This window comes from Aythya fuligula, chromosome 1, assembly GCF_009819795.1.
Source record: "Aythya fuligula isolate bAytFul2 chromosome 1, bAytFul2.pri, whole genome shotgun sequence".
Taxonomy (NCBI): Eukaryota; Metazoa; Chordata; class Aves; order Anseriformes; family Anatidae; genus Aythya; species Aythya fuligula.
The window spans coordinates 23323617-23395705 of NC_045559.1; the positions used below are offsets into that span (position 1 = coordinate 23323617).

Consider the following 72089-nt stretch of genomic DNA (forward strand, 5'->3'; position numbering starts at 1 on the left):
GTAGCCTAAAGCCTTACCAGAGATTTATGGTGTTTTAAATAGATTTATCTTGTTGCAATACCTGAAATGCAGCTCAGGGTCTTTCATAAGCACAAAGGTAGTGGAAAATCTCACGATTAATCTCAGGGGAGAGTGATGAAAGTACATCAGCTGGTGGCAAACAGAACAAGTGAATGATTCTGGAAAACCAATTCATCTTGCTGTCACTCAGCACTCCTAGCTTGCAAATATATAGCTTTAGTATCTATCCTCAGAGCTGATTGCATTATCAAGAGCAGGAAGAAGTCTGTTTTACATAACGACTGAATCTTGGCAGGTAAGAATATATCTAAACATCTTAGTTTATTTGTCTCCTCCTGAAAGGAGAACGGGACACAAGTAGTAGTGGTTACCAGCTAGGATATAGTGCATTTATCAGGAGAACTTCTTCAGACCAAGTTTGCTGCATATTTTTGAAATACTCATCTTCTAATAGAGAGTTGAAAAGAAATTATTTTATCAGGCAGTAAAAGTAGCAGTTCATTGACTCACAAAGCAAATTTAATTTCACTGTGACTACAAAATAATATCTGTTAAGTTTTCTTCGATCCTTTGTAAGTGCAACCCCAGCTAGAGCAAATGAATGGTAAAAGATGTCTTTGGTACATATCCCCTTGTTACCCCAAAGCTATCTATTTCAGTAATATCCAAGCCAGCAGTTTAATAAACACAGCAGCACACAAATGTCTTCAGGTGCCAATGAAAACAAGTTTCTCCAACGGACAGAAAGAGTTCTGCTTGATTATATCAACTCCATGTTATATGCACATTAAAAGGATCACTACTTGTTGAAAAAGAGACTGAATCAAGCAGATAATATCCATGGGACTGTCAAGTAACAACACCTAAGTTATATATAATGGCTTATGCTGAGTTGCTGGGACTTTCAAAAAAAAAAAAAAAAAAAAAAAAAATATTATCTGTTTATAAAATGAATGTGCAATTCATGCACATTTTGGTTTTGTATTCTGAAGATTCTGCTGCCTTTTTCCTCAAGGTATGCCTGCCAAGGATCATGATCAGCATCATTCCACATGTGTAGATTGTTAATATTCCCATTTTTAGGACAAATGTTTTGAGGAGATTCGTAACTAAAACCTTTTTCTGTAGACTGGGAGGTTGATTTTGTTTCTCACACACTCAGTTTTTAACAGAGGTCTTTGCAAAGCTCCATGGAGGGGGGTGGAGGTCTTAATGTAGACTGTGACAACAGATGCTTACAATATTTTTCACATCCCCAAATCTTTTGTGAACAAACTATTAAGTTTATTCAATAATGGATTTCACAAGTCTTCCTGATCATCCAGAGCTGTGATTGCCAGAACACCTTGAAAACTCTCACACCTTACGTGCCTACCACACACCCTGCTGTAGGTCACTGAGCTTCCCAGCAGGCTGTTGGTCACAGGAAGACACATCCATCTCTCAGACTCCCACTCCAGTAGTTATCAAATCAGCCTGTGCAGCCAATATGAAAACATGTCCATCACTCCGATACCCCCCACCCTAGAGCAATCTGCAAGGGCTTCAAGCAGTTGTTGAATTTCCCAGTCTCCTGCTTCAAAGGTGGTAACATATGCAGGGAAGGACTGGCTTGACATTTCAAAGTGACCTTAAAAAGAGTTTTATCACATGGCAGGCTAAGGTGAAAGCAAATAAAAGTGTTTACTTGCTAAGCACAAAACAGACAACACCATTTGCAAAATACAAAATCCATGAATGTGCAGAAATGAAATGAGCATGTATTTATAAGTTATCCTGTCCTTGAGTAAGCAGTTTAGCAAATTACCTAGTTCTGATATTTTTCACAACAGCCCTTCACACCCTGCTGTGAAACACTCCAACTTGATGCTGAAGCTCATTAATATATCTTACATTTAAACAACAAGTGCATCTACCACCATACTCTCTATGTATGTGTGTACAGATGTATTTTTACATATGCAAATCTGGACCTAAGCCTGCTACTTAAATTAACAACAGATAGGAGAGTAACCAGTCACTTTGGAACAAAAACGTTTGTGGTGGGCTGCCCCTGAACCCAGTCTTTGAGGACAGGGTACAAGGGGGCAAAAGCCTGTTTTTCCCTAGTTCTTCTCCCCTTCCCTCCCTTCAGTTAATTCTTTTTCTCAGACAGACCCTGCTCAATATCATTATCCTCAGAGAAACCCACCATCCATCTCACTTCATCAAGTTCAGCCGCCTTTTGCCAATTGCCTATCATCCTTGGGAAGCAGCTGATAGTACCATTCCCAGAAGGAAGGAAAAAGCTCTAGGATTAATTACTCTCCAGTTAAGTGCAGAAAACACATTTGCTGTGATATATTTATCATCTCACAGCATTCCAAAAGGCTAACATCTTGCGCTCTGGATGAAAAGCCGGGGACTATGCTAAGAAGCTTGTATGTCCTTTCAGACACAGTAGAGTGGGGTGATAGGGAGGGGCTGAAAGAAGGCAGGTGGAATTAGAGAAGGATAATTGCAGTTTCCCAGCAGATTTTTGTGTAAAACATTGTGGGACAAAGGAAGGACTTGATTCATGTTTTGCTCAGATGCACCTCTTTATTCTTTGTAAATGTCACAGTAGAACTGGATCCTATGGATAGTTTAAAGCCATTGCCCTATTTTCATTAAAAACAGGAGGAATCTTCCCACTGATCTCCACACACTTGGGCTGAAGCCCTAGAGATCTGTTGCCCGGACCTGTCGGATTTAAGTCTGGCAGACAGAGGTCTGAGCCAAGGAGACAACCTGTGGCTCAGTCACTTCCCAGTCTGGTATATTAATTTAAATTGCCACCCATTCTTTTGGGTGTAATACCCAGGGTGTGATGCAGGGCTACTGTCTTCTGAGGACATCGACTTTGGTGGAGAGGTGGAGTGAAGAGCTCAGCCAAAGAGCTTCCTCTGCTGCAACAGCAACCCAAAAACAGCAGAGAAGATCATGAATGAGAGGCCAGGAAGATGGAGCCCCCTGTCACATTAGGGGAACCCTGCACACAGGAGGGGTGCAGGGGAAGGGCGGGTAGCAGTAAGTGAAGCAGACAAATGAGCATCATTAGTGAACAGCACAGAAAATAAAGAAAAAAAAAGTGAAACCAGATGAAAGGGATGAGGGAAACAGTCACATAAATCTTCACTCCCTTTGCGTATTATATGAATTTGCATGATTGTTACTTTTGAGAGCTTTTTTCTTTTCCTGAAGAGTAATCTGTCAGTTACCATTAGCCCCTGGACCAGTGAGCCTCAGACGGCACTGCTGACCTCTAACTCCCTTCCCTGAAAGGTGTGAACGCTGCACTTCAGTTTGTACACAGCATGTTTCTCTTCTTACATTATCTGGTAGACCTGACTGGTTACACTTGATGCCAAGTAAAGGGCTCAAGCCCCAGAAAGTGTAGATGTGACTCCACTACCTTCAGCAAAGTTTCACTAATTTATAACATCTCATCTCAGGCATTGAATTTTATAACCATAAAAAACAAAGATTTTACTTTTTTAAAGACTTAAGGTACAACAGTTAAATGTAGTTAAAACTCTCTGATACAAATATCAGTGCATTTTGTTCTGTGCAGTGTAGAAATACTCCTGATGTTCCCTAATCTTTCATCTCTTGTTTTAGACATTGATTTATTAGTTTACAGCTTCGGTAAATTGAGAAAGCCTGATGCTCAGACTTCTTATGTCTGACTTTTGAGCCTCATTTCTCAAATGTACTCTGTAGTTATTTTGACAATTACGCCAGATTTAATTAGAAATTGGTTTTACAAAGTTCAAATACTGTGTTATTATTTTGTTAGTGTTTCCCTCTATTGTGCTTAGTTCAACATAAGTCTGAACTACAGCTTTGAACATTGTTCTGGTACACGTAAGTCCGTGTAACAACTTTGACTTTATGGTCAATGAAAATCAATTAATGCACCTTAGTAAGAAAATTCTTAGAAAAGCAAAGTCCTTTTGAATGATAATCCTTCCCTTCAATAAAACCTTCCTTGCTCCACAAATGCTGTAATTCTCCTTTTTTCATAGAGACATATAAACCCACTTGTATTTTGTGATGATCATATAAAGGCAAAGAGGACTTTAATGACCTTTATACAATTAGACTACAAACAAACACTCGAAAGGCACTTTTTAAGTGAAGAAATTGCAGATGCATATGGAATAAATTGCTAGATCTCGTTAGCAGTATTTTTAAAATGTAAGCTGTAAATGTATTCAATTTTCTTTCTTTGTTGCTATATTATAAAATATTTACAGAAAGAATGGTTGGTTCCGGACCTATAGATCTTTCCATGGAGACTTTGTTAAATATTGCTTTCCTGAAGAGCTGAAGATACAAATCTACCTGCACTTACAGGCTATTCAGCTCTGATTTTTGTGTAATTGATGCAAATGAAGCATGTAATAGTGTTTTGTCAACTGCATGAAAAATGGCTTTAGGACATTCTAGTTATAGGAGAGAGGAGAATTAAGAGAATCTGAGAAGTTAAAAAAGGTTAAGAACATGTTAGTTGATTTAATTCTTCCAACACACAAAATACCTGCCTCGTGTACCTCCAAGGCTGAATGGTTATGCTAACCACTCCTTTTGGCAGGTAAGATACCTTCACCTCCTGGAGGACACAGGTAGACCTCGTATATTAGCAGCTGATGGATGACACCTACAACAGGCCATGTCCATTTGTTAATGGCTGTGGACAGAACACAAAGCACTTCTGGGTGTTAGGCACATATTTAAGCATCGTTACATTAACTGGACAGTATCCCCAAGCACAGAGATTTTATGTTGCATACATTTCTTTTTCATTTAGTGCATTTACAAGAGAAGCAGCCAGTGAACCCTAATGTTGAAACTCAATTCACAAGGTCTCAGACGTTCAGTACAGGCTGGGTCATAAACACTGAGAAAATCTGAGTGCAGGGAAGTGTGCTAGAGTCAAAGGTGTAGGATCTGAAGTAATAAAAAGGTTAAATACTGGAATACCTTACTTCCTCTCAAGCAAAAATGATTCTTGTGTTTAATGAGGTTCTTGGTCCAATATGGCTATACCATGCAGCCTTCGAAACAAGCAGCATGCTGCAAACTTGCATTCCTTGTCCTTTAATTTATAAACAGCTTAAAATACCTGCAGTGCATGTGCCTGCTTTTGCATTGAAGGATGGATTAGGGAAGTGTATTGACTTGTTTTCCACTTCAGTGAAAACACTTTCCATGCCATCTATAGATAACAATGAGCAAAGAGTCAGGCAATGCTGCTTAACAAACCCACTTACTTTAAGTGCACTTAACTGTAAATACCTTATTCCTGAAAAAGTATACTGCCTACATAGATGTATCATAATGCTTCAATTTTTGAAACTGGAAGGCAGATGAGCTACCTCCTTGGGGACCATTTTGTAAAATTATGCGTACTAGGTGCAATCTAGTCCACTCACTGTCAAAAAAAAAAAAAAAAAAAAAAAAAAAAAAGTCATTTTCTAAAGGCATGTCTGTGAGCCCTAGGGATGAGTTTTGTCTGGAAGCAAAGATTAAGTATTCAGAGATGACAAAAAAATCACCTCCCTCTTTCTTCAACTCATGACTGTCATGAGTACAGACCTTCAACTCCACCACAGCAGGTGCTGGACACTGAGATACAACCCATAAAGAGCAGAATCACCCAGAGCAGCAGTTCTCGAATGAAGGCTTGGGTGCCGAAAGAGAAATTTGAATGGCTACTAGGTCCTACACCTCGCCCACACTACCATGGCCCTGGAGAGCCATTAGGAAAATGTATGCAGAGGCGGCTCACCATTCTGAGCGGTCTTTTCAGTGCAAATACAAAAGCACACGCTGACGCAGCCTCCTCCCGAGGGGTAAGTCCACCAGCCCACTCCCAAATGCAGCAGGGCAGAGCCAGTACCACTGAATGGCACAGGACTGCCTGTCCAGCCTCTTAAAAGCTGTCCTGCAAAATCTTGAGGATGTAGGCAGTGGTCCCAGCCTCTTCCTTCAGCAGCCTGGGCACGCTCCCATGCCAGCAACTTGTGCCTGTAAGCAGAAATTTGCTCAGAATTTACCAGAGCCAGTAGGCTTCAGCCAGCATACCCCAGAATCTTTGCAGGGAAAACTATAAATGTGTCCTGCTCTCTGAATGCATTTGAGTAAGCCAGGGAGAAGTTCTGCACAGGCACTGTATAGACTGACATGTACAGACTTGAGGTATGGCCTTGAAACCACAGGGCAGAAAACTAACAGCCAGAAGCCAGCCCTCACTCGTATCTCACCTCCCTCGTGTGCTTTCAAGCTGCGAGGTTATGGCCAGAGCTAGCTGGAGTTTGTCATGCAGCACCTTGCAGGATCACCGTGTGCATCCTGCAGACCAGGCTGCATCATAGCCAGAGGCAGAAGAGCCTGGCCGGAGGTGGCAGCCAAAGGTACAGCCTGTTCAGCTCCATGAGCTTCTAAATATTTTGGGGTGGCTATACACAATTCTAGCATTTGTTCCATCGGCATGCTCAAAAGTCGCGTGACAGCCGGTATGTACGCCCTGTCCTCACGCACAAAACAAAGACACTCAATTTGGTATGCTGCTCAGGTGACTGAAGTACCAGTGTTTTACAAAGTGGCTTATTCAGGAACAAATTATGTATGTGTCACTGCTCTCTGCAATGAATGTAGAAAGTTTTATAGTGCATTTGATAAATCCTTTACTTTTTTTTTTTTTCATATCATTTAACTAAAATTTTATGTTCGGGATTGCTCTCTGCAATACACTATGCAAATGAAAAATAAATGTGGGAAAAATTACATCTCTAAGCAGAAAAAAAAAATAAGAAGAAGAAGAATAAATAAAATGTGCTGGGTGTAAACAAGGTTGGTTGTACCTGGTGGTTCTGTATAGCCCTGGGTGGCAGTTACACTATTCCTATGCTTGGGCAGGAAATAAGCGAAACATGTCTGTATGGTTGTTGCAGTCATACTGTTTTAGGGCTCTTGGCGTTGTGGCTCTGGTGTTATTAGCTGTGCCTGAACAGAAAGTTAGTCCAGCTTCCATAGCTGCCCACATGCACTGCTCTCTTCCCAATGCCTGGAGGATGTTCTGCATGGAGGTCCCTCCCTTCTTCCAAAACACACCTGATGTGGGAGGAGAAACTCTGTGACCCCTTCAAGTAGCTTTTCTGCCATGCTGTCCACAGTGGTCTAGACCTCTGTAACACGTAATGGCCATGTGTGGTCTCAGAAATAGGATGTCAGAGCTGACAGTCAGCCACAATCCATCCTTCCCGCAAGGCGAGTGAGTGTGACAGTAAACACTCACCCTGAGCTAAGGCTGTTTTGAAAGATCACTTGAAGGCAAGTCGCAGAAAAACACACAGGCTGTTTCAGATGGGAACAGTGAGACCGGTGCCTGCACTGATTTGCCTTAGCTTCAGATACAAGGTCACAGTGGGAGAAAAGAAAAAAGGAGTAAAGAAGAAAAACAAAACAAAACAAACAAAAAAAAAACACAAAAAACAAACAAAAAAAAAACAAAACAAAACAAAAAACAAACAAACAAACAACAACAACAAAAAAAAAAAAAAAAAAAAAAAAAAAAAAAAAAAACAGAAAAACAGCACATGTTGTATAATGGAATGATTTTAATAACAAAATCACTCATTCCCCCCTCTTATTCACAGAGATTCATTCAGCCAGCCTGGAAGCTAACCTTCTCCCTCCACAGACTGTCTTTATATTGGTACTTGGTAATGTGCATACCACATACGGGAAGTTAACTTCTTTGGTCCTTGCCCAGAGGAACACATAGGAAGGATAGGAGCCATCACTGCTTTTATCACCAGTGCTGGTTCCAGCCAGCCAGCACCAATAGTTCTTGCTTCTACCCCAGAAACTTTCTGCAGCAACAGAGCAAGGCAGGTCCACAGCAAGGAGCAACACAGTAAGACCTGACATGAGCTCCTATGCCAGAAGCAAAACCTTGTATGCAATGTTAGTAGGTCAGAAGGATGAGGCACTACTGTCAAAAGGCTATTGAAGGATATTGAGACTATGGAAGGATATTGAGATCGATGATAAAAAAGTGGCTCCTCTTTTGTGTTTTATGCAAAATGATTGCAATTCCAGTCACTGCCTATTGGAATGGCTCTACTACTTCAGAAGACCATGAGCAACAAGTGTTTAAAATTTATCAACTTACTCATCTAATGTTGTTTTCTTCAGCATATGATATGTCACTGGATAGATTACTCACCACATTTTTGAAAGCCTTCTCCAACATCCTATTTCAGTAACATCCACTAATTTATAGAGCACTGAGCCCTTAACACAGTCAAATTATTTTCATGTAACTACTAGAAAAATTAGCCCCTCTGGCCACAGTTCCACAGGTGGTACTGCAAATGTTTACAAACAAGACTATACCTTGCCTATCGTGCTTACAGCAACATTCCTGTGACACTTGAGAAAGATTTTATCACGGCTGCTCAGCATTTGTTTTAAGCAGCTTATCAGAGCCACTGCCCAAAAAGCATCCTCAGACTCAACAAAAAAGTTACTATTTTTATAGTTCATGTATTTAATTAGAAGACTGCATAAGCTACTTAGAACTGTTAATGCTTACAGCAGTCAGTTCATCTACCACATTGTTAGACCAGTATCTCAGAACTTTGCCCTCCTTCATCTGCAAGTGTCCTTGAAACACTTGGCCACTGAGCAACTATCCTGAATAATTTTTAAGCCTATCTACTATTAGTTGACAAGAACTGTTCAGATTTAATAGAATTTCCAAACCCACAGAATTCCCAACAGAGTGCTTCTAAGTGAAGCACTCAGACACAAGTATCTGTAAGATGTTAGTAATGCATCAAAATGTAAAAGTGAATTACTCCTTTAATCTGTTTAAGAGAACTGATTCTACTTCAAAGCCTAGATATACTAGAAAATTCTGCAAGGTTCAGGAATGAAATTAGTAGTCCAGAAGCAAACTGAAAATTACTTCAAGCACAATAAAAATGCTAGGAAATACATGAGTTTTGGGGGCAACAATATCAGATGGTCCATAAAAAAAAAGATGCACGTGCTCTCACCTGCTCTGTCAGAGAGAGATAAACTTCCACTGCAGCCCCAGACTTTCCTTGCCCAACAGAGGACAAGATTGTCTAGAATTAATGTTTTTTTTCAATTCCCAAAGAATATTCACATGAACCATTTACCTTTGTGACTAGAAAAACTAGATAACTGCAGATATGTAACTTCATAAATAGTTTCTCACCAACTGGAGTATTTGAAAGCGCTCTGATTAACAGCATTCTGGCAAGTAAGAATCTTTTCAGTATGGCCTTAATTTATTATTGATACTTAACTACAGGTATTAATTGTAAAAAAAGTCTGTATGAATAATTGATATCTTGATTAAAAAAAACAACAGTCATATGTTTCCACTGTGCAGTTTATTCAGTTTCAAATTAGAAAAAAATACTAAGTATTTGACAATTCACATGCATAAACTCAAACATTACAGCCCAAAAAAGTACTGATTTCTTTCAGTCTTGTATTAAGGCGTTCAGGAATTTCATCTAGGCAGACAAATATCTGGATTTAAAAAAAAAAAAAAAAAAAAAAGAACCAAAATGGAGAGACAAGCTATAATTCAGTTTTATTTCTGTTAACAAATATGATCAAAGTGAGTCCTGGTAGTATGCAGTTGCATTCTTCATCTCTTCAGTTGTATGTAGCTGATAGGATTCAGAGTGATTGGGAAAGAAGAGTTATCTTCAGCAAGTTTTCTTCAACAGTGTCTTGATTTGGAGTGCTGAATAAGCCATTGCAATGTTATGTCTGCCAGGACAGATAAAACAAAATGAAAAACTCAACAGCCTGTTTGCAGAGTGTAAAGGGACAACAGAGCACCAGCAGGTTAATAGAAATAAAAACAAACAAACAACATCCAGAAACCACAGATCTTCACTCACACCTAATTAAAAATTCAGCACTTAAGACTCCAGGGTTCTGTTTTCTGTTGCTTTTTGTTTGTTTCTAAGTTATGTGCATTTTACACTCCTGAAATATGATGACTGACATCAAGTTCTCTAAGCCACAGATGAAGAACTATTGGAAAAGCAAAGATTTAAGATGACCATAAAATGTACTGTAAAATCCAGACTGGAATGAAATGCATTGTGAGAACAAAGGCAGAAATACACGACCAGAAGAAAAGAGAAAGGCAAGCATCTGACAAGACATTAAGAAGCCATTTAGGTAGATTGTAGGAGTCCAAGGTCTCTGAAAGACACGGAACAGTGGATCAGAATTTGATAGCTGAAATTGGTCCCCCTCCTGACACAACCTCATGCACTGGGCTGAAAACTGCAGCAGTTTACAACCTGATTCATGAGCAGATTAGATGCTTTTGCCTCAAGGCAGTAACATCTGTCAGGGAAGAAGGAAGAGTGTCAGGGGGCAGCAACAACTGTAGCCCTCAAATTTAAATTTGTTGTCGCATCTGTGCAAAGTTCAAGACATCACTCCAGGAATATCCTGGCAGACCAGCTTAGGCACAGAGATTGCAGACAACAGCATCCCACGGTATCCAAAGCTAGTAACTATATCCTTATCTTCCACAGTCTCTCAGGACCCAGAAGCTGGCAGCCTTACACCTACGCCCCTTGATGATACCCGTTAGTTAGGTTGCAGTTTGCACTGAAAAATGACTCTCTCGTTCAACTGCATTGACATCAATCAAAAATGCAGACAAAGAGGACAGCTCCCACTCTTCTCCTTAACAGCCTAGTAGTTTCATCACTTTAATAAGCTAAATATATTTTCATTACAGTTTTTTCATCATCGATATTTGCCAGTCCTTTGATCTCCCCAGGTTCTTGCTCTTGCTTTCAGTTTCTCCAGGTGTTCTTCAGAATATGGCACAGGAACGAACACGGTGCTCCCATAATGCTCACACAGTTCTAAACACACAACACACACTATCTAGACCCATTTGTTATTCCTTCGTGCACATATTCAGGAACCAGGTCAGCCTTTCTAAGCACAGTGTTACTCTGGAAGATACTTGACTGATTCTCAACCAGGACTTGAGTACTTTTCATGTCTACTCTCAATACTACCACAAGTAGGTGATCTACACTGCTCTATATCAGTGCTGCTTTTCATTATTTTCTAATTTGCAAATTCTAGCACACGTTTTACTGCATGCTTTTTTACTCCCGGACATTCATAGAGATGAGCTAGGATTAAAACCTACTTTCTCCAGGATCCTTCCAGAAATGATGCTGATTGTTACACTGTCTAATTACAATACCACTTTGACATCCTCCACTGCAGCCTTGCTGGTCTGATGAGGATCAAACACCACATTTAGAAAACCTGACAGCTAAGATGGTACTTATGTTGTTGGGGAATACATCTGAGTTTTGAACAAACCAGTTCTTACTTACAGAGCCATGCAATTTCTGAAGCCAACCAGCTTCTGGAGTCCTTCACCAGCAGTCTTCAAACTTCTTTCCATGTATTCTACTTTCTCCATTTCAGTGCTAGGTCAGGCCTGTGTCCACCTCAATCTGCCCCTCACTTATACAGATAGTCTGGCTATGCAGTCTTCCTCAGTCTTTATATCCCTAAGTCTATCAGTGCATTCTGTGTCCTTCCTTTACTCAGAAACAATGGCTGCATGCCAAGCTGCAGCAAAACTAGATCTGGTCCCCTTCAAACAAACTTACCCAAACCCTGTACACCATTTCCAAGAGAATATATGAGTGTCCTGCCTGACACCGCCAAACAAGTTTCTAACAAGCACACAGTTGAAATCTTCCCCTCTCTGAAGCCCAGGTGTCATAGCAGTCTCCTCACTACCTCCACTACCTGTTTCTCCCTGCCTGTGATGAAAATTTCCCCTGCTGCTGGGAGAAACTGGCTTTCCTCCCATTTCCACTCCCACTGTCTCTCACTCAGCTGAGCCCTACGGAGCTGCATAACTCTTCTGACAAGCCTGGTTTCCTCAAGAAGCAGCTATAAATATCTACCCAGGCTGCATCCCTCCCAACCAGCACCACCTGTCTTAGCAGTGTGCGGGGAAGAAGGGTGGCACAGAGGCAGCATGTCCCCAGCCACGTGCTGCTGCTGGCACCACTGCTTCACCCTGCTGGCAGCACTGGCTTGGCCCACCTTCCCTCCTGCTCACTTCAAGGGCTCTGAGGAGCTCAGCTTTCTCCACGGGATACCCAGGGAATGGAAGGGGAGAGCATGAGAGAGGAAAGAGACAGGGAAATGGAGGGAAAAAAAAAAAAAAAAAAGAAAGAGAGAGATGGGCAAAAAGAAAAGGCTAAATGGGAGACAACTTCATGAGGCACTGTTTACAGGTCCTCACAGATTTTGGATATATTCAGGGTGTCTCCAGTAGGACAAAAGCACTAGTGACATGCATGTAAGACCTGATTACAAAGTAAAATCACGAATAGGAACGCTTATCAAAATTTATTAAACGTCACCTAATAACTGGAAGGCCTTCATACCAAGTTACTATTTTTTTTGCAAAAGTAACATGTTTTTTTGTGAAGGATTCAGGTAGTCTCATTTTTAGACACACTTTTCCAAGGCCCCTGCCAAACTAATTTTATAACTTCTTGTGGAACTGAAGTCACTCTAGAAGTGATTTTTAAATTATACATAATTCTGTATTAAAAGCAATTCTATTGAAGGAATACTATTTGAAGCAAAATCTTTCAAAGTAATTTGAGATTTTCAGTTATATGATGGAGCTAGATATTCAAATCTCATTAATGTTTTAAAACATCTGATTCAAAGTATACACTGATGATCCCATAAGAAAAAGAAGCTTACCGATGTTATCCTTCTCTTTACAGGAAATAGAATAGCAACAGATTTCTCTATCTTGAATAGCTGAAAGGTTTCTACAGAGCAACAACAAAAAAAAACATTACATGGTGTTATAACTTCACAAAAACTGACAGAAGAAATTGCCATTAAATTACATATTTCCTGCTTTTTATTCAGTGAGTTAAATTCTATCCTCAGATACTCAATTTTTAAAATACGCTATGACATGAAAAAGGTTTTTTAAATTAAAGATTTTAAGGTTATAAAGTCATTTCAAACATTCGAATTTCTAAGTCAATATAATAGTGAATAATAAAAAAGCAGAAATCCATAAGCTGACAATAAAATTCTGTACTGGCAACTGAATAACAGGACTTTGTCTTAGCATTCACCTTTTACTCTCTTAAATTAGAATTCAGTGTTTTTAGATCTATTAAATCTTGCAGTCAGACAACAGTATTCAGCATTAATATTCAACAAGCTTATTATATCATACACAAAGATACCAGATACAATTCCTACTTGAAAGGATACTTCTACAGTTAGGAAGACGCGGCTTCTTAATTTACTTGTTTCGTTGCAAGAATTTCCCTATTCCCCCTCAGCATTTTTGAACACTTTGCTATTTTTCATTTGTTTATCCTCACACAAGTCATAGAAACATGCAAGAAACAGATGATGCTCCTAGAACAGATGGGAAGTAGAAGCACTGAGAAGGGAAGTCAAGCTTTGCAGAAAAGACTTGGGAGACCTGATGGACACCAAGTTGGACAAGAGCCAGCAGTGCGCCCTTGCCACAAAGAAGGCCAATGGTATCATACGCTGTATTAGGAGTGTTGCCAGCAGGTCAGGGAAGGTGATCCCTTTCCTTTACTCAGCCCTGGTGAGGCCAAACCTGGAGTACTGTGTCCAGTTCCAGGCTCCCCGGTACAAGAGAGACACAGACATATAGGAGAAGGTCCAACAAATGGCCATGAAGATGATTTAGGGACTGGAGCATCTCTCCTGTGAGGAAAGGCTGAGAGAGCATTGGCCATTCACCCTGAAGACAAGGCTCAAGGGGGTATCTTACCAATGTGTACAAATATCTGAAGGGAAGCTATAAATAATATGAAGTGGTGCCCAGTGACAGTACAAGTCAATGGGCACAAACTGAAGCACAAGACGTTCTGTGTGAACATCAGGAAACACCGTTTTGCTGTAAGAGTAACTGAGCACTGAAGCAGGTTGCCCAGAGAGGCTGCATAGTCTCCCTCCTTGGAGATAACTCAAAAGCCATCTGGACGTGATCCTGGATAACAGGCACTAGGTGGCCCTGCTTGCTTAAGCAGAGGGCTTGGATCAGATGATTTCCAGAGGTCCCTTCCAACCTTTATGTGATTCTGTGATTCCTAAACCTCAGTTTAGTTGCTTGGCCTTTGGACCATCCTTCTACACTACAAGCTTCACTTCACTTCCTACTGATTAAAATGATGTGATCTGAGATACAGAAACCTGTTCTGCAAAGTTATTGCTATACCACCCATTTTTACAAAATTGTGTATTTCATTTAAAATTACCCTTATAATGCAACAGTTTAAGTTAGTTTCAGTTATACATAAATATATGATTTTGGATACATGCCAAAAATATCCAAATTGCTTAGATTTACAGACAATAGTTTAAAAGGTTCTGTTGTAATGCCATTCAAACACTAAACTGCCACTACAAAGTACTCAGAGAAGTGTAAGTGAGCCTATTACTATCTACCAGTTTTATCTTCAGTGATGGGAAAACAGGATTATCTGGAACAACTTTACACAACCGAAATAATAATCAAGAGAAGTTCAAATCTCCTGCAGTCAGTTATCAGCCTAGATTGCTACTTCAACTGCCAGCAGAACTCAAAGTGGAGCATCTGAGAATGTAAAATAGAATCTGTTATAGACAGCTATTGCCATAGACTACCAATGACTTTCTCTTACATACCGCATTTCGCAACATTTCAGCTTTCTACACAGCCCAGATACTTACAATTTCTCAATTAACTGCTTTTCATCCAGTGCACCTGGGAGGTCTCTTTTATTTCCAAGGACTAACACCTGAAAGAAATAATTCATATTTATGTTAATCCAGGGGCAGTAGAAGTTTATTTTTGTCTTTAGCCACCTGCTGGCATTATTTTGGATCTCACAAACAAGTATTCAGAATGCAGTATCTGACATATTAAAAATGACCAATGTTTGTGTGAGCAGCCTGGTAATGCCCCTTCCAGTCAGGGTCTGGTGCTGGGTACATATCCTTTGAAAACTGAACCTGTCTAATTGTCTCTGGGTATATCAGTATCAGAAGTTCCCTATGTGCATCCCATTAGCATGAAACTAAACTTGTAAGGGAGCATGCAACAGTGCACTCAAGACACCAATGGTAATTCAATCCACAGGGCCAGGCTGTTGTTCATCAGAAGTAAGGCCCCAGGAGAACAAGCTGGGTCTTCAAGACCACGATTCTCTCCACAGTTCTGCTTCCCTGCTTAACGTAGGTGAACCAAGGCACCCAAACTACAACCCACACAAACAGCAGCTAAATGACTGATTCCTTTCCCACCCCACTTTGAGCAACCATGGTTAAAAAATCAGAGGGCAGCCATTAAGAATTAAGTCTGAGAAATGCAGTAAATCTACTCAAGAGTTGCTGGGACATAAATTTCCTATACAATACACAATACTTAAAACCTCAAGTATAAATTAAGGTCAGATGAATGGTTTGATCACATTCTAAGATAAAGTAAGCAACAAAGGCTTTTCTAATCATGGTTGCATTATTGTTTTCCAGATGCGTTCCAACTCCAAGTCAAAGTCAGGATTGTTCCATTATTTTCCATGCAATTGGAACACAAAAAAACTCATTACTTGCACTCTCAGATTAAAAAAGGTACCTTAAAATCTATAGCGCCAAAGTCTAAATAAAATAAATTGAAGGAAGTTCAAACTAGCTACTACCTATCAAATAAAAATAAGTAAAAATTAATTACTGCACCTTGAAAATTACTGTGATGGTCAGGCTGGGCAAATGAAATATGGTATAATACCATATAAAAGCAAAGAAGCTTAATTAAATACTTCTGAAGATATTAGAGACCTACCCTGTCAAGGAAGGGGCAGTGAGAAGTAAATCAGAATGTGCAGATAGTAAAATAGAAAGACAATGTCACTGCCCATGACTGGTCTGACAGTACATTTCCATAGGATTTGTTCAATATGTAATTAACATATAAAAATGCAATAATAATAGCAAAACTTATAATAAGGATGGAGAATCAGTGATTGCATTTGCCTCATTTTATTTTCACAGTGATTTGATGGGGACTCTGTTGACTTTCTGTCTACTCATCTGCAGCTGACTTCAAGCATTTTCACTGGCTGAGTATCCAAATACTTGCTCACATAAATGGGCCAAACATGATCCATAAAGTCATCCATAACTTCTCCCTGATTTTTATGTAGCATTACTTGTTCTTATGATCAAAGATAAAAACTCATTTGGTGATGCCAGCATCAAAGATCAACACTTATCAGATTGACTCATACCAGGTCTCAAATGGCAGATTACATTTAACTTAACATTAGTCCCCAACTTCGTAATTTCTGACTAGAATTTCAGCAGGACATACTATTCTTTGACACCTTGAGAACCAAAGTATTTTTGTATGATTTTAAATTTGAAAAAGCTACAAAGAAAAAGAAGTCAAGAGAAAAAGTCAAGTTCCTCCACAACCTCTGGAAGCAGAGGTGCCTACTTACTATTAGCATCTGCTAACCTTCAGTAAGACAAATCTCAGAAGTCTTAAGATACTGCCACAAACATATCTAGGTCAGTGGTTTAAACCCAGCCAACAAGGGGACTGGCTGGAAATAATTATTATCTGATAATGCCACATGTGAAAATGAATTTGTTCCAAATCTGTTCTGACCTTTAGACTAGAAAATGTACAAACACACTGCAGCACTGATAAGATGCTGAGTCGTGTGAAAAATGTTACTTTTTTTTTAAGATAGTTTGGTGCATTAAAGCTGCATTACACTTACACTAGTATTTTCAAGAGTCCAAGAGAATCCATTCACGAGGATTTAAGACTACACAGTCTACATTCAGGTAAGAACCAGCAAAATCAAAATACTTACTGGAATTCCATGCAATTGTGGCTTATCTATCAAACTGTGTAGCTCATTCTTTGAAGCTTCTACTTTTTCTAAGTCTGCTGCATCCACCATGTAACTGCAATAGGAAAATAGTTATGATATTGTCCACTACATAAAGTTGCATTAAAACTTCTGAAATGTGACAAATGTGTTCACATTGACAACAGCATTGAACCTCTCCTAAACTGTATAAACCTTACATTTACTAACACAGGAAGACACAGAATTAAATATGGGCTGTGGGGAAAAATGGCCTGGAAAATGCAATTGCTGATATAACTGGAATGTGGGACGTAAAAAAAGCATTCCTTATATTGTGCTGGTTCCTCTTACTGAATGGTTTGACAGATCTAAGCATCCTATTAAAGACTCTTCTAGAAGCAACTGTTTCTAGTGGAAGGATTTTTTGCAGTAGGAAAAACCAACGTCATCAAGATATTGAAGAGTAATAGGCAAATGGATGGAAAGAATGGACACTATTAAATATAATTGTATCTATATATAGTGCTAGGAAACAACAAGAATATTGCAAGCATAGGAAACAATTTTCTGCCAGCTGCATAATGTAATACCTTACATCCAGATGCCAGTGAAGTCAAAACAAGACATTTTAATATGGTAAGTTAAGGACCTCACTGTTACAATCCAAGTAGTTTTTTCTTGAATTCTGCTTTCTGCTGCTACAGCAATCAGGTTCTGAAAAGAACACTGCTGCATATCTTATGCTTACTCTTTGTTTTTGTATTATCACCAAGTTCAGCTAAGCATTTGGCCATAAAAGAAAAGTAGCATCATTAAGAAAGGGGTAAGTGAGATGGAAAAGAGGAAAAGCATATCTATATTAATAATATGTATTTTAAGTTATGTTTTATATAGGCATACACAAGAAAACTTACACAACTGCATTGACTCCTCTGCAATAGCGTTCCCACATGCTTCGAAACCTTGGTTGCCCTCCAATGTCCCATACCTGGAAAAGGTAAACACACACCAACCCCAAACTTTAACTACACAGCTCTAACAGCAGACAACTTAACAAAAGAACTCTTATATGCAGCATGCAGGTTGTATTTATACTGCCTACATTTAGGCAGTTCTTAAAGTAACTGTCCTCAGAGACTGGTCTTCTCAGCCCATTTTGGTCAACAGGCAGTCACAGTCCTGTGACCGCAACAGCTCCAAATGCTCACTTGGACACCTCTACCCTTTCCCTCTAACTGCAAGAGAAATGTAACTCATATAGGCAAGTGAATTCTGCAAATGCACAGTCTAAAACCCACAGAGAATAGCTTATTTGAATGCAAACAGTTATGGAGTAGCATTTTTTATGGGGCTAGGGAGACCAGAGACAAGAATACATCAAGCCTTCTGTGTAACAAAGGATACTGATAAAACACTTGGTCAGAGAGGAGAATGAATCCATGTAAAGGTCTATATATGCTAGGGAACTCCACTACCTCCACAGCTTTCCCATTTGTTTATTACATGTGCTTTAAAATACATGGTTTTGCTGATTAGAACCAAAAAGGAAACAGTAGTATAAGGTAGGGCTGAAGTGATTCATCCCTAAGGAAGGGAAGCTTAAATTCTTCTTGGGATTTTATAAACTCCAATTCTGCAAATGCATACACATGCTATTAGTGCTGGACAATCCCACTGAATTCCTTATCATCAAAGGGCATCCAAAGACAGTTGTGTACAAGTGACACACTCTTTAAAACATTGATGGCTACCAAAAAATAAAAGGATTGGATTTGTTTCTATGTCAAGGGCAAAAATTCCTTATTTAATCCTATTTAACTATCAGAGCAGTATACTCAATACACCTAAACTAGGAGGCATATCCATTACAGCACAAACTGAATTTGGAAGTAGCATGCACAGAAGCAAAAAATTACGCCTTCTCAGTTTTCTTAAGAGTTGTTTTCATATTTATACTTCCTGAATACCAACATATTAAAGCTGCTGTTGGGTGTAAAGACTTGCACAAAACAGACTTAGTATACCCTTGGGATAAGGACTTTTTCAACTAACGTGGGCTGTATTTTTTTATTCCACAGTCCATAAATCATATTTATGTATGCATTTCTCCATCATTTTCAACACCTTAGGTTCATATTTTGGAAAGAAATATTCCCGAAATCACCATTAAAATAATTCCATGATTGATATCTTACCATTTCTCCTGGCATAAAATTAGTATACTACTTAAATGTAGATTGCCTTTGATCCCCTTTATAAGATTAAGAATTTTACACATTAAAGAGAGTTGAGTGAAATTCTGAACATGAACTGGGTATCAATTATTATCTGCATTGACATTTGAGGTGCTGTTTCAGAAGTCTTAATAAAATACACCTTTTATTTTAAAGCATGAAAGAGACGACTACACAGTTCAATATTATAGTTAGATGACAAATCTCACACCAACACTAATTATTCCAATAACTCATCAGGACCTTGAAACTATCAGTAGCCATCTGGTGCACATCTGTGTGTCTGGAGAAGGAAACCGTATTATTTTCTTTGTAGATCAGAGAGGAAAGAAGGGGGAAAGAGGACAGGGCAGGCCAGTAGTAGGATGAGATTTTTGAAGGCTGATAGCCATTATTCCTGGTAGCCAGAAAAATCTACAAGATGATGTGGCCTGGACTAATCACAAAATAAGCACTAGATAGCAAAATCCTGGGTTTGTCCTTGTTTGATAATATATTGCATCTATACTATATTAAATTGCACTACAGAACAAGTGTTACTGTCATTAGGAGAAAGAGTCACCTTGAAGCAATGGGAAGATAAGTCATTTCCAGTCAGTTTCCCTAATAAGGCTTACAGCTATTCATTAAAGTACAACACGAAGGACACATGAGAGATTAGGTGTTTCTAATAGCACTTTGGAATCCATTTTATATCAATATATTAAGTTATAATTATGTTAAGTAAGGAAAGAAAATAAACTGATAAAAAATCCCTCTCCTCCTTGCTTATGAAATTAAAATAGTCCAAGTACTAACTTCCTAATAGTCTTTACTATACTGAATAGCCAGTAACAGTGTTAGCTACTTTATTCCAAACACAAATCTCTGCCTCAAACCATTTTCATTGTAAATGACCGAATAGAGAATTGTATAACAATAAGGGGCACCCAAGAAGGAAAGGGGAGATGTGTTAGCATCACAGATGTTTTCATGCATGAGCCCTGCGTGTTTTGTACATCACTTATTTTGTACCCCAGCATTTAATACACACGTAAAATATTCTGTGTGTGAACTTGGAGAGGTGGGAGACTAGATCTTAACAGAATATCAAGTAAGCTGTAAAAAAAAAGTTAATTTTGTCTACATGATTTTTAAGAGACCGGATTTCAAATTGCTCCTGTGGCTTTTGTTGGGCCCTCAGGAATCTAATTTTCACAATATTTAATAGGTAGCTTTATCCTTAGACCAGCTGATGTTAAGAATCAGACAATACCTACAGAATGACCGAACAAAGCAGAGAAAGAGTTTATTTGATATCCAGTGCTATTGCCTCAGAGAAGATCAAAATCTCAAGGAGTTGCTGTTTAGGCTAAATCTCAGAGGCACACACACCTTAGTCCTACTGCATTTTATAAATCACTATTTTATCTGTTTCTGTCTACTCCTGTGGAATAGTAATTCTTACCATGCTTGCAGGTCTGTGCTCCCATACCGTAATGCAATGTTTTATTTTGTAAACGAGATTAATCCCTGCACGTTGGAATCATCATTTACCATAGTGCTTATGCTTACCTGTTCAAATTCTTCTCAAACAAGAATCTCTCTGGGTATGTCTCGTTCAGCTTCCATACTTCATGTGGCTATAAGGCTCCCTCCTAAGACTGTAGCCACCAGCTATGTTTAAGGAACAAACCTTTTCCTTTTGCAGAGGTGTATCATGCCAGCTGAGCAAAAATGCAGTTGTGGCATACATTCAAAGGTTTGCAAAAGCTTTCAGGGACAGCAAGCCTCATTAACACTCTAGTTGTGCTTCTTTTAATTAGCTTTTATTGTGGGAGGGTTTGACAGTTAATGAGAAAGTTGTAGGAAGGGAGAAGTAGTATTTTCTAGATGACAGTTTTTCAGGGCTTTTGTTTTTCAGACATGTTGGATGGGATTTATTTTCTGATAGAGATGTGTACCATGACACATTTGTGTTTGTATGTCGATGCATAGGCTCAGTACCCAAGATCTCACTCTGGTCTGACAGCTGTTCAGCTGACCCAAAGCAATGTCTTCTTTAGGATGACAGCACTATGCCCTGGGGTTGTCGGTACCGACTAGAGCTCCTCTCACTATTAAAGGAGCTTAACCCTCAGGCAGGCAGAAAGCTGTTTACATTCAAGCATCTTAATTTGCAAGCTGAAACTGACTCTACAAGCACCTGAATGCAGAAATGTATCTTTCTAGTTGGACGTACTCAGACAGCATCAGCCAAAAAACCTAACCCGAACAAATAGGTTACAGGATTCTAAACACAGAAAAATATTTGGGCAGAATAAGGTAGCACCAGCAACACCTGACAACATGTTGTACACAGACACATCCATGTATATTGACACGTGACTTAAGAGCTCACACATACACAGCAAGCACACAGCATTCAAAGACAACGCAATGTGAAAGGACAAGGAGCAACTGGAAAGCACTGGATTTATTTCCTGCAACTTCAGCCACCTAAAATGTAGGCATCTAACCCAAGTTAATAGCATCTTCCTGGGATTACAGAGGGAGCCCTGAGGGCACCTAAAGCAGAAAATGATGGCATCTGTCTTACCTATCTCCCCTGTCAGTTGAGCCATTCTTGCAAAGCACCCACTGCTTTCCTCTGAGTTTAAACAACTGGCTCAGGCTGGCTTCCACCTTATTACCTGGCTAGGGCTAAGGGAGACAAACCCTGAATAGTCACCTCCTCTACACTGTATTCTTCCTCCAGTAACGTTAACCTTTCTCATCTAATAAGTGGGAAGAATACAAAGAGTTACACAAACAACCTTAAACTTTTAAATAAAAAAGCCATGTGGCTACATTTTCTGCAAGCAATACTTCCCCAAACACTGTATTCCTTGAAATCAGTCTTGCTCTGTCAAAGAACCCTGTTGACACCCCTGACTGGTGATAAAGCCCCCCCCCCCCAAAAAAAGCCCTAAAGATCTGAAACATTTTTACAATTAATATTTTATTTTAGTCACGTTGGGCAGAAAAAAAATACTATGTGAACATTTCACACAGTTTATAATTATTTAACTTAATCATAATACTTTCACTGAAGAACTGGAAACAAACTTAGATTTGCAACACAAAATGGCTGAGCAACTTCAACTCCTGAAAAGGATTATAAGCAAGACACAAAAGCAAAGTCTGTTCTCAGCAACCATTTTCTGATTCTAGTACTGCTTACATCTGCGCTGTGTCTGAGGGCAGGATAGCACCAGGGAGCCCAGATTTAGAGATAAGATCCTTAACCAAGATGTAACATACCCCTAAATCCAAGGAGCCAATCCCTCCTAGCCTCAATATTGTGTCTTCTCTCAAGAAGAAAGCCCCGAAGTTGGGTGATCATGTGCAATCCTTTGCATACACTTTTCACATGATCATGTATCAGTCTCCAGACATCAAAATCCAAGAGATTCTGGTGAAGGTTGGCACATAGCAGTTGTAAGCTGTAAGGATAACTTGCATTTGGAAGACTGACAGCAAGGAGACCAGAGGCAAGGACATTGCTAGCTCAGAAGGGCTGATCAATAGCTCCTGTAGTGATTAGTAATTTTGCTTGTCCTTGAAGAACATGTAACCATGAAAGCAAAATGAGTATTTGCTCAACAGCAGAAGCTAGTGGGATGCACAACAGTCTGTATGCTGGGAAAACATACTCCAATATTGTTAGACAGACAACCAAAGGACATTCTCCCATGTCAGATTTAACCCCCAGAGCAGCTGCCTGGCACTCTCCTCACGTGTCCCCTCTTGCCCTCTACTTCTCAGGTCTGAGCAATCCTGACAGATTCTTGGCATTTATCAATGAGACAAAGCTGCTGAGGAGAGAGCTAATCAGAGGCAACATTTATGGTCCCCTGGTGTCCCAGCAGGATGTTCGAATAGGACATACGTTTAAATAAGTTGCAGATAACTTCAAGCTGGGAAGGGATACGAAGAGAAGATCAGAATCCTAAATTATCTGGACCGATTAGAGGGACAGTCTGAAATAAAAGTGCTGAAATTTAACAAGCACAAGTTCAAAATGCCATATTCGGACAGAGGGAACCAAATGCACTGATACAAAATAGATAACCAGGGGGAGACAGAGGAAGAAAAGCTCTTGAGCAGTTCACTTAGTATGAACTGTCTTCAGTGCTGCAGATCTTAAACCAGCATGTTGTAGCAGAAGCAATTTATGTACAACTTTGGGAATATTTACTGCCCTATCCTCAGAGCCAGTGAGGCTCCTGTACTGGTTTTAACCACCAGTCTATAGAAAATATGTCAAATTTAAAAAAATCAAGACCAGCTTGGTGGCCCCCCACACATACTGGTGCCTGGGGCTGTTCCTCTCCAGGTACAGACTTGGTGTTTCCCCTTGTTGAACCACATGAAGTTCCTGTCTGTTGAGATCTCTCTGAATGACGAACCCACCACCTGGTGAATCTACCACTCTGCTCAGTTTGGCAGCATCTGCAAACTCTGTCCCATCATCCAGATCCCTAATGAAGACATTAAACAGACTCCAGGATACATCACCAGCAACTGGACTTCCTGATGGGGTGACTTAGCAGGTAAGATATTTTTTATTGTTGCTGAATAGTAGGATGAAGCATTAAAAAGCAAGAAGAGTATGTTTCTCTGTGGATGTTTGGAAACATGGAAACAGTGCTGTTTAGAGGAGGAAGGAATGCAGCAATGAAAGAAGCTGGAGAGGAACACGCAGAGCTGGGATTCTCCTCCTCCTTCTCAGTTGTATTCAAGCAAACAGCAAGAAGCGAGAAGCTTGGCTTTGCCCTCCAGCTCATTTGCCTGCACTTGCCCAGGCTGCAGCTCCCATGGAAGTACGCTGGCCTCTAGTGGTGACAGCTGGAGTGGCTGCAGCCCAACCTCTGCAGCTCCAGTTCTCTCCAGCCTGCAAATAGTCAGTGGGGTTGCAGAAATTGTCTGGTGGCGGGATTTTAAGACGGTAAGCTTAAAACAAAGTGAAACAGCAAGGAAAAGAAGTTGCTCTTTTGCCTGTGTGTACACATTTCTTGTGTTGCTTTACCTCTTTTTCATATCTGAGATTATTCTAAGACAACCACTATGAGAATCAAAGGTTTATGAGTTGGAGCTTCACAATCCTCTAAAGCAACAACTAATGATGCACACCTTCCGAGGCTCTCAAAATTTGGTATGTCAAAAGAAATGTTTTAGCTACTCTCTAGCTTATTGAACAATAAATCTCACAAAACCAGAAGTACAACTGATACTGAGCTAATCCAGAAATAGAGCAATCCCACAAAATCAAATTACTTAGCAAATGACAAAACTTCTTTGGAATTAAACCCGCAAATTACTTCTGTCATGGAAATTTTGTTAGAAAAAAAAAAAAAAAAAAGTGATAGCTATTAATTTCATTATGAACTTCATCAAAATACTTTTAAGAGATCCCTAAATTGCAGTACATCAGGTATTTTGATGCTGGAAATCATTCTGTAATTTAATACCTCAATCGCAGCCTCAAAATCTATAAAGCCTCTTGCTTGGATTCCAAATGGTGTGGTAAAATCTTTTCTCTTTTCCTCGCCTGCTTTTTGGTAATTGTAGGTGACAGGTTTTATGAAATACACTGATACACTGAATTTATGAAATTGATAAGCTGAAGTTTGACAATACACGGTTACAGCTAACAGCTTTACAATTCCGATCACGCTCAACCACACAAGCCACATTAAAGACCAAATGAAACTGGCACTCTTCTACTCTTTAGACCTGCTTAAATCAGTGTTTTTCTTTCAGCATGGTTCAGATAAATACTATTATACACAGGTATGTCAGTGGCCATACTTTTACACTCTAGGATTACAGAATTACTAAATATGAGAATAAATCCGCTGACTTCTGCAAAAGACTGCCAAAATACTAAGAAAGTAGACTGCAGGGTCCTTAGTTTTTGCTGTCTTCTGGAATTGTATGGAATCTAGAGAGAGAACTGTACCTAGGAAACCAGACGATGATGTTGCGCTAGCATAGTATTTCCTTCTTAGTGGCCAGACTGAAAATATGGCAAAAAACAAATGAAGGATTAGTATCACCTACTTGTTGGCTTTGTAGCTTTCTTTCCCTCAAGTGATCAATCTTAGCCTTCTAGAATAGCATTTTTTCCCTCAATGACTTTTTGACCCAGATAGCTCCTCAGCCTCATTCTTATATTAAGTTTAATTTATTCTGTCACACAGTGTCCCCTTAGACCTTCGAAAAAGGTTAGATGCAGGACCTTTCTGCTTAATATGAAAATTGCTCCTGACATGCTTGAAGGACTTTACAGGTTTAGTAAAATAATGCTTTATCCAAGAATTCTAATAGCAGCTGATAGCTGGCTATCATACTATTTCTATGCTTGAGAAAAATAACCTGCTTTGTTGTGAAAGGTTAAATAAAATTCCACTCAAATTCCTCGCTAACTATGCTGCAAATAGTTCATTGAAGGATGAGCAAGAGGCATCCCTCTCAGCATTCTCCAATCAGCTTATCGTCAAACAATGTCATCTCTTCTCACAGTAAAGTAATTTTGGAAACTTTATCTAGCAAATAGATGGTAAGATTTTAACAGTTTATTTAAATGCAGGGATATTGACTTTTAAATATTTCTTGACAGGCTTTCAAGGAAATAAGCATCTATGTATCAGCCATATTCCCCCCAAATGCTTATTTTCACTATACACTGCTGTAGCAGAGAGACCACTAGAATTTGTTGGGATACGTTATTTTCCATGCATATTGGTTTCCAAACTTAGTGCTGTTTTCAAATCTAGTAAACTTACTAATAATGTTAGTATTATCCGCTTATTCTTACCAAATAGACTGTAAAACTTTTCATATAACATGGTTTTTGAGAACAAAGTGCAGAACAAGGCATTTTTACACAGAAACCCACACACCTCGTCCCTGCATGAAGCTGACGTTGATATCATCTGTGTAAACAGTTCCACTACAAACTTTCCTTGCCTATTTGAACCATCCTAATTCAAAACACACTTTTTATTTTGAGGACTCTGTTTACTTGTAAAATACTTTTGTTTGTCTAGTTGAATGAACCATCAACCGCTTTCTCCTTTTCTTCCATGTCTGACAATTCGGTAGCAGTACCAGTACAGCACTCCAACTGTCCTTCTGTTTTCTATACATAAATATTAAATCATGGCTTATTGTTTCTAGTCAAAAGACATAAAACAGGAGAACTGAAAGGCAATTCACGCTCTTATAGATTATTTATCCTATCCATAATCTCTTATGATTATTTATCGTGGAATGAGGTAACTTTTTTATTGACTGTGGCATCCACAGACTTCTTTCATCAGTCTTGTGGCAAGGCAGATGCAATGAGAATTATATAAACTGGATATTTAGGAATAAATAAAATAGAGAGTATCCTCTCCCGGATAAATTGGGCAGCACAGCCAATCTGGCAAATTAACAGATGGTTGCAGGACTGTTGCCACAGACAGGGGTTTGGCTACTTAGACTTATTAGACTTATTCACTCCTAATAAGTGAAAAGACAGTTTGACTACTTGAACAGATGCAAACAGCTTTGGCTTGTGAGCCTGCTGCTTCGTAACACAGTACTAATCAGAATTATGTCACTGGTTTAGTTCTCCTACACATCTACCACTGACTTTTAAGAAGCCAAGAATGCATGGGATGGCCTTAGGATTCATATACACCTCCAAGGCAGTACCGCTGATGTTCTAAATGCACTATCTTAAGTTACTATCCCAGCTAGTGCACATGTTCATTTTTGCATAATATGTAGAATCTTTGAGGAGAAAATCTATACCATTAGTGCATCAATCCAACTGCTCTGGTACTGGTGGCTATTGACTTCATAAATTCTCTTTCATAACTAATATGAAAAATGAATTAATCATGAGGATTAGAAAAGCTTAAAACTATTCACAGTTTGTAAATCCTAACAACATAGCATTAAACTTTTATTTAAAAAAATATTGCCACATTTTTCCAAACCCACAGTCAGCCTATGTGTGCATACTGAGCACATAATTCTGGTAGCCCCAGAGCCACATGCTGTGTTAGCTGTACTTAAAAGTTTGTAGCTATCAGGGTAGAAGGATGAAAAGCTTAATTTTAACTTAAGGAAAACACATTTTTTCTTAGAAGTGGAAGGACTGCTTTCTTCCTGTCCACATTCAAAGCTGTAAATATGCAATCTTGCAACTAAGTCGATCTGTCTAAGCTGCCCTCAAAATGCATGTGCCTGTACCCTGCTTTCCTACATTGGGGTGGCACCACCAATCATTCAATTGTTTGGGGGACCACATTACTTCAGTAATTTGACCACATATAAACTAGTATCGTTGTTTTTTCTTTTCTTTTCTTTTCTTTTGTTTTAAAGAGGCTGCATCCAGCTAGATCAATTGGCTGTTCTGTTTACTGCTTTCCCATGTAATAATTAGTGTGGTAGGAAAGGGGTGCTAGGGTACATGGCCAGGCTTAAAGTGGAACGTAAAGCCTCTTGTCATGATCTACCTAAATTGACTGTAAAACCTGACCTTTAGTCTCCACCATCCTCACCTGATTCCGTCTTAGGTTTCCCAGAAAGGAAATCTGATTTGTCCCCCGTGTGAGGAACATCATTGGGAGGTTTAGAAGTGCTACCACAGGCAGAAAAGCAGGTGTGATAAAAGGTTATTTTGTGACTTTTTGGAAAAAGGGTTGATTTCACCTCACTCTACATTAAGAATTCTGTTTGGAAAGCAGAATTTGGAGCCAATTTTTAAAATATGCAGTTCTGATTTTGATTTAAAAGACATTCTCTTGTAGAGAAGATAAACAGGAATGTGCCACACTACTGTTATGTTCAGGTATGTTCCTTCTAGAGCAGAATTCAACACTTGCTCAGCAGTAGTGATGGCTGTTAAGACATTTAACAGAAGAATTCAAGACTAGAATTTTATTCTTTTTTTCATTCACTGACATCCACTCCTAGACATTTGCTGCTTCCTCTTGAATTGGTATGAGAAGGTACTTTGAGGAATTAGATGTTCATGGTTTGGCCTTTGTATATGCAATGGGATGAGGCACAAAGAAGCACACCAGTGGAAGAGGAGATCATGTTTGATGAGAAAACAATGACTGTAAAGACAGTGGAAAAACAGTATAGTCATTGGTCACAGCCAACACGAGTTCACAAAGAGAAAGCCATGTTTAACAAACATAATTTCCTTTTATGATAAGGTCACATACCTAGTTGACCAAGGGAAGCCGTCTGACATAATCTTTCTGGAATTTAGCAAAGCTTTCCATACCGTTTCTCACAGTATCCTTCTAAACAAAATGTCCAGCACACAACTAGATAAATACATAATGTGATGGGTGAACAAGTGGCTGACATGTTGGGCTTAAAGGGTATTAAAAAATGGGGTTACATCAGGCTAGTGGCCAGTCATTGGTGAGGTTCCACAGGGCTCCATTTTAGGGCCAGTTCTCTTTAATGCTTTCATAAATTACCTGGATGCAGGACTAGAATGCATACTAATTAATTTTGCAGATTATAGTAAATTAGAAGGAACTGCTGACTCCCTCTAACGTAGGGAGGCCTTGCAAACTATTGACAAATTAAGAGATCTTAATAGGGAGATCTTGACAAATTAAGAGTGCTGGGCAGCCACCAACAATATGAAGTTGCACGTGGGACGACTCCACCCTGACTATACATACAGACAGGGGGGATAAGTGGCTGGAAAGCAGCCCCACAGAAAGGGACCTGCGGTTCTGGTTGACAGCAAGTGGAATATTGGTCAACAGCGTGTCCTGGCAAGCCAAAAGGGCCACCCATATCCTGGGGTGCATCAAGCACAACATTGCTAGCTGGTTGAGGGAAATGACTGTCCCACTCTGCTTTGCGCTGGTGCAGCCTCACCTCAAGTACTGCATGCAGTTCTGGGTGTCAAAATATAAACAGGCCACTAGACAGTGTCCAAAGGAATGCTTCAAAGATAGTGATGGGTTTAGAGGGGACAACATATGAGGAGCGGCTGAGGTCCCTTGGTTTGCTCAGCCCCGAGCAGAGCAGGCTGAGGGGAGGCCTCATGGCGGCCTGCAGCTCCCTCACGAGGGGAGTGGAGGGGCAGGCGCTGAGCTCTGCTCTCTGGGGACAGCGACAGGACCCGAGGGAACGGCATGGAGCTGGGACAGGGGAGGGTCAGGATAGGGGTTAGGGAAAGGTTCTGCACCCAGAGGTGGTCGGGCACTGGAACAGGCACCCCAGAGCAGTGGTCACAGCACCAAGCCTGCCAGAGCTCAAGAAGCGTTTGGAGAAAAAACATATGGTTTAATTTTTGAGTGATCCTGTGTGGAGCCAGGAGTTGGGCTCGACAATTCTTATGGGTCCCTTCCAACTCAGAACATTCTATGACTCTATGAAACTCCATAGCAAGGAAAAAGAGGAAACAGCTGTCCATCAGTCAGTATACCTTCTTACTGCAATAAAGTAGATGTTCCCGTAAATTGAGATTCCCCCTTACCAGCCTTCCCTTACTTGTAGTGTAAGCACTACTACAAGCAGAGATGGCCACAGATATGAACCACAAGAGATGACAGACAGCTTGGATGATCTTGTGTATACTGTGAACATAGGTGAAAAAGGGCCAAGACCAGAAGTTAAACTTCTTCATGGATGAAATTCTGTATATGTTTTTTCACTAGTTTCAAACACAGCATTCATAAGAATTAAAACAAAAAGCACAATGAAATAACATCTTCCATTTACAACTTACAGGAGAAACCAAAATGAAAAATCTTTTGAAGGTTTTCTCTCAAAATTTCAGAAGTTTCCTTCTTTCAATTCCTGCTGTGTATGCTTTTTGTGCTACAATATATTTTAGTAAAAATATGGTAAAGGAATAATCAACAGTATTTATTTTAAAACATTAAATTGGACATCATCTCTGCCATCACGCATAAATTGGTTGTACAAAGTTACAGAAAAGGATTCCCTACGGAAAAAAAATTCTCCACTGAAGTTTTTGTGTTCTGTGATGACACGGTTTTTACTTCAATGAGTTTGGCTGCTCTGCATTGACTTTGCAGTGCTCATCACGAGTTTTTTTTTAAACTCACAAACACACCATCTATACTGAAGAAAAAAAAAAAGTTTAGGTTTCTTTCAATCGTTTATCTTGCAGGAAATGCTTGAATTAAAATTGCTTCTGTGATTCTACTTTGTCTTCTTGCTTACCTGTTTTATGATAGAAGTAAGATCAGATTCTCTGCCAAAGGAGACTCTGATCACATACTTACCGTAATGATCATCCACAAAGTCGCAAAACTGAGCTTACAAGGCAATAATGATTCTCCTTCGATTTACTTTCATTCCATTTTATATTTTACTCCACTTTACCTTTAAGCTTTTCCAGTCTTTACTGTAGACCCAGTTTTAACGTACTTACTATTATTTATTTTTGGTATTCTGCCAAAATTTCCTGGGAAATTAAAATCAGACCAAATCATTGGTAACGTTAAGAGTTCTTAATTCAGCCAAACCTGATGTGAATTTCAAGAGGTTATATGGGAAAGAGGCTTGGAGTGCTGAGAGGAAATAGCTGGGTGACATTAGACTTTCCATTTCAACAGATTTCAGAAGATGGGCTTATTAGGCACTTATACATGTGGTTGTAGAGACACCTAGTAATTATTCTACAATCTTATATCATAGAATTAGATACTCAGTTAAAATGTTCATCTGAAAGCCTTACCGTCATGAGGTTTTGAAAAAGCATACCAAGATACTAAGACCAGTAACAGAAAGTCACAGTATCTATATCCCTACAGTAATTTTAGGTTTTGGATGATTATTTTCCTTCAGCTTGAACATATCCCAAGCAACAGAAATCATTTATCCCTTGTACCACCTTTTACCTGCTTATTGTTTAAAGTGAGTGGGTAGCCAGTTAACAACTGCTTATTTTCACATTATGGGTGTTTTCATAAAATCCTTGCTAGGTAGAGTCATACCAATCCAGAGGGAAAAGGACATATTTGGAACTAAGCAAGAAAGGAAAGAGAATGAAGGAAAAGAATGGAAAAGTCGAGGCAAAGAAAAAAATCCTACATTCTCTTCACCTAATTTTAGATGAAAGTTATGAATTTGATCTAAACTAATCAACCAGGCTTCCTTCATAATCAAGCAACAAGAGAGGGTGTTAATGCTAGTGATTTCTCTCTAGTTTGATACTTATGGCATGAATCACAACCAAACTGGTGGCATCTATACCTCTCTATAGGCCTACAAGATGGTGTCCTGACAACTGACTTAGATTAGATGTTCTGTTTCTGGATAGCTGCTAACACGATGTGAACTCAACTACACTCTCTGATTAAATGCATAGCTTAGTAGGAAAGTTGCTTCACATTACACTTAAGAGTTGTGGAAAGGGGGAGAGATTACAGAAGGAAGAGGCACCTCCAGGAGACAACTTGGCTCCCTCACTATCTCCAAATTTCATGACTCTTCTAACCCAACGGAGTGCCAGTTTCTGCCTGGCATGGATATCATGAAATCAAATAGGTCAATGCAACACAGAAATATATGGTTATATGCTTTAAAAATATTTTTGAACTAGGAAAACAGGTAAATGGTCCTCTATCACCTTAAAAGAAAATTTCTAAACCTTTTCATTGCAAATTGTAATCACTCTCTTATAATTATCCATTCTGTATTAATGCAAACATGCACACCTACCTTTATGGTAACGTTTCCTTTTGTTATTTTCCTCATATTGAATCCTACTGTAGGAATCATATCTTCTGTGAACTGCCCTGACTAGAATACAAAAAAAATGGTTACATATATTATAAAACAATCCACACACAGCAGATACATCTCTCATTTGCAATCTAAAATTTTAATTTTACAACACTGTAAAACACCACATTAATTTTCTACAAGAACATCGGCCAGCACTTCAATTAATGCATTGTCACGCCAAGGAAAACCGTTCGTTTCAGTCCCTTTAAATGATCTTTTATTCTCCTCAGTGACAAGGATCATCCCAGAAACCACGAGACTTCAGATAATTCCTCATTTGATCTTTGAGCAAACCAGAAAGCAGCATTGTAAAAATATGATGAAACTGACTATACTTGGATCATTCCCTATAGTTTCTCACCACTATTACCAACAATTTAACATGAGATAAAACAAATGGTGAAGGAGTACTCATGTGGAGAAAACTCCATGCAGTCCCTTTCCTTCTGAGTAGGTGACAGCAGAAAAGACCCACTGTGGAAACTAAACGAATGCCACTGAGATGGAAAAATTCAAAGTACTAACTCGGCACACCATCAAACTTAACAAAGTGTTGAATGCCTGTCTCTACCTCCTTAGTTAAGAGAAGTATTTCTACAAGACAGGCATTTGTCAATACGACAATGGGAACCTTACAAAAATCTACCCAACTACAGAAGGTAGCTTTTGAGGAAAAAGGCGAAACTCATTTCTAAGAAGGTAATTCATTATTCATTCTTCCTGTTCAAAATGCATCATTAGTGAATTGTTGTGCCTCACCAGGAATGGTACATTAAGATATGCAGCAGGTTACTTAACAGTTCTTTCTATGCAGAGGTCCAGGCACTCTGTGCAACGCACGCAGTAGTCCTGGATTTCCAGTCACCCAGAAAGGAAGAGTGTGGTATCTATATCTTCTATCTGCCCCATATGCCCCTCATCAAGCCATGTGACCTGCTTGATTATTTTTTTTTTCATTTGTTTGTTTCTCCCCAAAGAAAATATGAGTATATGGACCTCACTCCAGCAGGGCCCTCCCATTCCAGAAGCAGATGATCAGAGCTTCAAGTGCACAACAGCAGCAACATGCCTCCAGTTGCACACCACCACCAGCTATCCCTAGTGCTGTTGCTGGCCTCTGTATTGTCCTGGTTTCAGTTAGGACATAAATGCATTCTGCAACTCTCTTCTTCACTGTTTGTGGCGGCGTGAGAATACAGTTTGTACCACAACTCTGTTTGTGTTTACAAACTAAGATTTTTTTTTAAATTTGAGACTTAAAAAGCTGTATAACCTTTGACAGCTATTTGCTCCTCTTGTATGATTTTGGGGCTTGGAATTAGATCCTTTGGGCAAGAAACAAGATCCATCAATTTCTTGTTCAATTTCACCTAGGGAAACCTCACTGCTAAATTCTGTACTATACATCTTCCCCATCTTTTGTTTCTGGAAGACTCTTTTCTTCTCTTTCCTTGGTTCAGTGACTTGTCAACAGCAGCAGCAAGGAAAACAGGGAAGACAAATGTACCTGCAGTTTCCTACTGATGCACACACCCAGCAGTGTCAGAAGTTTTTAATTGGATAGCATAAGACAAAGCCAATCAGTAACAATCTGCTGTAGCGGGTACTGGCCTAATTTGCTAGTACGCTGGGAATGTAGTATTGTTATTCAGGCACAGGAAAGCTTGGAAAACCAGACAGCCAGCTCAGGAGGCTATCATTTAGGCAAACTCATAGAAAGTCAGCATCCCATTTTGTTAGCGAATTATACACCATGAGTACTATGCTAAACTAGAAGACAAAAATCAAAACAAAAAGCAAGCATAATCCCCCAATAGTTTGGGGGATAGAATGCAACATATTAATGGCTCCTTTAATGGTCTTTATTATCCTAAAAATTTTCAGTCATGGTTAAACAGAACAAGCGACAAAGTGTTATGTTTACAATTCTTTATTTTCTCCACAAAATGTAGAAAATTTGTACGCTTAATTTTTTGCTCATATTAGTCCACAAACTCAAACTCCAATTACTGCATTTTGTTTCAAGTGCTGTAAGCACCATAAAGTAAAAAGCAACTTCAATTTTGCTTGCTAAGGAAGTTTTACATGACAAATGGCCTATTTTTGTCAATATACAAGATGTGCAAACAATTTTATTGTTATACCTCATGTAAAAAAGAGATTACATCCTGACACAAATGAAAATAACCAGTGCTACGAAGTTTGTAATGTCCTTTTTAAATGTTGATGAATAGTGAACTGACAATGAATACCGTCATTACTCCTTACTGTATCAAAAACAATGGGACAGATTCTACTTCATCACATCGTGCATATCCATAGTAAAATGCAGTGAAGTTATCCAAGATTTCCACTGGTAATGGAGGACTAAATACGGCTCAAACAGGGAGGAGACTGTCTCAAATCATGTTTATTCAGTGTTTGCATGAGAGGATCACTGAATACTATTCTAAAGTGAGAAAAATAATTATTTCCTATCATTTGTTTATACAACCCATTGCAGTTTGCATTTTAAGAATCCAGTTTTGTAATGGCTATTTTCATCTTGTCTCACACTAGCCACATAAATGCAAATGCGCACAGAGTTCCCTGTCTATTTTCCATCCTCTTATCAACTGGAATCAAGAGTACACTACTACCCATTGCCTCATGCAAAATCGTGTACTCCCAGATTCTCCAACTAGCCTTCTTTGGCAATTATCAGTGCACGTGATCTCCAAATCGAAAGATCCAAAAGCTACAAAAACAGTCATCTGTTTCACTCCTTGAGTCAGAAAACAGGGATGCCTTGCAGAATACTCTTAAGAGCGATGTATGCTGACAAAACCAGGCCTGCAGCAACAGGAGTGCTATCGAATTCACGTTAGCATGAGAGAGGCATGACATCATTCCACAGGTGGTGTAGCACAAATGAGTGTGCAAACATTAAATCTAACACTGCACACTACTGTTAGAGCACTAAGGTCTCTGGACTGCTGTGTTCTCCTCTGCTCCCTTTATGAAATCAATCCACGAGGAAATATCATTTATTAAGCCTTTTCTGCCTTCCCCAGCAAAGCCCGCTGTTGGGACATGAATGCTCCCTGTGGACTAGAGCATGGAGACCTACATGAGTGCCTAAAAATTAGCGACAAGTTTCAGAACATTTTCTGTTTATTGATTGATATCCCTTAAAGCATATCTTCATTGCTAGCTGCACTCTCCCTACCCCATTCCTTTTTATCATTCTCTGCCTAAACTTCTTCATTCACAGTAATTCACAGTGTCCTTTCTTTCCTTTAATCCACAATCACATCTGAAAAGAAACAAATACACTTTGCGAGTGTCTTAGAAATTACATTGAGACAATACATTGTCTCAGTTTCCGTCACTGTAGGCCCTACCCCTCCCAGTCTGCTTCTGATTCTTGACCTAAGAGCTATTCAGGATGAGGACTGATGAGCATGTGGGAGCTCCTAAATCATGGCAGGTGAAGCTGCCATACACCTAACAGCAATGGATCATCTCAGAGAAAAGGGTATCACTGATGAGCTTCCCGATTACTGCTAATCACAGTTAATGTATATTTGTCTGTGTTGGAAAGGAAAGCTTTGGGTGGAAAGGAAAGCTTTGGGATGTACCCAAATGCAGACGAGTGGGCAGCACAGCAAACAGGTAGGAGGAGGCTATTTCAGTGTGGTGACAAAATGGAAAGCACCACAGCAGACGTCAGTGCCAGAGACGAACAAGACAGCAAGGCCATTGTCACCAGAGGCGGGGAATGGCAGAATCGGACCTGAATGCTGGAAGGAGCTATCGAGGGATTGCGGGAGACGATATTTGATGCAGCTGATGGATGGGGAGAATTCAGTGAAAGGGAAGTTAAGGCCTTGGGAGAAGCACAATGTATCGCTAATTATTTGGCGATACACCGACACGAACTTTCAACGACGGGCAACAGGCCTTGGCCGGGGCTCTGTTTGCGATGGCGGCACTTTGCAGTCACGACACGGCAGGCATCTGCCTTCTGTCCCTTGCAGGATTTCACACATATGAAACCGGGGCAAAACCCTGCAGGCTACCAAAGGCCCACGGGGCTCCTGCCGGCCCCCACCCACAACCCCGGCTCCTGGGCACCCCACGCCATGAGGGGCGGCTCGAGCAAAGCCCCCCAACTTGTTGCGGGGGGCAAGAAGCTGTGGCCGAGCCCCGGGCACGCCGCCAGACCCCGCTCCCCTCCTCCGCCCCGCAGCCACCCCCGGCCCCGGGGCGCTGCCGCCTTCCAGCCGCCCCCCAACCCACCCCCAGCCCCCGCCGGGCCGCGGCCGCGTACCGCCAGCACGGTGAGCAGCGTGGTCTTGCCCGAGTACTGCAGCCCCACCAGGGTGAGCTCCATCTCCTCCTTCCAGAACAGCGAGCGCAGCCACTCCAGCAGCCGCGCCACCAGCGCCAGCATCCCGGCCAGCGCCCCCGACCTGCGGCAGGCGCCCAGCCCCAGCGGCACCGCCTCGCTGCTGGGCATGGGGGCGGCGGGCTCGGGACGGCGAGGAAAGGGGAGCGGGGAGGCGAGCCGGAGCCTTCCCCGTGATGGCGGCGCCGCCGCCGCCCTTCTCCCGCGGCCACTTGCTGCAGCCAGGGGAGGGGTTTGGCCCGGCCAGGGGCGGGGGAGCCCCGCGAGGGACCCGGCGGGGAGGAGGCGGCGGCCGGGTGGGGTGCCGGGGACCGCCCGCAGCGGGGCGGCTCCGCCGTGAGATGGCGGCGGGGCGCGGGCGGACCCCGAGGGGTGAAGGAGGGGCCCGGGCGGGGATGGTACCGGGGTCGTCACATCTCCTGTCACATCGCCTGTCATATAGTCTGACACATCGTCTGTCACCCCAGGGCATCAGGCGGCTCCAATGTGGGTGCCCCGTGGGACCTCACGGGCTGTGTCTGCCTGGCGCTGTGGCGTGGGGCACCGCAGGCCTCGGGAAGCAGCGGGGTGGCCCTGGGGTCGCTTGGCTGGTGGTGGGCAGGCTGGGCACAGCGAGGGCCCTGCGAGGTGAAACAACCGGTCTATGACTGGAGAGTGCTGTGAGGGGGCAGGACAGGGTGTCCCGGAGACCCCCAGTGTGGGCATGGAGCTGGGACCGGGACCCACCATCCCACAAATTGCAGCCATGTAGCACTTGCTTATAAGATTTGGAGGACTCAGTCTCCTTTGTGGGATCTGTTTTGTAGTTCCACCTCCCACGATGACAGTTCTCATAGCCCTCGTGCTTCCACTTTCCGCGTAAAAGACTTTTCCTAAATTGTTCTCTGCATGGGGACAGACTGGCAGTTCCAGGCTTAGCATGTTTTTATTTGGGTTCTTTTCTGACAACGTTTGGAGAGTCTCCCTTAACATGTTTCCCTGCCTCAACAGGAGATGCCTGTTATGGCTGTTTTGCGTAGCTGGCAGTGACAAGATATGCAGCATCACAAGGAGTTGTCTTTTGCCTGTACTAGGTAAGTGACATTTAGCATACTGTCTTGCCACACAGCATTAAAGAAAGGCTTGTTTTCCCTAAAATTACAGAGGTAACACTTAACCCGGATCCATCTGCCAAGCTCAGAAGTTGTCATTTAAATTATACATGATACTCTAGGACGTTACAGTGCTGGGTATTGGTTGATGAACTTTTTTACAGATATAAGCAAAGCACTTCAAAAATGTAATATGGATATTTCTACCTTTGAGACATAGCAAATTCATCAAACCATTTAGAAATTCATTTTTCATGCCTATTTAAAAACAGAATTCGTCATTTTCCAAAATGCAGTTTGTGACAAAGCTCCCTGGTTATGTCCATCCAATAACTGGAAGCTGTTGTGACATTACTGTCAAGAGCAATTGATTCTGGGCTAGCTGTAAAGGTGAAAGATTTTTATGCTTCTTCATGCCCTGGTCATATATACAGTCAAAATGACTCATAATGTAATTCTGTGATTTTTTGATTTTTTTTGGTAGATATTTATTTATCCTTGTAAATTCAATTGAACATTTTCAGAAGAAAATAGGGTGCTGGAACTGGCTTTGCCACCCAACGTTAGTTCTAGAAAATTGTTTTTCATTGCTTCTCTTATTAAAGTCTGAAGGAAAGCAGATATTAACTAAGTGGCAAGTCCCAAACAAATAAGAGGAGGCTTTTTTATTTTTTTTTTTTCATTAGCATAAGGTGTTGCCCTTGATACTGATATAGTCCCTTTGTCTTAAAGCTATTTCCTAATTACTCTTGATTCCCCAGTTTTGGGGGCAAGGTTCTGGGCTAGAAAGACCGATCATTGGATCTGATATGACCATTCTTATGTCATTGGGAATTCGTATTTTTAATGCTAACATTATTTTCACAGCTTTTTATACTTATGAATAAACATAGTAAACTGGAGGTTGTGTGGCTCAGCAACTGAAACAATTGTTTGCTCATACCTAAGACCGACTCCAGTTAAGAGTTGTGTAATCTTATGTTTTTCTGAGTTTTGGAGTTTGCACTCAAGAGATGGGAGTTGCCCTAATTATTTGTGTTTCTTCTTACTGTGGTAGTTCACTGGTCTTAATCCTTAGTGCTAAGTATAGGGTGAAGTTAAAATGGGAAAGCATTAACCTCAATGATTCATAAATCTAAATGAACAATATGGGAAGTCATGGGAGGAGCTTACAGGCTGCCAACAAATATATAACTTCAATGACTTTTCTTAAATAGAGTTGTGTCCTAAGCAGAACAACTAGTGAATTTAGTTTCCTAAGGAGCTAAGAACCATAAACTCCTTCTTTTCTACAATAACTCCACTTTTCCTCTGTCTTCATGTCTCCACTGCTACCTTCTTGATCCACAGCTATGCATACACCCAAGACTAACTGCCTTCAGCAAACAGAATACAAAATGGCCAAGTTGTTTGCCAGATAGAATACTTGTAGTTCATTCAGTGGAGAAACTTGTTCATGTTCTTCTCCCATATCAACCACTACCTCTTTTGAAGTTTGTAGAAACATGACAGATTAAAGCTTCTGCCCATGGTAACTGAAGTTGTTCTTAGGGTTTAAAAAGCACTATGAAAATGGATGGTCAGGCAGCTGGTAAAGTTGTAGACAAAACAACTTCATAAGTCTCTTTTTCTTAGGTAAGAAATTAAGATAGAAAATGGTGTAGTTAATTTACAAGATGAAAAGCTTTGGTGTTATTGGTTAAAGCTAGAATTTTAGATGCTGCTCTTAAAACTGGGGCAGTAGTGGTGTCTTCAGGCAATTTCAGAGCATGGTACAGCTCTCAAAGTTTTTTGAAACTTGGTGACACGATGGAAGGAAGGAACTTGATCAGGTCCAGCACTGAAGGAGCAGGTAACCAAAATCAGCTATTTTACTTGCTTCTTGGGAGCAGCAAAATGGTCATTCAATATATACATACTGTCCTCAGCCAGGAGTCACAAATTAACTAGCTGATTACCATTTACTCTAAACGTAAGCAGGGGGATCACTGGAGACATGAGTGGAAAAGTTGAGGTGGGAAATAGGCTATTCTTGTTGGATGGGTAAACAGATTTGGGGAAATAATTCATAGGCAAACCACTGTTCTTTTCTTTTCTGTTATGAATCTTGTTATTTTTAAAATCTTGTTTCAGCCAAGGCAGTTATTGATTTTTGAATGACTAGATGAAATGTTCCTGACTGCATTCGAACTGAAAATATAAGAATTTCTCCCTCATCCACATCACCCAGCTGGCAATGTATGGACTAAAGACAGGCCATTTGTAAGGGTAGTTTCTGTGAATGAAGGGGTTCTGATTACTGCATGAGGGAATATTCACATAAAATAGAGCAGTCTATTTTTTCAAGAATTTTTCGATGATGAAGGAGTCCTTAAGGCCCATAGTCAAGCTTAAAGAAACTATATTACAGATACAGTAGCATATTCTGGAAATAAAAAATAAATAATAATAATTAAAAAAAAAACTATCATATCCTAGTAATAGGCCAGCAGAGTATAGGCAGGTAAATTTTAAGACACTAATTCAGCTTACACACCAACTGAAATCTGTTACAGCATTTAGAGGATTGAAATATATTAAAAAATCTTGGAGTATTTGTCCAAGTTCAAAGATCTGTAATATTGTTTTAAAATCTTTTATAATGTTCCTACTTTTGTGATAAACTATATGACAGTGAAAGGCAATTCTTTAGTTTACGGACTGTTTGATAATAGAATATTGTAAAAATATTGCTACCTTGCTACAATGAGCATCTCAAAGGGCATTTGTTCTTGTAGTTAAAAGCCTGAGCAGGGGCACAGAAGGCCACCATTCATTATCCCATGTGACTCTAGGCAAGCCACTTAATCTCTCTGGGAAACATTTAACCACTGATAAAATATTTCATTTTTCTGTCTTGTCTATTGAGATTTACACACTTTGGGAACAGTGTAGCTGTGTTATGGTGACATGTAGCACATAGGGTATTGAGACTTGGAAGTGCTCTGTCTCTGAAACAGTAATAAAGTAGATAACTCCATTGCAGAGACTCACTTGTGCTATAAAAAAATTTAGCGATAGATCTTATGTTTCAAACGATGATGATGCTATAAATATGTGGTCAGAAAAATTTGACCTGAACCAACACTACAGATCCAAACATTTGATCAATATAAGATGTTTGTGTCTCACATCTTTAGTTCCGACTACTTCCAAAGAGATCACATCTGATTGTCTGTAGCGTAAGCATGGGTATTAGTGACAGCTGTAGATCTTAATGAGAAGTCTTCAGATGAATGAAGTCTCTAGAGAGGAGAACGTGAGAAGTGATGTCTCACTCTGGTATTTTCAAGTTTGGCCTGATACACCAGATGTTTGGGAAAAAAAAAAAAAAAAAAAAAAAAAGTAGAATAAACTATACATCTTTTCTGCTAACAAGGCACTGCATGGGTTAGGCACTGGTCTTCCCTTAGTAGGCAAGAGTCAAGCAGCTGCTTTGCTAAGGATAATGGAAAGGCTGTACTGAAGCTCTCAGTGAAAGCATTGTACTGCACCCGTTGGTGTTTATGTGCATCAGCCGTGCCCTCTACTGGCTGGAACCTCAGAGCCTCTGTAGTTAAGAGAGTAAATTATTAAGAGACATCTTAATAATTTTTCTCATACTCCAGTGAAGAAAGGAGTGAAGAAGCACTTAAGCATGGATTGTCACACTGACAGAGTAGGGCAGATTAAGGTTTTTAACTCAAGAACTCTTTAGTTTGGTTACCTAAGTTTGGTATATGCAGAATGAAAACTTAAACTACGCATTGGATTTACAGACAGCCTGTTTGTATATAATTAGTCCAGTGCCATTAATTACTAGTTGGGCCCAGCAGTGAGGTACTTCCTACTTTGTTGTGGCATGAACAATACTGTTATTACGGAACCACAGGGTTCCCTTAACCTCCCTTTTAAATGAGGGGTTATTAGGTCCCTGCCTCAGGAAACCATCACTTGACACTGGCAGGCTATCATCTTGTCTCAACCTGGTAGTAGCCTGGGGGAGCAGTATGCTCCAGAAGGAGATTGCCAACATATGGTGTATTTCTTCTGCACAATCTTGAAGTTCTGTTGAATAGATGTGCTTCCTGAGATGAAAACAAAGGCAGATAAAGGACACTGCACCTTGTTTGAGGTCCACGTATGCAGCTGAACACCCTTCTCCACAGTCGTGTGCATAGAAACAAAATGTTTGCTCAACATACAAAGTAGTGATTCACATTAATTTTCATACTGTCTGTTTGTGTCTGATTACTAATCAATAAATACCTAATTAGTTATAAACTAAGGGATATACAAGGATACACTGAAAAATGTCATCTAATTACTAATGCCAAGGAGAAATAGAATCAATATACAGTGATGGTGATAACACATTAGTGAACATAATGAAATCCCAAGTTAATTCCCTTAAGGATGCTAATACTGATAGTTGCCCTTTACCTCCCTGCCCTTTACTTTCTCATATGTAATGAAGGGACAACAAATGCAGGAGGATTTTGCAGTCCTGAGTGCTACTGACAGCAAGGAGAAAAGTATCTGCTGAAGGTTTAGAACACCTACAGAAGAGAACTGTTCTCTAAAGACCCAGCTCCTTGACTGGCAGACACAAGAACTGAGGATTGACCTAAAATACTTTATGTTTCCATAATCTTTCATAAAGAAAAATATCATGACGGTCGGTTAAAATTTCAGTGGAGTCTTTCCAGCAAAATTGGCAGAAGGGTTTGGAATAGCTACATTGCAGGAAATACTTAAAACTGTTAAGGGGTGAAGTTAGATCAGTTAACTTTTTGAATCTGTTTCTAGCCACTTATACACTGTTTTTTTTTTAGTTAGACAAGAAAAAAACCTGCAAGAAAAGAACTGTAAAAAAAATATTTATTTAAGAAAGATGAAGTCTTAGTTCAGTAAAGCAGTAAATATTTTTGAAACCATACAATATTACTTTGTATTGATATTATTCTTTGGAATGAAACTCATGACTGTGTTGAAATCTCAGGTCGTAATCTTGCAGACTGCTTTGCCTTGGCAGAGTGGGTATGTGCTAGTGTGAATAGGCTTGCCCAAACAGGCTGTGAAAAACCTTCCAAATATTTTTTATTGTGTATGCTTGAAAGACAGAATTTAGTTGTCTCCTTAGAAAGGTCACTTGTGCTTTGTAATTGAATATATTTCAAAATTATGTAACTGACTGCTGTGCTGTTGTTTGTAATGTTATGTGATGGATAGATACATCTACAAATCTAATCTGTGTCTGGGAGTTGCCTAGTCCATCTTATACAGGCCTGAACTCTTCCACACAACTCTTTGCATATATATACACAGCAGGGTGTCCCAGTATGGTGCAAGCATTAACGCAAATTTTCCTGGACTCTTTGGGATGCTAGTCACAACCTACGCTGTCTGCAAAGTGGTCTTATTGGCCTGTCTCTCAAAATCTCTTTGTGCATCAGTTATTTTTTGAACAGAGAAGCAAGAAAGAAACTGTAAGGCATGGACTAGACTATGATTTCACTTCTGCTCAAATTACGTAAAAGCCAACAACCATCTCTCTTGAAAGTGCTAATATTTTTGGGTGTCCCAGAATAAGCAACACAATAAACCAGATCCAGATTCTTCACACAGAGAAGCAGAATTTTAATGAAAATTTTAGCAAAATTTTCACTAAGAAGAGCACTGATGGTATTTGAACATCTTTCATTTATACCTCTTCATTAAACCCAGTTTAGCATTCCCCAGCCCCGGACTATTGCCAGCCTCCATTCTACATGGAAGTGTGAAGTACAAAACAATGGATAGTAATCAAAGCGAAATGATTGTTCATCTAGTATTTCATCTTATGAAAAATATAAGAACATCAGAAACTGAAACTATAAGGCTACAGAGACAACTTAATGATTACAGGATGTGCAATTAATGGTAAGTGATTTTTGTTTTTGTCTTCTTTAGGAGAATACAAGTTTGGCTTTGAACATAAGATAAGTCACCAGCAATGGAAGGAGCAGTTTTCCTTTTCCTTCTTTTCTCCTTCCTTACTCCATGAAAACTCTTGCTGACTCCATGGTGACTCTGACATAGAAAGAGGCAAGACAAATATAATGCAGAGCAAAATATTGTGTTTGGAAAATACTGTAATTATACACAGCAGCTAAGTGACCTGAATCTCACTATGACATGAAGTTTGCAGGATTGAAAGCGTGAATTCCAGATACATGTAGGTGACATAAGTATCCAAAATGAATATTCAAAAGGTGGTTGGTACATGAGAGCACGAGATAACTATGGATGGAACTTAGGAAGATGCATTTCTGTGGACAGTTTATTGTGATGGCCTGCTTTACTCTCATTTTTCTATCCAAACTGATCTCAGGAAAAAGATCAGATGGATGGATCTAATCTAGCATATCAGTTACTGTGTTCTTTTATCTTTATAGTGGGAATTGGGAAAAGATTGTCTCCATTAAATACCAGGTAGATAAAAACTGTGGTACACAAAGACTGTCCATGTTCACTACTGCTTCACTCTTTCACTTCTGCAGTTCACTTCTTTTGCATCTATTGGGAGGTCCTAGATGCTCTATCTTAACTCTTCTACTCATTCCTACTTCTTTCCTCATGATTTCATCCCCGCCCCAACACTCTGCTTGCTATTACTTGGCTGATAGTCAATGATATTTATGGCAAGACTCGTAGGATTTTGTTATCCTGCAAGCTCTCTTATCACAAAGTAATACAAATCCAGTGTCTTCCTGAGAGCCAGCTGTTTACAGAGAAGCTTAACCTCAGGAAACTTGTGATTTAACAAAGTGATGCAGCCTTTGAACTAAAACTCTATATGCCAACATAAAATTTTAGCTGTGTTAAAGGGTTGTGCTGAAAAAATAAAACTTCATATAAGTCATACAAAATATGCTAAGACATTACAAGTGAAGTTTCCAGCTTTTAGAAATCCTTTGATAGTTATCACAGGTTCAACAAGAAACAGAGGGACCTCAGATGCAGCAGTAATGCAGAAGGTATACAATGGCTTTTGGTTACCCAAGGACAAACAAACATTGTCAAAGCTGCAGTGAAGAATCTACATTTCTACAGAGGTGATCAAAGCCAGAAGGCTTCTTTGGTACCAGAAAGTTTGCTACAAATATAGTCTTACTCATTAGTCTACTTGTAACATTGACAGTAGGAATGGCTTTGACTTTTGGACTCAACAGCATAAATGCAATGAGAAAATCGTCACTTTCTTTTTATAACTTGCTGTCCAAAAGCCATAAAACGTTATTTCTCCATGTTAAATCTAAAGCCTTCATCTATTTTTCTGCACATCTGTTATGACTGACAATCTGAAAATTTGAAGGCATTGGCTGTCATATGGATTTTCTGCTGGATTTAGGCATTAACTTTTTGTAAGTAAAGGGCTACTATATTGAAATTCCAGGTAGTTCCATTAGTGAGGCACCTTGTATCTGTGTGAGGTGATGATTTATTTATGCAGATCATGCCTAGCTCTAGGGAGATTTTTTTAATCTATCCCTGCCAGCAACCACTCTTTACCCATTAGAAGTCAAGCCTTCTATTAAGCATCTGACATAACAATTTGGAAATATTATTTTATCAAATGAACTGCAGTTAATTGCTTCTAAATGCTTAAACTGTACATAAATCATAACTGGCCTCAATGTGAAACTGGAATGTTTTCCTTCTGAGGTATATATGCTACTTCAATGTTGCTTTTGTCAATAAAATAATACTACGCAAAGAGCCTTACTGTAGTTATGATGACACTGTTTATGAGTGGGTATTGACATGTCTTTGACTTGAGTAACTGATTTTCTCTGAATCCGGTGCAGAATACACAAGGTTCTTTCATGTCTCTCCTTTGCAAGGAACATACAAGCCACATTGTCTCTGCAAGACAGCTGAACATCTTCAGTGAAGGCATGGGTCTTGTGTGCTTGCCATTTCTCTTCGGAGCTGAAAGAAAGTGGTTTGACCCTGTGGCCTGGCCTGCAGTGTCTCCAGTGGCATGCTTTCCATGTCTGTCTTCCACCAGACTCTTCTCCAGATATAGGTATTACCTCTTTCACCATCTTACCCATCAACTGCTGTCTGCCTTCCTTCCCTGGCTAATGGCACGTGGCAGTAGTGCCCCCACTGAGAGGGTGCTTGGTGGCACGCAGCTTTCTGTGCACCAGGGCAGGTGGTTTGGGGTTTTGTGAGCAGGACAGATCAAAAAGTCGGTCCTGAGATTACAGATCACAGACACTGAAGGTTAAGAAGGAGAGTCCCAGGTCCCCAGCATCACTGCATCTTCCACTGTTGAGTTTTCCTACGGAACAAACTGGCTTCCATCAAATAGCTTGGTTAGGAAATAGGCAGGCATAGAGAAGGCACACAGCCTCTTGTCGCAATGGCACAGAGACAGTCACATGCACTGGATAGGGCTGGCTGAATGAAGAAACCAGGACTGGTGACCAGTGTCAGCAAGGAGTAAAGAAGCAGATCAGGTGAGTTATGTGCTGGGCAGACAAAAGAACTGAAAGCCAAGAAGGGGAAATCTGAAACAAGATGTGGACTTGGGAGAAGAAAAGGAGAAGAAAGAAGGAAGAATTAATGGCTACAGCTCAAATTTTAAATAATGAAGCTGTAATATTTGAAGACAACATTTACATTAAAGCTAAAAACTTTTGAACAAGAGTTAGGAATATACATAATTAAAAGAAAAAACACACTGTCCTTGTAGATATTGTGAAAAGTGAAAAAGGGTCACATTAATCAAATAAATTTTATGCTGCCAAGTCCCACAGATTTACAGTTAAGCCACATGTTTTTAATAGCTAGTATTCATATGGAATGAAATTAATTCCTGCATAGAGCATCAAACCTGTTGACTGCTCAGAATGAAGTATGGATTGTGATGGATTTAACTGGTTTAACTTGTTGTATATAAAATGGCATTATCAACAAATTTATTTTTCAAACGTAACCATTAAAAATATTAACTATAAAAACAACTTTCTCATTCTGGATTATCCTTTCGTAGGTATAATCACTATATACAGACTAGTATATTTTTGGCACAAATAGTAGTTTATAGAACTAAACTGGAGAAATAACATTCAAATTGAAATGTCACCTAAGGAATAGAAAAGGCTACCTGTTACAGATAAGACCACAAAGCTGCACCTATTTTACACCTTTCAAAAGTGATTTCTCTGTGCAAGTAAAACCTTTAGAATTTCAAACACAGCTAGGGGAAAAGAATATTCTCACTTTCATGAGTCATTTATATTAAGGTTCTAAAAATCAGAATTAAACAGAGCAGATTAAACATCCTTATTTTATAGGGCGAAGAACTACTGAAAGTACGAGTGTCATTTGCTTCTACATCATATATAGTGGCAGCCATGACAGTGTTATATTCTGCAGCAGTTATATGGAGTATATTATTTCCAATGTCAGGTTGGAAGTCTTCTATTTCAGGATGTGTCACCTTACTCTGAGAGGTAAGTGAAAATACAGTCCTGTTAGACAAGATCTTTTCATCAGAAGCTTCTATATTAGAAAGTGAATTTGAGGACATCTGAATGCAAATATCTTCTGAAATGCAAGCATGGAGGTATTGGATGTCATTGATATTAACTCTAGGTTCACAAGTGTGCCCTGCATAACAGTGGCAGTCAAATTTTTCTATGAATGTTTGTAGATCCTGAAATGCTGGTTGCCCCTGTAAGGTGTATTTTCCATCCTTTGTCATTTGAATGACAATATTCTTGGGGTTCAAGTGAAGATAGTCACTGGAATTCCATTTTTTCCGTGCACAGGCACCAGAATCTTGGCATAATACTTGGCTACAGATTCTGGCTGCCATTGTGACATTGATGAGGTAAGGAGTCAAAGTCCTTCTAAGGTAGTTGTCCAGAGTCTTACAGGTGTTCTGTAAAAAGAGCATCATATCTGAAAAGTTTAGTGCAGAAACTAATAAAATGTTGTTATTATAATAACAGTACTGTAGTGGATATCTATAAATGTTTATCCTGAGGTTTTGATAATAGTTGTAACTGGTTGTTGGAAGCAGGTTTATAGGAGAAGTTGCTATATAATTCAAGGACCACAGTAAGCTAATCTCAGGTGGTTGTTGAGTATGTTACTAAAAGCACTTGCATTAGAAAGTAGATAACTTTAAGCTTTCACTTTATCTGTATGACAATTCCTGTAGTAATTTGAATCAGATCCATTTTTAAACGTTCCTTTTTATGTGTCCTAAATATTTTGAAGGGAAAAAAAATGCACAAAATATTTCTTCAACCTGAACAAATAATTTTTCTATTACGTCATCCTGTGATACTCTTCAGTTTTCCCTGACACAAGCAGCTGGCTGCAGGAATACGGACCTTTCACAGCATTTTTGAATGGAACGCATTTTGGGAGGATGGTCAAAAACCATGTTAGGGCAACATCTACTTGATGAAACTGGCATATATTCTGTGTATGCTTGGCACAGTATAATAACTAGAGGTTTGTTGAACTCCTTGTTTCTGAATCTATGTTTTCTTAGGCCCATTTACCCAATGTCATACATGAATACATAGAAAAATCTAGTTAGACCCAAGGAGATCATCTCAATGAATCTGAGGTATACATAATTGTTTTTCTTTTAGGTATATCTAAAATCCCTGCCTAGAAAATTTTGGTTTATCCAGTTCATGCAGAAGTGAGGCTCGCAGTAATATTTCATTGCTGAGACACCACAGACTGTGATACCCTTGAAAAAACGTGCCATTAGTGCACAAATGCATAGTCTGGCTGAGCTGTAGAAAATCCTGTTTGCTCACTTAAGTTTCAAAATTTGAAAAATCAGAGTTGATATGCTTTCTCATACAAAGAATGGTCAGTGGGACACTTCTGAGAATTTGACCCTTACAGAGCTGTGGAGGTTTATTTGGCCATGCTGTCTGTGACAGTAGTGCTTCAGCAGTGCTGAAGATTTTTGGTTCTTTGCTCCTAAAAGGCTTCAGAAGTGTCTTCCCATACAGTAGTTTATTTTATTCAGTTTGCCTGGGTATGAATGAGCTAGTTCAAATATTTGAATGTCCTTACAACAATGTTTCTCAAAATGTGTTTTTGACCTTCCTAAGACAATCTGATTTTTCTTCCTCTTCTGACTCAGACCTTTCTTACCCTGGAATTAGTCAAAGTAGTACTTATAGCACTCAGAACAGGCTAGAGCTGATATTTCACATGCTGACTCCTAGTGTTTCCTAGTGTTAAATATTATTGCCAAGTGCACCATTTTATAAATAAAAAGTGGAAGTCTTTTTTTTTTTTAAGAATTGTTCTGTGCAAGTTCAAGTATTTTTTTTCTGTACCTCGTGAGTGGAATGTATGAAGATATGGGAATTCTTTCCTTAAGTTAAGTGAACAGGTGGTGACTCGCTTACAGTTATCATAGTAGCTTGTCCAGTTACTCATCACCAACAATGAAATTTCAAAAAATTGAACTCTTATTCTGTGTAGTCAATGGCAATCTTCAAATCCTGATTATATTTTTTTTGCCTTTTTGTTTTTTTTGTTTGTTTGTTTGTTTGTTTGTTTTTATAATTAGTGAAGACAGTAAGTCTGCTGACGATATGGATTCATTTTTAAAATAGAAAATATGATGTAAATAATTATAATGTTTTATATCTTTTTCACTTTATTTTTTCTTTAAAAATGTCATATTAATCATTAATCTGGCATACCTTACTTTGTGTTAAATTCATATCGCCCCAGATCACGACTCCAGAAGCACCCAGTGCAGCAGACTCTCCAATGGTATTTACCAGGTCATCCTGAGAGTGAATGTGGAAAGAATCCTACTGATGTAAGTAAGCTATAACATATGGGCAAAAGGTATAATACGTATAGTAAATTACATAGCCAAAATAACCACTCTGAAAACAGCAAGCAATTATGCACAATGCAAACATTCTGCTCACAATTACACTACGTTATTATGGGATGGAGTTGAGCAGGTGATATTAGAAAATACTGCCAACTATCTCCAGTGTATATATGTCATCTGGTTAGAAAAACATGACTGTAAAACTGAGCCAGTGGTTTGGCCCATACACTCCACCAACCATTTTAAGTTTTATTTTGCTGCATTGCTTCCTGACTGCTCAACTGGTAGTAACCAATTTCACTAATGCTGCCTGAAACAGAGGCTGGAAAGCACAGGTGGGTGGGTGGGAGGAGGGAGGTGTCTGGTTCTTCTTATTATTATTTTTGGTTGGTTGGTTTGGTTTGTACTTAATTTCAGTTACCAGAAAGTGCTGAAGCTGAAAAGTAGCAAGAAAATAGCTTTCACCAACAGCAATCTATTTTCTCAGGAGGATGCCTCTGGCCTTTTACAGAGATTAATCTGGGAAATTTGTTTCTGTTCAGCTCTCTTTCTAGAGTCAGCTATTAGCCCAGCACTAACAAAACATGAAAACCCATGTGGGATGGGAGAGAACTATGGATAGAAAAAGAACAAGGAAAAAACTTTCTGTGGAGAACAACATGAAAAGGAAGGAAGTGAGGGTTTCAGTGAGTAACAAGAAACCCATCAGGGACTGTAACAGCACCCCCTCTTCCTCAAAGATATGCACAGAGCAGGGGGAAATGCTCAGTGATGCTCCAACTAGGATGCTGGAGGACACAAGGCAGTCACCAGGACCACTTCCCCTGACTTCCCCTTCTTTGTGACCTGGATGACCAGGAAAAGGTTTTCCAAAGTGGTGGTATCAATGATAGCTTATATATAAAAAAATATTAAAAGGTGTAGCCAGGAGTGTAATAAGATGGTTAGACCTTAAACAGAGGCTAACCTTGACAAACCCGTGAGATACTGATATGCCATTTAGGAGGCTACCCCAGTACACCTAAGGACAGAATTTCCTCACCAGCTTTAAAACCCATTTACCAAAGAATCAGCAAACTTAATGTCCTTGCTTTGATTTTTAAAAATTGAATTTTGCATCAGTACTTCAAGTCCTAGACAGGCAAGCAAGTTCTTTGACTTTAGAGAACTAATTAAATTATCATCAGAAAAATCAGATGAATTGGGGTGGAAGAAGGGTAATTTACTGTTTAAGAACTCCTGCAATAAAAATTGTCTTAATATGCACCTCATAATTTCAAAAGAAGAAAAAGGTTAACTTTCTGGACACGGAAGTGATTGCTGAGAGACCTCTCATTCTCCAAATGTACACCGAGGAGTGGGAGAGGCATGAAAGTATGAGAAGATCTTACACCAATCATCTTTAATGTCCTTCTACAGTCCTCTTACAAAAGCAGGAGAGATATATCTCCTACTTAACAAAGTGAAGAGCAAAGAGTAAGAAGCACTTCTATAATAAAAAATAAAAATAATTTTTTAAAAATCACTTCTATTGTTTTTCCTTATAACTTTTAAAAGCAGACATTTGGCCAGCCCAGTTTTACTAATTCTCTTGGAAAGGTTATTCTTTCCTCTGAGTTAACATACTAAATTATGCTTTTTAGCTTTCTAACATTTTGCAACATGTGAGGACTGTTCAGAGTGCAAATTATTATTTAGTAAATAATTAGTAATTTCATTAGCAAGGCTTGAAAATAAACCTCTTACTGTTCGGTTTGCACATACTTAGTTGATAGATTAATTTATTTTTATGCAAAATCTACATACTTTTTTTCCTGAAACAAATTAGTATCTTTGCTAAATAAGTGTCACCTAGTAATTTCTTTCCACTTCATTTTGAAATATTTAACGTGTAGCTCCACTCACCTGAGAGAGATATTCCTCATAGACATCGGTGAATACTGGTCGTGTATATACAAAAACTGGAAGGGGGTAAGTAGAATTGGAGACATACGAAACTCTAATGGCTTCTTGAACTCTGTTGCGAACAAAGAGTTGGGCATTTCTGGAAGATCTTAAGGCTGTCTCTAGATAGACAGATGGATAAAGTGCTGTGCTTTTCTCCCACAACCAATTAAGCTCATTATTTCTTGCTATTTCAATATCCAAACAGGTTCCCGTATAATTATGTGGGTTTTGTTTGTAATCATAGTTATAACAGTCTGGGTAAAGGTAGTATCCCCATAGACGTTTTGGTTTCATTGCTATGCCCAGCTTCAAAGACTCCAACATAATAGATTTTGCTGCAGCTTCAAATTTCATTTTAGCTATAGTCCTGGCTTCAGCTTCTGATAGACTTATGTCTCTCTGCTGAACGAGATCAATGGATTCCTGTCTATAAATGTCTTTTGATCCCCAATTCCTTATCCACAGAGGTCTCCAGTTTTCCCAGTCAATGACAGCCAATCCAGATTGTTCATCTGAAGGAATATAGAACTGGATGTCCTCTTTGGCTTTTTTTAAATGATTCTCCAGCTGCAAGAGTTGGGGGAGTCCTCCATTGAATGCCTCTCCTGTGATTTCGTTTATGTAAGGATAGTAACCAAGTCTGTCTGGGTAGAATAGAGTAATGTTTTGCCCAATGGATGTCTTCAATGTACTTCCAATGAGAGAAAAAAATGTCATATCCAGATGCACTCCAGTCCTTTCAGAACAAAGTTCTGTAGGAGCATTCCAGATAGAAAGGAATGGTGAATTAGAAATAAGTGGACGAGCTCTTATGTTCAGAGATGAGCAGCAAGAAACTAGAACAGTGGCGAACACCATACCGGATGCTATAGGATACATACAGGTAACACGAATTCCAAAACTTTGTATTTGTCTTAGAGTTTCCATTGTAACAATTGCAATGGTATTAAGTGCTTCTGATCCAACAAAAATTAAATGCTCTCTGGGTGTTGACAAGTTTGGTAGTCTGTTGGAAGCTTTACCATATAATATATTTCTTCAGATTAAAGCTATTAAGCAATGTTCTTGAGGTGTAAAATCAGCATGTCCTTTATGCAAGGCTCTCTACAATTTCAGACTGGAGCAAAAGTCTGAACAATTTTTAAAACCTAATGCAGAAAAAAAAAAAAAAAAAAAGATAAAGTAAGTGGGGATAAAACCTTCTTTTCTAACTGTGAAACAAATACCATTTATGGTTTTGAATATATTGTCATCTTTGAGTAAAATTCCCTCTTGAACTCTTGAAGGAAAAGCACAATGTACAATCTTAGAGGACATAAGTATGTAAGAACAGTGAAAATTGTCAGTGAAATAGTATACAGTGAGTTGTGAATCAGAATGAGCATGTTTGGTAGTCTTGATTGTGGCTGTGAATGATGCCTGTAAACATGAGCAGTCTCACAATGTCTTCTGTTAGTCAACAGTAATCTATCAGTAATAATTCTCACTTATCTTAAAATATTAAAGTTTGAGGTCTTAATTGATTAATTGTACAGAGCACTTAGGGGAAGATCCAAGATAACACAAAATTGGAACCCAAACTATGGCTTACATCCAAGAAAACAATCTATATAAACTCATTTAACTCAGTGAAGTATCCATGATATGATAGACACTCTGTCCAGAAGTTTTAAAACAGGTTCAAAAACTGCATATAATCTTGGCATATGGCCATCTATCTGTAGCTTGAGACCATTTGAGATTTACAGATTTAGTGACAAGAAGGCCAAGTCTACCTAGGAATGTAATTCATTAGGAAAGCTGAGGTTGTCCATACATACACAATGAGCAGTCACGCTTACTTTTATTCAAGAACATAATAGCAGTGGTGGTAGTCATGGTGTGGTCAACTTTTACACAGCAGACAGACAGCTAAAGCATTCCTCTGTGCAGAAGCTTACCTGAATCCACTTCCCTCCTGATTTTGAGACAGTTCATATCTGGATCTGTCACTTCCCCTGGCAGCCTCATGGTTAGGCCACAGAGTATCAAAGGCAGGTGAGAGCATGGAGGAAAATATGGGAGACACCATGAAATGGGCCATAGTGTGTCTGGGAATGCCCATCACCCAGATAATTAATGAAGATGTTAAAGAGTGTTGGGCCCACATTGAACCCGTAGTGTGTATTACCAGAAACAGGCCTCTGGTGGACTTCCTGGCACTGATCACAGCCCTTAGAGCCTGCCAGTTCAGGCCGTTTTCAGGTTCACCATCCATATACCTAGCCTGTACTTCATCAGTGAGAATGCTATGGGAGAGAGTGTTGAAAGTCTCACTATAATCAAGATCAACAATATCCACTGCTCTCCCCTTGTCCACCAAGGCAGTCATCTCATTATGAAAGGCGATCAGATTGATGAGGAATGATTTCCTCTTTGTAAATCTATGGTGACTACTTCCAATCACCTTCTTGTCCTTAGTGTTTGGAAGAATTTTCCAGGATTATTTGCTTCATCAACTTCTCAGGGATCAAGGTGAGGTTGGGTTGACCAGCTTGTAGTTCTCTGGATCTTTGGTTTTGCCCTTCTTGAAGATAGGGGTGACATTTTCTTTCTTCCAGGTCTCAGAACCCTCCCCCAGTCACCATGACCTTTTAAAGATTATTAAGAGTTAATAGTACTTGCAATGACATCAACCATCTCCTTCAGCACTCATGTGCATGTACCATTACATCCCATAGGCTTGTATATGGCCAGTTTATTTAAATGTTCCCTAACCTGATTTTCCTCCACTGAGGGTGAGTCTTCCTTGCTTCAGTCTATATGGGTCTAAGGAGCCTGGGGTCCCAGAAGGCCAGTCTTTCCAGTAAGGACTGAGGTGAAGGCAGCACTGAGTATCTTGGCCTTCTCCATGTCCATTACTACCAGATCTCCTGCCTCATTCAGCTGTGAACACACATTTTTCCTTGTCTTCCTTCAGCTTCTGATAGACCTGTAGAAGTTCTTCACGTTGCCTTTCACATGTCTTGCCAGATTCAACTCCAGGTGGGTTTTGCCTTTGTTAACACCATCCTTACACGCTCAGACAGTATCCCTGCTCCCATCTCATGTGTGCTTCCTTTTATGTTTGAGCTTTGTCAGAGCTCCTTCTTCATTCATACAGGCCTCCTCTTAGATAGCTCTCCTGCACGAGGAAGGACCATTCTTGAGCCCAGAGAAAGTGATTCGTGAAGATTAAACAACTGTCCTGGACCCCTCTTCTCACCAGGGCTATCTCAGAGGATGTTTCCAAGTCAATCTCTGAGAAGGCCTAAGTCTGCTCTCAAGGTTGTGGTCTTGTCTTGTTTTGCCTTGTTCCTACTTTTCAGGATCCTAAACTCTACCATCTCATAGGCACTGCAGCTAAGACTGACCCCAACCTTCACCTTCTGTATTTGTAACTCTGAGGTCCGACAGTGTCTCTCCTTGCTGGATCCTACAATAACCAAACGAAGTGATACGGACTTCATACTGACATGATACAGACAGACTTCCAGGACAAAATAAAAACATTCCATAGAGAAATTTTGGACAAAAATATTTTGCACTTATGCAAATGCAACTTAATAAAATGAAATTAAATTATCACACATAAAGAGCTGATATACACTGGCATTTGCCAAGATAGTGATCCTTCATGTAATTTTTGTCATATTGAAGTGGAATCACTTCAAAAAAGGAGTTGTAGGAGTAGTTCAGCCCTTATTGTGCCTCTGGCTCTGGCTATGAATGATTTCTTGCCTCCACTGAGGTCAGAAAACTACAGGAAATTTTTTTTTCTTTGTTCCTATAATCTTTTTCATAAGTGGATTTCATTAACGGGACATTGTTAAAGAGATTAAGAGGAAAGCATTGCTTTGAATACTGTATTTACTGATTTAGCTAGAACTCAGTTATTTATTATTGGTTAATCTTGCAAAGTTTAGTTTAACATTGTTGGGAAATAGTTCTCCAAATCTTGCTGTAATATACTCTGCTGGGTATAAGCTAATAGATTACTTTATGTGATAGCTTCCACTTAAAAGGTTTGCCTTTAGCCCAACCTAACGATGACAGCTCTAATAAATGCTACTCTTTTCAGTCTCCTTGAATGCCAGTCTAAGCAAGCTGAGTAATAAAGCTGCTCTTGTCTTTGTCAAAAAGTCAATATCTTTACAATATATTAACACTAATTGCTCTGGGGCTATCTAACTAGAAGTACATACTGATGGATCTAAATGCCCTTCATCTAAAGAATCAGCTACTGCTTTAGATTTTCCTGAATTTGGCATTTGTAAAGGTTGTATTAGAAGAAATCACAGGAATTTTCTTGGTTTAATTATTTTAACATTTTTCACAGCATAAACTGACTGCAGAAACACACATGATTGAAAATACAAGTGTGCTCCCATATTTTGGAAGCTACGCTGTCATAGAACTGGGCCACATTATGTGACCCTGAAAAAAAAATGACCCACTTGGCCAAAAAAAAAGTTAGAAAATAAAAGGGAGAGGAGTACTTTATGTACACTTGAACTTCACACAAATATTATGCACCATAACCTGATTATATGTCCTATCAAAAATTATTGGATATGCTCTTTGGCTTATATTCCTGATGTGTTAGAAGAATTTAGCTTTTTTATTTTTTTCTTAGCTTTTTTTTTTTTTTTAATGAAAAATAAATGGGAGACTCCAAGTTTAGCCTCGAAATAAATAGACATAACTTAGTCAAGTCAAGTGTATTTAACTTTGGAACCTGAAGTAGAATCCGAAGTTTGTTTGTTTTTTAAACCAAAAGGTACCATCAATACCAATACAGTTCATAGGCTCATGGTTCCCTCAAAGAGGATCAAAGCAGTTCACACTGTTAGCAGTTCATGCTGTCAGTATCTGTATTTTTAAGGGATCAGTAGAAAAAACTGTGTGTGAAACCACTAGTGCTGCTGGAACTACAACCTAGAGAGGATTTAAACCATTGTGCTCCTTTTAGAGGTGCATATCCTGGGCAAGAGGCTGTTTTTTCATTACAGGCAGGTATTAGAGTCATAAATAGTCATCAGCAGAGCCATAGAAGGAATGGAAGAATAATCCTGCAACTGCAATGCACTCCCCACTGGGGTCATTTGGGAATTTCTAAAATAGAAGGCAATTGAATGATATTCAATTAACACAAACACACTCAGACATTGTGATAATAACATTAACGCTTGTGAGGGGTAAGAAGCTCCTTGGGAAGAAGGTGCAGCTCTCTAAGCATGAACCATATGTGCTGCAGAGCTGATGGCAAATTTAACCTGATCAAACATTAAACATGAAGGATGGCCTTCACATAGTGGGATTTAACCTCATTGTTAGAAATGGACTGAGATGCACTTGTCTGTAAAGTCAGAATTTGGTATGCATTTATTTTGACAGGTTTCTAAAACTCCATCCTCACTTCAGTATAATCTTCTCACTTGAACTACTACAGCTGTCTGTGGGGTCACACGATGAGTCGCTCAAGTTAAAAGCACCTCAGCCAAAAGGGAAGAGAGGAAGGGTTTTTTTCTGACTAACTACACAAACCAGCAAAACTGGCTAGTTTAGCCAGCACAGATGATTTAAGAAATGCTTGCCAAACTACACCCCAGTGCTGTAGCTGTCCTTATCATCAATGACTGCCAAAACAGTGCTTTCATGATTGCTTACTCCCATTCTTTAGTTCTGCTTTTGAGTACAAGGCAATGGCTGTGTGAGGACCTGAAGCCTGAGAAAACCTCCAAACAAATTTCTGTGCTGGTATTCCCAGCTTGAGAGGATTTTAAGTTGCCCATGGAAGAAATCAAAATATGTGGCTGTTGTAAAGGTCAGCAGCTGAGCATCCAGGTTGTAAATAGCCTTCCTATAAAAATGTATATATGAAAGATTTCGTCAAACTACTGTTTGATTATTTACATGTGATTTAGCTATATGTTTTTGTTAATATTTACAATTATTTTTCTGTACTCCTCTTAATTTCTCATTTTTTTCTCTTGCAAGTCCTAATTCTGAATTCTGTAAAGTTCTGTAATATCCTAGCAGCCTGTTTATTGATGTTCTGATTTGATTTTGTTGTGAGTTAGCCAAATAAACTGTCTGAACACATTTCCAAAAGTATTTGGAAAATTTCTGTTGCTGTATTGTGTATAATTAGGCTTGGCAGAACTCAATTTCTGTAATGACAGTTTCCATTGCAGAGGAATCAAGGACAAGATAAGAGTCCATCACTTGTCACTTTGTGAAGAACTCCGTAGCAGGCTTTGAAATTATTAAAAATATGCACTACTAGTCAATGTCATGTGAAAACATATATCTACCATTAATATCAATTAGTAAACAGCTAATTAAAGCACACATCACGTTGGGGGTAGATTTGAATCACATTTCTGTACTACATTACTACTGCCCTAATGTAGAATATTGGGAAAATCACAGCCGCATTTTTAAAGGCAACCAGTGTTTTCCTTTGGCCTGTTTTTAGTTAAATATTCTTTACCGTATCACACCAAACCGTATTGAATAATTCTAATCAGAAGCTTTCAGGAAAAAAACAAAACAAAACAAAACAAACAAACAAAAAAAAAAAACTCAACACCTGCTTTCTGTTTTAGCCTGTGCTTTCAACCTGACTTTCCCTCTAACTGCCTGACAAGGTTGTAGGTGTAATTTTCATCAGTTCCCCTATCCCAGGGGGACACAACTCAGTAAATTAAATAAGCTTTGAATAGTTTCATCAAAATAATGCTTTGTAATTCCGTTCCTAAAATGCTCAATGTCTTTTGCTTTGCTGCCAGACCTTGTGTTCTGATACCATTTAAAACTCTTTTGGACAGCAGTTTTTGCAAGAGAGTTTTTGCATCTGCTGTAGTGCAGATGGCCATGTGCTTGGAGCTGCAGTACAAAAACAGGCTTCCTAGGCAGCTTACTAGATCTTGCAAGTGAGCTCTTCCAAACAAGGCAGTGTTATGCCTACAGGTGTGTGGATGGTCTCAAGGGGAGTCAATAACCTGGAGGATTACAATACTCCATTAAGAAATGGGTATGTTCATTACCTCTCATAGGAGTGTTATTTTGAAAGCCAGACATCTGAACTGAACAGATAAACATATGATATTCTTTCCTTGTAAGCTTTCCATGCAGCACAGAAATATCTACACTACATTTTTGGTCAAAGATGGCAATTCATAGCTGGGTTAAGAATATTTCCCCCCCAGCAAATCATGACCTTGTTCTGGTAATTAATATGAAAAAATGATCTACACTGTATAAAGGTAGCTGTGTCTTTGAAAGAGGTGGGACCGTTCTAGACATCTCTGGAAGAGACAGAATAGAGCTTTGTTTAATCCTCTTTTAGTAATGCAGTATTACAATTAACACAGCAGACAATTCAGAATGTGAAACAGTTTCAGTCACAAAATTATGCCTTTTTTTCTGAAAAAAAAAAAAAAAAAAAAAAAAAAAAAAAGCTTTATAACTATAACAAGAGGAGAGAGAGGTACAGGAGGCCCTCAAATTAGAATTAGCCTTTGAAAAAATACGTATTATTAACCTCAGTACCAGTTTATATATTAACATCTGCCTTCACAGTGTGTGATTTCAAGTTCTCTTGTATTATACCTGAATGCTCCCTCTTTTTAAACTTCCTCCCCTGGGACTGTAATTCATTCTATATTCCTTTCTCCCATATGATTGTATATAAATAATCAGAGGAAAGTATGAAACCAGAGTAAAAAATGAACCTTTCCAAAAAATAATTTCTCTTTCCTACTGTTTCCTACTGCATCCCCCTTCACCCTCTGTTTCTTCACAATCTCCCTAGTCTTTTGTTATTTTGATAAACCTCCTAATACCAAGGAGCCAGTGTAATTGCCACCCATCCCTGGAGATAAGTGAGAGAGATGGGTAAGCAGATGTCAAAGTCTCAAAACAAAGGTGAGTACAAAGCTATGCAGAAGACTGGTGATTTATAAAGGAGACATTAGCATTATCGAGCACTGTTTGGGGAAATGGTTATGCAAAGAATTAACAGTTTCAGATGAAAAGAAAAAGGAGCGCAGTTGGACCTGCCTGAGCAAGCACATTAGCATAACCCTTAGAGAAAGCCTAAAGAAAAAGGATTTACAGTAAGGGAGCTGGAAAGCAGAGGCTTGCAGCTCTCAGGAAGCAACAATTTCTGTTTCTTTGGATCTGCCACTGCTACAGAGGCAATAGCTTGTATGGTTCTTAGTGCCAAACAAGGATACATGACCTCATCATCAGTTTTTCTTCTAATTGAAATAACCTGCAAAGCCTTACAAATCCTGGCTAAACAGCAAAGCCAAGATACATAATGAACTCTACTGTTTTTAAGGATAAAAGGCCTAATGTCTTGAATTTGGACCACTTGCCAGGAGCTGTGACCTGGACAGCGCATACCGTTTGGGCTTTGCTCTCTCAACCTGGAGATGTCACCCACCTCCACACCTTCTCTGAGGTTTCTCCTCTCCGGTGGCTTCAGCAGAAACCCACACCAACCTGTACCTAGGCAGGATCTGCCCGGCATTTGCTCTATTGTTTACAAGTAACTCTGACTCAAACCTGTTGCCTTTGATATTTTGTGGATTGCCTCGCCCATTTGTGGCTTCTTATAAAAAATAACTATTAACCTGCAACGTATCATTTACCTGAGTTGAAATGTTGAAAACATTAAGGTCTCATCCTTTTTCACCCCCACTACAAACATTCACTAGGGACAAATAGGTTCTTACTCAGGTTCCCCAAAAGTAAGTTTATTCCAATAGACTCCTAAAGAAACAAAATCCCACGGTAGTGTACTCCCGCCTGTAAATGAAACTGATTCCTGTCAAACCTAAGTTTGAAAAGTGTCATTTTGACTACGATGGTTTTCGCGATTTTGTTGATACGTACACACAGATTTTACTCAATAGCTATGTTAGCTGCATATTTACTGCTTACAAGTAATCTTTTGTACGTGTAATAGTTCAATGAATCACTTGGAATGAAAAAAAATATTAAAACTTGCTGAGAGAAAAATAGCTGATAGTATCACACTCGGCAGAAGTTCAATACATGATTCATCAAGGTGGTTAGGTTGTTACACGTCATGATTCCTGACAATCCTCCCGAAAAGTCCGACTAAGATTAACCTTCACTTTAAATGTCAAAATAGTAAAAATCCAAGCAAAATAAAAATAAATAGTAAATACTCACCTACATGATACCACAGGTCAGGACTTGCTGGAATGAATGAACGGGTGAGTGGACAATATAATTAGCCTTGTCTGGAAAGGCAGGGCTCTGGCCCAGCCAATTGGGATTTGTCATTTAGTGAAAACCTTAGCATAATTATAGGGAAGTTGATTAAGGGTGTCTCCTGTCATAGCTGATTGCAGTGAGCACTGTGACAAAACATTACCTGTCGAAGATCTTACAACTAGTTTTATAGTACACCTAATAAATGCCAAAAGTTTTAAAAGAGGGTGCTTTTCTGTGTGTTGTGTTTTGTTGTTGTTGTTGTTGTTGTTTTTGTTTTTTTTTTGTCTAAAGTAAGAAATACCTTACATTTCAACTTACTGTTGCTTTTTGATGCACCAGTGTTTTGACCAATGGAGGCAAAAGTATTTTCATGGTTTTGCTATGCAGAAATGGGGTGGGGGGAGCAAGACTGCCTTCCATGGTGCCCAAGCACAGGTATCAATTGGAAATGCATGCATGCTGTGCAGCAAACAAGGTAGCAGGGAAAATTACCCACTGGGGAGCGGATCCTGAGGTTGCTAAGGATGGGGATCACTGAACTGAGCACCACAGTGCCCTCTGATTGCTCTCAGAGAGATCCAGGCAGGAACACTGGAGCATCCCTAGTGGACGCTGACGTAGGGCATGTTACCATCCATGTAAAGGTGACGGAACAACCTTCTGCTCTCTGTCATCAAACTCCTCGTTCTAATCACACTCACACATCCCTGTGGGATGAGGGCTTCCCACAACGATGGGATGGCAGGAGGTGCCTTTTTCAGCTGTAGGCCTTCCATTTTGCTTGTAATAAGGCAGCTTAGAACCTGATCCATTTCTCCCTCGGCAGCTTTGGAGCTCATCAGCTTTGGAGTTGATGTCGGTCTCAAGACTTTTGTTTCACTGTGGAAACAATTTTGTCATTTCAAATGTCACATGTAGTATTCTTTGTATTTTTTTTGTTTTGTATTTTTACTGTTTTCAGTACTACATGACATATCCTTCATAAATGTATATAATGGATCCAATGATAAATTCATAGATGACAAAATAGCCAAAATACAGTTATTTTACAATCATTAAAGTCAGCTGCCATTTAGAATTCATGTTTTACGTTGACTTTAAGTAATTATTTAGAATAATAATTTAGAAATAATGGTTTAGAAAATAATAGTTTATAAAATCATTCTAAAATTATGATAAAAAATACTCTAAAGCAAAGAGTTTCCTACGATGAAGGATGAAGATTTTTTTAATATTAGCATATATTCGTGATATATATATCATATATATAATATTATATATATAATATAATGTCATTGTTCCACAGTAACATGCTACTGCACATTACACAAACATTTTAACACAATATTAATTGGTAGAAGTCTTGAAATTCTAAAATTTGTTCTTGTCTGGATTGATTTTTTTCACTTGATGTGCTTGTAAAAGACAATATTTTCCTTCACGGAAACTGTTAAGCCAGTTTTCTCTGTGAAATTGCATTATACACAATAATGAGACCTTTTAGGTCAAATTGCTGTTGAGATGCATGGTAGCTGTTTTCAAAAAGCCTTTGTTGTTTCAGCCCAAGCTATAGACTTCAAGGCTCTGCCACTTCACCTGTAGCACCGTTTTTCTCTCCTGTAACATCGCATCTTTTTGGTACTGGACAGAATCCTACCTTGCAACTTTACCACCTATCTTGTGGTCTAGCATCCATTATCATTGTCAAATAAGAATTTCCTCCCAGAATAAGACTTTTGCTGGCTTCAGTATTAAGTAAATGAGTGAAATAATTCTCAAAACAGGAAGGAAACATTGCTGTGCTTGGTGGAAATGATGTTGTAGAACAGAATGAAAGTTGAGAAGCCTGAGGAGATGTGGAAATGGCTCTGCAGGGGTATGGGAAACAAAAGGAAGGGAAGAGGAACTATGACCAAACCATTCTTCACACCTCATTAACCTACTAGTTTGTCTCAGACATTCAGCAACATCCCCTCTGGCTTCTCTCATTAAACTATTTCTTTCAAAGCAAGACTTGTAGTTGCTGGTACATAAGGTTCCCATCCCCACAGCAAGCCCAACAGGGGTCAGCAAATTATTCACTCCGGTAGTCTGGGACTTCTCTGTGGTCACTGCCCAGCATTACAAACAGCCTCACTGCCCGCTGAATGTGTCAGTCCCCTGCTGAAGCTGCCAGCAAAAGTGTTAGTTTTGTTTGTGTGTTTATGATGTGGACATCTGTCCATTAGCGACTGGAGAAGAGTCCCCAGTGTCACGCCCCACAGCTGCCGGCTCATCAGCAGACACTAACAATTTCCAGTTGCTACTGAATGAGCTGGATTCAACCCAATAACCTGATGCTAAATGTCTCTGTGCTCCTCCAAATTGTAAGAGTGTGGCTGTTAGGTGGCTCTTGATTTCACTCTGATAAGGCACAAACTGGAAGGTGTTCCTGCTGGTTGTGGGGCATCAGGAGAAGATAAAAAAGAAATAAAAATAACAATAATAATAATAATAAAAAGAAATAGGAAAGCCACAGCTGGCAGCTAATAAAAGAGGAGATGTCTGAAGCCAGATGGGAAGAGAAGCTGGTAAAGATATGCAAATACTGCACAGTTTATATTAGTCACTGAATGCGACAGATAAAAAGTCGGGTATGTAATGTGCAAAGGCAGAAGTGGCCCAAAGCTTTTCAGCAATGTAGGCAAAACTGACCTCTGCTGCCTCAAGAACAAAGAACAGAGGAATTGAGTTTTCTCCCATTATTAATCAGTGGCAAAATTCCACATCGTGACTTTGGCAGAGTGGTTTGCAATGTTAACTACACTTTGTGGACTGATGGGAGGCAGGGGATGTGCTATCTCCCTTCCCTTCCCCCTTTCTTTCCACACATCCCCTGCTCTCCAGCCAGTCTGATCCCACTGAGATGTATCCTTCTTCCCTGGTACTTCATCCCTGTGGTGGTTTTACCCAGCTGGGCAGCCAAGCTCCACCACAACCACTCTCTCCCCCCCCCCCCACTCCTGACAGGGAAAGGGGGAGAAAATAGAATGAAAAGGGCTCAAGGGTTGAGATAAGGACAGAGATATCACTCAACAATTATTGTCATGGGCAAAACAGACTCAGCATAGAGAGATTAGAGAAAGTTATTGCCTATAACTAGAGGACTAGAACACTGAGAAAACAAAACAAAATAATAAACTAAAACCACCTTCACCCAATCTACCCTCTACTACCTCCTCCCCACGAGTGGCACAGGGGAACAGGGAATGGGGGCTGCAGTCAGTCCCTGATGCTTCATCTCTGCCATTCCTTCTCCCTGCCCCTGCTCCCCGTGGGGTCCCTCCCACAGGATGCCGTCCTTCCCGAACTGAGCCTGCAGGGGCTGCCCACAGGCAGAAGCTCTTCAAGAACTGCTCCCACATGGCTCCGTACCACAGGCTCCATTCCCCAGGAACAAACTGCTCCAGCACGGGTCCCCCACGGGCAGCAGCTCCCCCCAGACCCCCTGCTCCTGTGTGGGCTCCTCTCCATGGGCTGCAGCTCCGGCCCGGGGCCTGCTCCTGCCGGGGCTCTCCATGGGCCGCAGCCTCCTCCAGGCCACAGCCACCTGCTCCACCAGGGGCTCCTCCATGGGCTGCAGCGTGGAGATCTGCTCCATGTGGGACCCATGGGCTGCAGGGGGACAGCCTGCTCCACCAGGGGCCTCTCCACAGGCCACAGCAGAACTGCTGCTGCATGCCTGGAGAACCTCCTGCCCTCCTTCTGCACTGACCTTGGGGTCTACAGGGCTGGTTCTCCTCCTTGCTCTCCCAGCTGCTGTGGTGCAGCAGCTTTTTTCCCCGTTCTTAAATCTGCTCTTACAGAGGTGCAAACAATGTTGCTTATTGGCTTGGCACTGGCCAGCAGCGGGTCCCTTTTGGAGCTGGCTGGAACTGACTCTTATCTGACATGGGGCAGCTGCTGGGCTCTGCTCAGAGGCCACTCCTGCACCCTCCCTGTTACCAAACCCTTGCCACACATACCCAGTACAATCTCTCAGCAGAGGAAGGCATGAAGGCACATGTACACATTTCTCAGTAGCTGTCCCATTACACCTAGTCACAGGTCACATCCTCCCTTTCACATACCATGTCACCTTTTCCTAAGCTCACCCTTCACTGAGGTGTCTTTCTCTCTCTCTGTTCCAGCACAGTTCAAAACCACCACCTCCAACCTTACTTTCTCCAAAGTGCCCACCATAACCCTCAACTCCCCTAGGCAGAAGGACTGGCTCCATAATATCTTTACCCGCCAGCTCTGCCATAGAGCCCGTGCTCCAGTTTACATCAGGATGCTTTTTCCATCAGCACTTCACAATATAGGGCTCAATCCCATAACTCACTCCCTTTGTGGAGGCCACCATGTCCAAACTGAAATATTATGGACCCTGTTTCTTCAACCCAGAAGTGGAGCAGAAGAAATGCTTCAAACAGGCTAAGGTCTCCTTTCTCTCTTTTCTCTAATGGGTTGCCCATGACCTCAGCACTGGCAGGAGCTGCAGTAGACACCACACAAGCAGGACACAGCTACCAGCAGCAAGGCCACCACTGTGGCAGTACTCTAAGTGTTCCTGTGCACTGCCCTCACCTGAAGCCAGACCTGGGCAGTGTTGTAGCCCTTGCAGATAAGATACGGGAGCTCTGATCACTCCAGCAGTTTGGCTTGGCAGCACATATGTTTGGCTTGTCATGAATTTTGCTTTCCCAGCTTATTGCAGATAGATCTTTGTCACATGCCTTTGTCATTATTTACCATACCTTTCCTTTGGTCATGATTTTCTAGATATTCTCCTTTGTACATTATACAGTACCTTGTTAGTTCCTGCCTAAAGAATTCAGACTGCTTTTTGGAGATCTGTGCCAAATCTCCACCCAGGCACCCCACAGGGTTTAGCTACTCACAGAGGTGGGCCATCACAGCAACTGTCACCTGCATTCTGTTCTGCTTGACAGAGCCACGTTAGGTGCTGGTGAAGCTGTAGATCTTCCATTTTCTAGGACCTACTGATCTGAGGCTGTATGAGAAACCAGGGCACTGGGGAAGAGCCACAGAAAGCAGAGCACTTCCCTATCTTGCACCAGGATGGAGGTGACACATACAACAAAATCAGGGAGTTTGGGAGCATATCATGTTTTAAGTTGAGACCCTTCCTACATGTGCATAAACTTTCTGGGTGGAAGTATCTCCTAAATGATGGCAAGTCAGGTTGTCTAAACATCAGAGCCCTCTATTGTATTGCAGCAGTTCAAGTCATTTTGAAAACTTCCACTGTGTAGTGTGGCATTTGACTATATCTGTGTCATGTAATGGAGCCTGAAGGTTTTCCTTTGTGATTTCCAAATGAGCCAGTTTACGTGTGTAGCACAACACAATGCAGAGGCAGCAGCCTGGGTCCTGAAAGCACTAGAACAGACTAATAATTTAACCTTTCCATGCGTACCATTGTTCTAATTTGGCACAGCTCATTTTTAACATGTTGGCTACTTTTAGGACCTGAGCCAGTCTCTTTATGGGACAGGTCAGCACTGCATCTTCTGAGACTAAAAGCCCCCCTGGATCAAACGGGCAGGATTCTGTCCCACACACAGTTCTGCAGAGCAGCTATGCTGTTGCTGCCTCTGTGGAGCTTTTCATTTGGGCACAGCACCACACTTCTGCAGTTACCATTTTCCCTGCTCTGGGGCTGACATGTTTGCATATGCAAGGCTACCTCTGACATTCGTGCTTCTCTGTACAAGCTGAAGAAGTCCTTTGATGGGCAGCACAGCTCTCCTCTGGCAGGCTTCCCATAATGTGGTTTGCACTCTGTGCCTTCCAGGACTCAGATCTAAGCTTTTAAAGAAATTATAGAAGGCTCTTTTTCTTCTTTTTTCATTTTTGCATAACTAACTAATTTTAGTTTTGAGAATGACATAGTTAATTTACATTTCAATCTTTCTAAGCCATTGCCAAGCTTCCATGACAATAGGCACTATATAAATTTGTAAATAAGAATTTTCTTATTTACCTGATTGCCTTTCATGTCTCATTGTCTTTCATGTCAATCTATGCCAAGGCACTTTCAAGTTATAACTTCAGATGTGGAAGCTAAAAGCAATCTGAGTGAAATGGATTTATGTCGAGAAAGATATATTCCTGTGTACATATTGAAAGCGGCAGCTTTAATAAGGAGTAGTAGACAAAGAGACACCCTCCTCTCACCCCGCTCAACTGCAAAAAGGTTTGGGAACTCTGGCTTAAACCAACAGCAATAGCACAAGATGCTTCTGAAGCTCACCCAGTCCCACGTTCTCACTGCTGAAAGTCACTGCACTGTGTGTAGCTCTGGTACATCTATGTGGACTTAGACCAGTGACCCCACGTTCATTAATACAATGGGTGCTTGGGATTGTGTCTTTAGCAAGAATAAGCCCACTGCCCTATTCGTGCCCACTGACATGAATATCTAGAAAGTGATCCCTTCCCCATGGACTGGCATGTCTGCAAAGAGGGAAAAGCAGATGTCCTCAATCAACCTGGTGTAGAAAAGGAGATAAACCACCATGGATCCTTTCAATTGTAACTAGGGAGTTTAAAGAGCACATCATAGTCTTCCCTAAACTCACAAATCCTTGCTGTTTAGGATACTGGACAGCAGTATATCCTGCTTCTCACTCTCACTTGCCAGACTTTACTTTTTGGTACCAAAATGCATCTTGCAGTTCAAAACATTTCTCGTATTCTGGAAATATAAGCTGCCTTGAAATTATTTGTGTGGAAGACATACAAAATCCAAGCTAATATTCTCAATCCTCATAGTCACTGAGAACAATGTGGGGTACAACATTTCACTTAAGATACTGACCACCAATAAACCATCTGTATTGAATAATACTGACCTCCACCCCAAACACAGAGACGTATCACTGCCCCAAGCAAAGATACATGCAAGGCTCATGAGAGGCAAGACCTGTTTTCCTGACTGTTTTGCAACAGGTTGTGTCTGTGTGTATAGACAGGCAGAACGACAGCAGGAGACGAGGAAGGAGCATACCTGGAAATATTCTCAAACAGCTCTGGCTGGGGTGACCACAGGTGTTACAGTTGCCCACCGCCCTTCCATCTCTCATCTGGAAGCTCTCTACATGTGCAGCAGAGATGGGCAGTACAGATGTGGACAGAGTTGCTTAGCCAAAATCATCTCTAGCTCTATCTCACCTTAACACAGCAGGTCCTGGACTGTGGTAGCCAGAACAAGGCATACCAGCACTGCCACTACACATTTCAATCTGTGAGAAACAGTATTTAACTAGTCAATGTGTACATGCATAAATTTAATACAGAAGCCTACAGTTGCAGTTTGGTCTTCTGCTTTTTTTTTTTAAAAAAAAACAGACTGGAATATTCTTTAAAAAAAAAAAAAAAAAAAAAAAACATCAAAAAATTCCCATTCAGCAGTACTGTACAGTGTGTTTGATTGATAGGTTTTTGTTCTCTTCACGTAATCATATATTGAACTTGATTTGGAGTTTGATCTCAAGGATTTTCTTCTGAGACCTTCCTGCAGTTAAATTAGCTCTTTTTCCTGAGCATTCAAAACTTCCCTGCTGAGTCTGCTTTTTTTTTCCCACCCTGCCTGTGAAGTCGAGGAGAGTAAAAACTCATTAAAGCTTTGCCATAACTATTCATGCACTGGAAGGGTGTTTTGAGATGTAGGTACTAAGAGATCCTAATTAATCTTTGCCCTGTTTTAAGAGAAGTTCAGGGGCTCCAGAGGCTTCTCTCTATTAACATTTTGAGTTTATTTTCCTGCTGCTGTCTAACACATCACTTCTGCAGAAATCAGAAATAGATTACTATCCAGTTATAACATCTGTACAGAATAATTCTGTCTGGCTTAGACTTCACCAGAGGATATTCCCGATTTGTTTCTACAAGAAGAGGAGAGGAATCAGACCCAGGGATTTTTCCTTGTGATTTCTGTATCAAGAACAACATCACAAGCAATTATAAACCCAGTCTGACAAGGTCTTTATGCACTTGTAAAATAACTTTCATAAAATAAAATTAAAAAAAAAAGGAATTATTTAAATTAATAGGAACCTCTGTTCACTAGAAGTCTTGAAGAAACAGATCCACCTGTCTGTTACCTTCAAAAATAAAAGGAAAAAAAAAAAAGTCCAATTTACTATGCCTGCTGAGAAAAGTGCTAATTAAAGCAGGTCATAAATGTTCTTTGTCAGAATGACTACCTAAATTTGGATTTTAAAAATAAGTAAATAAATAAACCAACACAAGGCTTTTCAGGGAGGCTGGGACAGAAGGTTGCTTACCACCCAGCTCCACCACCAGCGAGTTTCCACACCTTCTAACACAGTTGGAATGTGGCCTTAAAGAAAATCTGCATTATAAACTGCCTCAGAAGTGTTTCACCTGCTTGTGAAACGAATTTAAATGACTTCTGAAAGCTGCAGAGGTAGCAGTTCATTTGGATTGCAAAGCAGTATAGGAGCGGTAAGTGTCTTCCCAGGCTACCCATCTACATATTAAAGGTATAAAAAGAACTACTTGGAGTCATAAAGACCAGTGCCAAAACAAATTCAGGGAGACCCATGGCAAGTGAAATGGTGGTTCTGGGCAGCAATGTCAGCGTTCAGAGGTTATTTATCATACAGAGTCCCAAAACACTGTTGTATGTTATAAAAATCACTCTACACTTCAACGTGGCATTGCCCGATATTTTAAGGCCCTGAAGGAATAGCTTTAGGAAATAGTTATTTCTGTGAGACTTTCATATCTAGACTGTATTTGATTTCCAATGGTTTAATTCTTTACAATATAAAATAGAATTACTGGAGGGTATTTTTGATACTCTTCAACTAGGCATTTGAGAACCATTACAGTTTCTTCTATGCTTGACTCTGCTCTACAATCGTCTATGTAAAGATGATATATGAATGTCTGGAATACTTGTATAAAACAGAGTGAAACATTTATTTCCAGTTCTGTCTTTCAGACCCCTACATGTGGATTTGAACTTGCCAGCAAAACCATCTGTAATTTGATCATTATGAAACACACAGAACATGAGAGCAGGACAGAGACTTAGAAGTACAAAAGCTTTATGGAGGATTGTTGTAGATCATGTTTCGTCAACAGAGAAGGAAGAAAAATCCAAAAATCCCCAAAAATCCATGGAGTAAATCATCTGTGACAGATGCTTCTCTGAACATAAAGGAAACGATCAGTTTACTGAGAAAGAGGGAAGATTTTGCAAGCTGGGGAAATTCTGCAGGAATTTCACCACGAGTGAAATATATCAGCAGTACATGCATGTGAAAGTGGCATCTCTTTCCTGTCACATTACTCTTAAATTCATGCACTCCCAGAGAAAAGAAGGAATTGGTAATGGATTAGAAGGTCATTAGAGTCCCCTGTTTCTTAAACCCTTACTGTAGGACTTTATTATAGTAGTAGGACTTTATTAAGGAAAGATTAGGGAAATCATTCATTTTCAAGATATTTCACAAACACATCTGAGCCCCTTCATACAATGAAGGCTGCTATAGTACACGTTCTGTGTAAGTGGAATACTTGCCTCCCTGATCTGCATTGTTCCACTGGACCCTCCACTAGAAGCACCACAAAGTCAATCACTTCATAGTTCCATAGGATACACAACCATTTCACTACAGCATTTAATGATCTATGACCCAGTGCTGGATATCTCAGGAATAGGTTTACAGTTAATTAATATACATCTTGCTCTGGTCCTGCTTCACTGCCTTAAATACCTGCTGCAGCTTTGCATAGTAGGAGGTGTTTACATGACGGATGTTAAAGCGTGCAGCACTTTATATGCAGTACCAGGTGGGAGAGAAAGGTGAGTCTTGCCTCATAGTCACTCTGTAAGAACTTGTCCAGATCCATTTTCTGTAGGCTGTCTGCATCAACTTCTTTGGGCCAGAGTAACTGTCATGAAACCAAAACATGGCACTCATTTGGAGTATGAGATTATTAATTTACAGCTTTCTTTTGGCCTAGAACAGCTTCTTTTTGCTTGCAAATATTTCAATACTGGTTAGATATGAGCAGAAAGATTATGCTGAAGTAATTTGTTGCCAAAAAAAAAAAAAAAAAAAGAAAAGAAAAAAAGGAAAATGATCAGGAAAACACAATAGTATCAGAAAGATGTAAAAAGAAAAAAAATAAAATAAAATAAAATAAAATAAAATAAAAAAGCCCCCAAACTGGGGTAACAAAGGACATCAAAGGACACTTACTTAGTCTTTAAATGAGAAAAGGAAAATGTGGCAGTTTTAATAGGTGTGAAAGGGGGGAAAGACTAAAAACAGAGGAAGGAATGGAGAGTTTGGAAATCTTTCAAAGAAGCTATAGTTTTAAGAAATCATAACTTTGGAAAGCAGGGGATAATCAGATGATCTCCAAAGAACCTTCTAAGGAGCGTATTCTTTGAATTCTGCAGTATTTAAACATGTCTGACTTCAAATTATTTTCTTTAGATTGACTGATACATTGTGCCTTTTAGCTACAGGTATGTCAGACAACATAATAATTCAAGAGATGAGATATACCACAGGACTGGCTGCTAGACAAAGCCTTTAAAGGCTGTGCACTTTCTCACTGAATGGCAGTGTAGAGATATGGGGACCAAAGTCCCCATTTCCAAAGCTGTCTACCAGTTTCTGGTGACACATATTTTTTCCATAATAATTGAAATCTCTTTACCCTTCCTTACTCATTCATAAATTTTAATCAGTAGTCTCAAGATAGTTATTTAGACACTGCACCAGCCAGAATTAATAAGTAGTTTTAAAAATACAGGCCCATGATTTTTTTTTTTTTTTTTTCAATTGCCCAGATGAAAACATCTGCTTCAAGGTCATTTATTTCCTCCTTGAGCAAAACCAAACTTTGAATTTCTGCACACGGCAACCAGTAACACTAGAATAAGCTGTAAGTACATACTTGATCTTCATTCTGCCACATCTCAGACCCCACGAGCCAACACCAAGCCACTTCTCCTAGGCTGGTTTGTGTAGCTTCGTGAGGAATTTCTTGGCGTAGCAGCCAGTTGTCCACACTTGCACGAACTATGATTACAGATTACTAGGACTTTTAAGAGACTTTAAATGCTTAAACATGACAAAAAATAGCACTAAAAATCAATTGCAAGTATTGTTATAAAAAATACGTGATCAAGCCTTAAGAAATTTGGAATCTTTCTGAAACCTGTAATCTTTATTCCATGTTCAAGCAATACTGGTCCTTTCTCCATCCCTTCTCTTTAAGGATTCAAAATATCTACAGTGAAATCAACTTTTTTCTCTATCGCAGCATCACAATTAAGTTGAAAGCTTAGTTCCATTCTGCTCTGCTAAT

At 39.8% G+C, this 72089-nt stretch overlaps 2 protein-coding genes and 1 long non-coding RNA gene across 4 annotated transcripts; 1 reads left to right on the top strand and 2 right to left on the bottom strand.

Annotated features, from left to right (window-relative positions):
• Positions 1-9454: 9454 nt before the first annotated feature.
• LOC116498424 (ADP-ribosylation factor-like protein 8B) lies at positions 9455-36716 on the bottom strand. 2 transcript variants are annotated; one of them, XM_032202694.1, is made up of 7 exons: positions 36396-36708; positions 32018-32098; positions 17951-18024; positions 17037-17130; positions 14887-14954; positions 12877-12947; positions 9455-9861 (listed from the first exon to the last, which is right to left on the bottom strand). In XM_032202694.1, exons 1-7 carry the CDS (start codon positions 36582-36584, stop codon positions 9812-9814), a joined length of 627 nt encoding a protein of 208 aa, XP_032058585.1. In that variant the 5' UTR covers positions 36585-36708; the 3' UTR covers positions 9455-9811. The 2 variants fall into 2 exon arrangements, with proteins under 2 accessions (XP_032058585.1, XP_032058594.1); XM_032202703.1 differs by lacking the exon at positions 12877-12947 and having other exon boundaries at positions 36396-36716.
• A 10152-nt stretch (positions 36717-46868) lies between these two features.
• On the bottom strand, positions 46869-52394 carry SPAM1 (sperm adhesion molecule 1). Its single transcript, XM_032202714.1, has 3 exons — positions 51372-52394; positions 49324-49413; positions 46869-47519 (listed from the first exon to the last, which is right to left on the bottom strand). Exons 1-3 carry the CDS (start codon positions 52338-52340, stop codon positions 46869-46871), a joined length of 1710 nt encoding a protein of 569 aa, XP_032058605.1. The 5' UTR covers positions 52341-52394.
• On the top strand, positions 51378-54654 carry LOC116498446. The gene is made up of 3 exons (XR_004254179.1): positions 51378-51437; positions 54373-54437; positions 54556-54654. It is a non-coding gene; the product is annotated as an uncharacterized LOC116498446 (long non-coding RNA).
• Positions 54655-72089: the final 17435 nt, after the last annotated feature.

What these genes read in the sequence shown, in the direction of transcription:
- LOC116498424 (XM_032202694.1), bottom strand. Translation starts at nt 36,584, where the DNA reads ATGCCCAGCAGCGAGGCGGTGCCGCTGGGGCTGGGCGCCTGCCGCAGG. An exon ending in CACAATTGCATGGAATTCCA is followed by an intron (nt 14,955 to 17,036) that starts GTAAGTATTTTG and finishes TATTTCTTTCAG; the next exon opens with GTGTTAGTCCTTGGAAATAA. An exon ending in AAGCAGTTAATTGAGAAATT is followed by an intron (nt 12,948 to 14,886) that starts GTAAGTATCTGG and finishes GTTGCTCTGTAG; the next exon opens with AAACCTTTCAGCTATTCAAG.
- SPAM1 (XM_032202714.1), bottom strand. Translation starts at nt 52,340, where the DNA reads ATGGAAACTCTAAGACAAATACAAAGTTTTGGAATTCGTGTTACCTGT. An exon ending in ATGAGGAATATCTCTCTCAG is followed by an intron (nt 49,414 to 51,371) that starts GTGAGTGGAGCT and finishes ATTCACTCTCAG; the next exon opens with GATGACCTGGTAAATACCAT. An exon ending in TGAATTTAACACAAAGTAAG is followed by an intron (nt 47,520 to 49,323) that starts GTATGCCAGATT and finishes CTCTTTTTACAG; the next exon opens with AACACCTGTAAGACTCTGGA.